This window comes from Schistocerca nitens, chromosome 2 (assembly GCF_023898315.1).
Source record: "Schistocerca nitens isolate TAMUIC-IGC-003100 chromosome 2, iqSchNite1.1, whole genome shotgun sequence".
NCBI classification, from domain to species: domain Eukaryota; kingdom Metazoa; phylum Arthropoda; class Insecta; order Orthoptera; family Acrididae; genus Schistocerca; species Schistocerca nitens.
This window is the reverse complement of record NC_064615.1, coordinates 910302553-910374641: the sequence shown is the minus strand read 5'-3', so window position 1 is coordinate 910374641 and position 72089 is coordinate 910302553. Positions and strand designations below refer to the sequence as shown.

General features: G+C 39.0%; 1 protein-coding gene across 1 annotated transcript; it reads left to right on the top strand.

The window, feature by feature from the left end:
• Positions 1-31330: 31330 nt before the first annotated feature.
• On the top strand, positions 31331-57169 carry LOC126237222 (uncharacterized). Its single transcript, XM_049947109.1, has 2 exons — positions 31331-34407; positions 52306-57169. The coding sequence occupies exon 1, from the start codon at positions 31377-31379 to the stop codon at positions 32331-32333; it is 957 nt and encodes a 318-aa protein (XP_049803066.1). The 5' UTR covers positions 31331-31376; the 3' UTR covers positions 32334-34407; positions 52306-57169.
• The last annotated feature ends 14920 nt before the right edge of the window (positions 57170-72089 follow it).

Sequence of the window (72089 nt, the reverse complement as noted above, 5' to 3'; positions counted from 1 at the left end):
GTGGCGCTCACCTGCACGGTGCCAAACACGCATACGACCATCATTGGCACCAAGGCAGAAGCGACTCTCATCGCTGAAGACGACACGTCTCCATTCGTCCCTCCATTCATGCCTGTCGCGACACCACTGGAGGCGGGCTGCACGATGTTGGGGCGTGAGTGGAAGACGGCCTAACGGTGTGCGGGACCGTAGCCCAGCTTCATGGAGACGGTTGCGAATGGTCCTCACCGATACCCCAGGAGCAACAGTGTCCCTAATTTGCTGGGAAGTGGCGGTGCGGTCCCCTACGGCACTGCGTAGGATCCTACGGTCTTGGCGTGCATCCGTGCGTTGCTGCGGTCCGGTCCCAGGTCGACGGGCACGTGCACCTTCCGCCGACCACTGGCGACAACATCGATGTACTGTGGAGACCTCACGCCCCATGTGTTGAGCAATTCGGCGGTACGTCCACCCGGCCTCCCGCATGCCCACTATACGCCCTCGCTCAAAGTCCGTCAACTGCACATACGGTTCACGTCCACGCTGTTGCAGCATGCTACCAGTGTTAAAGACTGCGATGGAGCTCCGTATGCCACGGCAAACTGGCTGACACTGACGGCGGCGGTGCACAAATGCTGCGCAGCTAGCGCCATTCGACGGCCAACACCGCGGGTCCTGGTGTGTCCGCTGTGCCGTGCGTGTGATCATTGCTTGTACAGCCCTCTCGCAGTGTCCGGAGCAAGTATGGTGGGTCTGACACACCGGTGTCAATGTGTTCTTTTTTCCATTTCCAGGAGTGTACATTAATGACTTACCATTCCACATTGATGAAGATGCAAAGTTAGTTCTTTTTGCTGATGATACAAGTATAGTAATAACATCCAAAAACCAAGAACTAAGTAATGTAATTGTAAATGATGTTTTTCACAAAATTATTCAGTGGTTCTCAGCAAACGGACTCACTTTAAATTTTGATAAAACACAGTATATACAGTTCCGTACAGTAAATGGCACAACTCCAGTAATAAATATAGACTTTGAACAGAATTCTGTAGCTAAGGTAGAATTATCAAAATTTTTAGGTGTGTCCATTGATGAGAGGTTAAACTGGAAGCAACACATTGATGGTCTGCTGAAACGTCTGAGTTCAGCTACGTATGCTATTAGGGTTATTGCCAATTTTAGTGATAAGAATCTCAGTAAATTAGCTTACTATGCCTACTTTCATTCACTGCTTTCGTATGGCATCATATTCTGGGGTAATTCATCGTTGAGTAGAAAAGTATTCATTGCTCAAAAATGTGTAATCAGAATAATTGCTGAAGCCCACCCACGGTCATCCTGCAGACATCTATTTAAGGATCTAGGGATCCTCACAGTAACCTCACAGTATATATATTCACTTATGAAATTTGTTGTTAATAATCCAGCCCAGTTCAAAAGTAATAGCAGTGTGCATAGCTATAACACCAGGAGAAAGGATGATCTTCACTATGGAGGGTTAAATCTGACTATGGCACAGAAAGGGGTAAATTTTGCTGCCACAAAAGTCTTTGGTCACCTACCAAACAGCATCAAAAGCCTGACAGATAGCCAACTAACATTTAAAAATAAGTTAAAACAATTTCTATATGACAACTCCTTCTACTCATTGGCTGAATTTTTAGATATAAATTAAGGGGAGGGGGGGGGGGGGCAAAAAAAAAAACTTAAACATTACTGTCATGCAATATTTTGTCTAATGTAATATCTTGTACAGACATCTTTTATTAACCGACATGTTCCACATCATTACGAAGTGTCGTATTCATGATGTATGGAACAAGTATTAATCTAATCTAATCTAATATAAGAGGTTTCTTCAATGAAGTGATATCACTTCCTGTGAAGTATATTTCAAAGTAAATGCATTATGTATAGTATCTGATAAAACAGGAGTGACATTATTATGCCATACATTCTGAATATGATTATACCAAGGGGCATTAATATTTATAATTTTTCATTATCTAAAAATATTAAAACATAGTAGTAGGAAGTGTAGGTGTTAGATTGAGTGAGAAATAATATTAACTGAATAGTTTGTAATGTTGTAAATACGTAACCTGTATTGAGATTAATGAAAAGGATATTGATAACTGCAGTGGTTATTCAAAGTAAAAGGATTAAACGTAAGTGCCAAAAGGCGAATATATACTAAACAAAAATTATAAGCAGTTGTAATTGTGCAATTTGTGTCAGCAAGGACTGACAGAAATTTGTTTCTGATTAAATGACTTTTAAATGAAATGGCAAACAAGCAAAGCATGTTTTACTGTAAAGGAATAAATGGCAGATAAGATTGGAAATGAAGAACTTAAAGAAGCCGTGTGCATTAGGCATTGCATTGCAGCAAGGAGACATTGAGATGGTGACAAAAAGGGACAGACCAAGGGTCAGAGTGAGTATTAACAGGTGAAACTAACTAACAAACATTTTCTATTTCAGGTATTTACAAATATAATTTTGTGTTTAATTCTCAAGAACAGTACTAACTGCGAAAGACTTATGAAAAGATTATCTTACTTGTTCAGCATGTGGACACTAATAAATGACATCACTTTTGATTAATATTTTTCAAAAATACGTGATTCAGTTAATATCTAAGAATATTAATATTTTGTAATTAAGTGACTCATTTGTTCCTATTACATAATTCCATGGATGTAATTTTTTCACATGTTATAGTATTAAGAGATTTCAAGAAGATTTATGTAAGAATTCTTACATATGAAATAATTTTAATTAATCTAATAATTTTAGGAAAAAGTAACTAACAGATTTCTTGTTTCAAATGAGTAAGCTAATTTATGTTGTTCCACTTATTTGTGCAGTTCTGCAATCAATCAATCAATCAGTCTCTTTATTCATCCATTAACAATACGCATTGTGTGGATGTAGTCAATTACAATATAGTTTCTTACCTTTAATTTGTTCCAAAAACTTGGGTAATAAATACAAATATTTTATATCAGTATATACAAATAATATTACTTTTCCATATTCAGATATTCTTCAATGCTATAAAAACTATGTGTTAGTAAAAATTGTTTAAGATCTAGCTTGAACGTTATGTGTCCTAAAACTGTGGAATTATTGATGTGATATTGTCATAAAATGAACTATAACAGACATGAAGGTTATGTGACACCAAAACATGATCAAAAAGACAATAATCCAGCTAAATGGCCCTTCTGATTGTAAAGTGCAGTTCTGAAGAAATAAGAATCTTTTTATTATCAATGAAGGCTATACCATCCATTAACATTGGTAAAGTGGATTCATATGATACCTGACATTTTTTTAATACAATTTCATAGTACATTTGGCACTGAATCGAACAGTATGTACTGTTTTGCAGTTGTAGTAAAGTGATAGAATCAAAAACTGCACAGTATTCCTTGTACAAATAATTATCTTGCCCAATTCATAATTGGCAGTTTAGTTGTATGTGTGACAGTGTGAGTGATTATTATGTTTACTATGACTGTAAGTTACTGTGTAGTCTAAAGTAATATAAGCAATGTTCTCAAAGTTTTGTTTATTAATTTCAAAATAGTGTACATTGTAGTGCCCCCAGAATTTTATGAAAGTCTGGAGACACTTGTGTTCCAGCCATTTCAAACACGCATTATTTTAAAGCAGGGCGTAAGAATGAGCATGGGATACTGCACCCATTTATTGTTTGTCCAGGCGAAACAGGAAGGGAGATAATTCGTCGGGGCTGGCAAGTGTTCAGCGCAACCTGCCTAGAATAAACAAATACGGCCCGGAAGCTCTGTGGCCAGCTGCAAAGAGTAATGTAGCTTTGTATTGTTGAAACACAAATAGAGTGACTCGAGAGAGTGACTGTTTATTAGCGTTGAACTACTGTTGAGAGTACATGGACTAGACCTGGATAGTCAGCCATCATAAAAGCTTATGTATCAATTGTGTTCAAAAATGTGTAATTAACTGAGTCTGGGTGCCTGGTAATGTGTGGGCTTACGTCATAAAGTTTAGTTGTTTTTTTGTACAAAGTAGAAATAAATATGTTGTGGTGCATTGAATGATATTCCAAGAGTAGCATATTTTTTTAAATAAGAAGAGAGAGAGAGAGAGCACGAGAGAGTGAAAATTTCCCCTTCCTAGCAGTGAAATCTTCGGAGAAGCGTCCGGTGCTAGCAGAAGACATCAGTGCTGCAAGAAAGCAGAACCAGCATTCTTCAACAAGGAAGTCCATAAAAATGCTTAATCTGTATAGAGAGAGCTTAACATTACACCGGGCCACGGCAAGAACATGGCGACAGTAAAGAAAGGACCTGAGAAAGAAGGGGAAATATTAAAGAAGTTATAAGAAAAAGAAAAAAACAACAGTTGGAAGTTGCCATAGCAACCGATAACAGCAAGGTTGAAGAGCGATTCCACGATACTTATTCAGAAATATCATGTTGATAAATGGTGAAATGATTAAGGGAATCAAGAAAACCGCACAACACACAGTTAGTCTCAAATCGCTGGCGCCGCCGTCTACAAATGCTGATGCCAACATCGCATCACACCAATGCCAATGCAGCCATCCACAAAAGCCGACGCCGTCATCCACCTACACCAACGCTGCCGTCCATCAACGCTGACGCCACCATACACCGTGCCGACGCCGCCTACCACCGACGCCGGGTGAGCTACTACTGATCTTTGATTGTTTGTGAAGTGTGGGAGGTTGTGGAAATAAGCGAGTGTACTTTTAATGATAACTAGATTAAAGGCAAAACAAAACACAATGGAAAAGGAACATCAATCTGTAGAGTCTGTTGGGGCTATGGGAACTGAAAAACAGGGGCCAGATTTAGGCGAAGTAACGAGGTTTATCAGAGCGCAGTTTGAATCACAGAACATGAAACAGGACGAACTGAAGGAAAAATTAAATTCTAAGTTAGATTTGCAAAACACAAAACTAGAGGCTCAAGTTAATATCCTAAGTAATCAGATGCAAGAATGGAAAAAAGAATTGAAAAAAGAATTGTCCATTTCCCTGAGTGAACAGAAAAATATTTTATTTAAGGATTTAGAACAAAGAAATGAAGCTAAACTAAAAGGGTTAGTTCAAAAATTAGAATATTATGTAGATTGTAAATGTAGTAATTTGGAACCACAATTTAACAAAAAATACGACTCTTTAAAAAATGTGTGTAATGTTACATTTGATATGGTCGAACGAGAATTAACTATGCTAAAAACCAATGTCCAGAAACAAGATAAGTTGCTCCCCCTAGTACAGGCACAAATTTCAGGGGTCAGATCACGGGTGGAAACTGTAGAACAGAACTTCAAAGAAAAGTTAATGACAGCAGAGCTTGTAAATTTGAATGGCTTAGAAGAACAAGAAGAAGAATTAATAGGACGAAAGGTTGAAGACAAACTGAGTGTTGATATATCTTCACCTATAGTAACTTCCAATTTAGATAACACCATGGAAGACTTATAAATGTTGAGGAAAGAATTCAACCTTATGCAGGAGAAACTAGAGAAATTCACAGTTTCCCAAAATATCATATTAAATAAGGATATAACAACTGATTTGCAATGTGGATCAAATTCAGGCTTGTCGAGACAGTTTCCTAAATTCAGACCAGATAGGGAGGTACATCCCACCCATTTCTTAAAATGGTTTAACCAAGCCATACCTAAAAGTTGGGAGGATGCTAAGAAAATAGAGTTTGTGATAGGTTATTTGGAGGGTGAAGCTTCAGAATGGAGCACAGTAAATATTGAAAACTTCATATCCTGGGAAGATTTTCAGAGAAAGTTTAAGGAAAAATATTGGTCTTCAAGTGCACAAGAGAAGCTGATCTCAGATTTGTGGGATCCTAAATACTATAGTAATGCCTGGTGTACAATGCACAAGTATTTTGACTGGCATTTGACAAGGGTGAAATATTTAGTAGATCCTGTGACAGGAGAGGAAAAGGGAATGTATAATGTTAAGCATATAAAACGATATGTACAAAACCCCCAGGGATGTTGACGTTCTGTGTCAACGGGTGGAGTGACGTCCTCCGGTTCCCGAGTTGGGTTCGGTGTTACTTCCACATTAGTTTTCCTAAACCAAACTCCCTTCAGATCTTTGACTATCCTGTAATCTATTTATAGCCCTTAAGCTATCCTATCATATTAGTATTAAAAGAGACCAATTATGACTACACGATTATGACTAATTTAGGGAGTCACAATAAACAGTAACCTCTAAGCGTGAGATAAAACAAACAGGGTAACATTCTAACAGGAGATATAATATGATGGTACTGTTTAGGAAGAATGATACCTAGATGACATAAACTGAACATGTGTATGAAATATAAAGTGAAGTGACTAACTGAATAACTATTTGATTATAATGTATATAATTTCTATTTTTATAGAATGTTTTATATTTTTTTGTAAAGTGTGATGTGATTGGGTAGGGTTTATATCTAATTTTCAAAGGGATGGGTAGCATAGGCACAGACACGACCCCACACACCACACCCTTCATACAATCCTCGCAAACAAGTGTGACTGGTTCTTCATCATTTGCTGTTCCATAGGAGTTGCTAAGATCTTTTTTTCGGGGACTTCAAAGGTGACAGTGATAATGTCCGTTCTGCAGGAGATGCCAAACATCATACATCCTCCTGCTTCTCACTTAAGTACTGGTGAAGTGGGGATCCTGGGGAAGGGGGGGGGGGGGGAAGGGTTTCCTGTCTTTGGGGCTGTCTTCTTTCTTTCTTCCTTCGATCTTACCAACCAATTCTTTTATTTCCTTTCTTACTTCTCTTAAGAGTACCAGTCTATCTTTCCCTCTGTACACATTCATATACTTCTATCGCTGAAGTCCTTCTCTTTTCCATGATTTCTAAAAATCTTCAACTAAGAACCTTAGTGGGCCAAAGAATCAGGATGCACAATCACACTTCCACCTCAAACAATTAAATACAAAGACGCATAGAAGTAATACACAGGGAGATGTAACAACCGTCACAGATAAGGGGGGAGGTAGTGCTCAGGAAGGGCTCGAGCACGGTTGCACATCTCAAGTGAAATGGTATAGTAAGCTTAAGCTAAAGGAACAAGGGGGGACAAAGTGTGTATCCACCTGTGTTCATAGGTATAGTAGTACAAAGTAATATGAAGGGAGATAAAAAGAAATAGATATGAAGCCAGGGTATCAAGTCAAATAAGTTTCTGATAAATAATAGGATTGTGCAGACCAAATAGCCTGAAGAAAAGAAATAAAGTTACAACCATGGATGAAACATATTTTGTTAGTAAGGCTATGTAAGTGAGCTGTAAGCAATGAACAAGCGAAGAATTTAAGCAGGTAGGCTGAAGGACTCAGGAGGAGGAAAGGAGAGGTAGATAGAAATTTTACCAGGAAATTTTAAATAAAATAGTGTGCAGAGGAGTACAAACAGGCAAGACTAGGAATCATTGTTAATGAAGATAGGGAGGGCACATCCGATATAGATGAAATGAAAGAAAGAGAGGCAGGTAGGCAGACCCAGAGGAGGCTGACCTACACTGTGCGGACAGGGGCAACATAAAGGGGATTGACCTGTACCATAGTTTAGTATAAATGTACCCAAGGATGAGGAAGAAGATATTTACATAGTATCAACCCTTATGTAGATTGGAACCCAAAGGGAAAGAGTGGTATAGTGACCTGAGATTGTAGTGGAAAGTTTCTCCTGGTAAATTTGAATTCTAAAATTTTTTAAATAGAAAAGACAAGTCCTGCACGAGGAGATAGAAAAAAGAGAAAACCCCCAGTACAACTAATTTTTTTCAGACCCGGAAAACTGGTGGTTATCATTGCAACAGCTTCTTTTAAAAAAAAATAAAGACTTTACTCAGAATAACACATGAACTTTGAAACTGGCTAAGGGGAGGGATTTATTTTGGCTCAATCCCGGAAGCAAGAGTAGATAAATCTATCGGAAATAGCTAATACTTGTTGTACTATTAGTTTATCATACTACTATGTCCATGAAAGATATTACCAACAGCTTAATGAAATACCGGAGATGGAAGAGAGTTTTTGTACCTAATGCTTCTATGTAGTACAGAGTAACAAGATAAGTGTTAAGAAGAAAAATTATTAAAATACATGTTGTGTGCAAAATAACGAATGTTCGAGCTAAGGGGAGGGATATGTAGTGCCCCCAGAATTTTACAAAAATCTGGAGACACTTGCATTCCAGCCGTTTCGAAATCGTGTTATTTTAATGCAGGGCATAAGAATGAACATGGGATACTGCACCCATTTATTGTCTGTGCAGGCGAAACTGGAAGGAAGATAATTCATTGGCACTGGCAAGTGTTCAGCACGACCTGCCAAGAATAAACAAATACAGCCCAGAAGCTCCATGGCCAGCTGCAAAGAGTAATGTAGCTTTGTATTGTTAAAAAACAAATGGAGTGACTAGATATAGTGACTGTCTATTAGATGTTAAACTGCTGTTGAGAGTACGTGGACTGTACGTGGATAGTCAGCCATGATAAAAGCTTATGTATCAATTGTGTTCAAAAATGTGTAATTAACTGATTCTGGGTGCCCGGTAATGTGTGGGCTTATGTCATAAAGTTTAGTGTTTTTTTTGTACAAATTGGAAATAAATATGTTGTGATGCATTGAATGATATTCCAAGAGTAGCGTATTTTTTAAATAAGAAGAGAGAGAGGGAGAGCACGAGAGAGTGAAAATTTCCCATTCCTAGTAGTGAAATCTTCGGAGAAGCGTCCGGTGCTAGCAGAAGACATCAGCGCTGCAAGAAAGTAGAATCAGCATTCTGCAACAAGTAAGTCCACGAAAACACTTAAGCTGTATAGGGAGAACTTAACATTACACCGGGCCACCACAACATGTGCAAGAAACAGTATTTCTCCTTGCTTATCATTGGATAGTCTGATGATGGTGGTCACATTTTTGCATAAAGTGGTACTATTCAATTACAAAATCTTGACAGCTGCATTATAGTGGCTGTTGCACTGCTCAAGGTGTGTTCCAAGTGATAATGGTCACTGGGCATGAGAATGTTCAATGGAGCTCTAGTAGTCACACAATTCTGCATGAGTTGCTGGAAAAATGGATGTTCCTGAAGAACAGCACTTGATCATTGCACAAATCCAAAATGAATGAATTAACTGCTCCATGGAAATTGTGACAACACTGTAGGTAATCCATTGCAGGACTCATGTGAAATGAGGTACTGGCTTATATAAACAATGAACAATGGTTTTCTTGCTCTTAAATCGAACCACCATACATATGAGGACCAAGACTGACTAAACACTAACCTCTCTCCTCCCTAATGAAGGAACAAAGTTCCAAAAGCTGGGATGTGTATATTTTCTGTTCTGTTTTGTGTATCTATCAGCTGTCCTGAGCTGAGGTAAGTACTGGCCAGCCCCTCTATCTCTTTGTTAGTACTTGTTGTAAACACTAAATATGTCACACATGTCACTATTTCTTCTTCTCATAGACTTAAAAATCTATATGGTACCAACACTATTTCTTGATTCCATTGTATCTAGCTGTGTAGGAGTCCCCACAACTTCAACAGACTAGAATAAATCACCTAAACATGATATGGAAGCTAATAAGTCACCCAGAAGATTTTTAGAAGTCATAACAGAAATCTCTGAAAAATATGCCCTAGACAGTGTAAGAAACATTGCAACTGTAACTCCCTTTCCAAACCAGCAGGTTTAAAACTCTGGTATGCATCACAAATAAATAATATATAAATATTGATGCTCCTGTATTATGACAGGCCACAGCACAGTACAGCATATAAGGATAAAGATATTATCATGAAAAATCACTACAGATCTACAAACAAGGGAGCAAAATATAAGCCCAATGATGATAGATTCTTAACTCTTTAAATATATGGAAAACAGCATGGGAACTCATCCAAGCAAATCAACTTTCAGTAGAATGATTACAGAATTTGAATTCCTACTGGCATGTTAAATAAACTTACCATGCCAGTCCTCTATTAGACATCAACGTCAAGAGAGGTGCGAGTGAGGCAGAAGCACTACTGCCACCATCACACAATAAAGCAAATGAACATTTTAGGTAGTCATATAATTTGTTGACAAGTCAGTGAAGCAATAGATAATTGTATCCTTAACAAAAATAACAAAAAAAGTAAGTCTAACCAGATTGTCTACAAAGACCCACAATCAAGCCAATCTATTTAAGAAATGTAACGTAGCCTTTTGCCTGATGATTACCAGCCCCTTTCACTTGTCCCAGTAATTTATAAAATGACAGAGTGCTGTATGCAACAGTAGATGAACCATTATTTTGAAAATAATAACTTAAGCTGTTCTGTGCAGTGTGGCTTTAGAGCTACTATCACTACTGTGAAAAAAATTGATAGCATTACAACAAAAGTATATGACTGTTCTTAGAATAAGTCAGTAAGCTATGTGATGCTAGTGGATCTAATGACATCCTTTCAAACATTGTCTCATAGTTTCCTAATAAGAAATCTACAGTACTACTGAATTTGGAATTTTGGGAGAATGTTCTCTACTTATTGCAGTCACACCTAAGAAATAGGAAACAGTGTGTGTAACTATCCAAAAATCAGATTCCTTATCTGCTACAAAAGAACTACTACTTGTATCCCTTCTGTTCATTATATGTGTAAATCTTTTGCCTTCCAGATCACCCAATGAGGCTGTACGGTATGCAGAAGACACTTCATTAATTGCTCAGAATATCAGCCTGGATGAGTTACAACTGAATATAGCTGCAGTAATAGGTAGGCATAACTCCTGGTTTCAGGCTAAAGCATTACACAAATAGTAGGAAAACAGGAAACATTGTATTTAATTTAAATGCCCCCAAAAATGAAACTAAATCAGTCAGATGTTTTGGTTTCCATAATGATGAGCTACACCTGCTTTGACATATATTGCAACTCCACCTTTCCTTCTATTTTATCTACAGCAGCTATGAGCTAAGAAAAACCCTCTAGCTGAGGCATCAGCATGGCAGTCCTTACATGGTGCAAACACAATAAATGGGCTTCTACATTACAGTATTTTTTTATTGAGTCTTGTCTAATTAGGGTATGTTAAAAGATAGCTTTTATGGAAGATACTACTGTAGTAAAGTGCATTGTTATATAAACTAATCAGTGGTTGCAAATCTAAAACAGTAAACCACAGTGGATCAGCACATCACATTATAACTCTGTCTGTACATAATAATAATAATAATAATATTAAACAACATATCACACTGGTAACATTGTGTACTATTACAATTCATACTTTTATACACTTCCACGTAAAAATTCTAAGTTATCTATTATACATTCTCGAAATCCCTTCACTGTATAAAATTCTTTACTTTCTTTACTTTACTAGACTTAAGTATGTGTTAAGATTTTCATTTTGAAGCCTGTGGATCTGAAATTTTTGCTCATAATAGCTCCATTATAGTGGTGACAATGCATAAGGCTGCTGCAGGGAAAATCTGTGATTTCTTGAAACAGTTTGAATCAGTATTAGTAAAAAAATATCAGAAGACTAAGCAGTTGACCATTATGGGTGACTTTAATGTAAAATTCCTTGCAGACAACATCAGAAGAAGAGAAATGGAACATTTGTTACAATCCTTTAATTTTATTCCAGCAGTTGAATTTCCTACCTGTGTGCCAGGTATCAGTGTAAGCCTTATTGACAACATATCTACTGATAAGTATAGTACCAGTAGACTGGTAGCAGTTGTAGTACTGTAAGTCAAATTCTCAGTTATCTGACTGACCATGATGAATAATTGCTTATTCTTAATGACATGTTTTAGCACTCTGGTTTGCCATGTATTGAATGTATCCCTCCAACAAGGTATCATCCCAGATGAATGAACTATGCCACTGTCAAATCATTATTCAAGAAAGGAGATAAAATTGATGTTTCAAACTACTGCTTGATTTTCCTTTTAACATGCTTCTCCAAATTTCTCGAGAAAGAATTGTGGAATATCTGAACATCCACAAGGCTCTTAGCCGCTGCCAGTTTGGAATCCATGCAGACCTATTGACTGATGATGCTATGTTTTCTTTTACCAATAATATTTTCTTATACCGATAGTGTTTTAGAAGCACTGAACAAGACATTAGCTTCAATACACTCAGGACGGTAGCTAGCTGTGCAAGTGTGTGTGCTGCCACAGAGCTGGAGCAATTCTTCAGACTGCTGAGGATTTGAACTGCCAAACCCTCTCTGTCATTTATAGTCTGCAAACCACCACTGAACTAATGCCATGACCACAGACTCAGCAGAAACATTGGGCCTCGGTACAACTTCTGGTCCCTCATGAAACAATCAATGACTGTAAAAGGTAGCAGTATCCATAGAGTAAGGCAATGTCTACATGAATGTGGGAAAATCTGGCTTTGTATGGGAGGACACAGCTGATGTGAACACATGCCCTGCCACTTTGCTGCATTAACAGCTCTCATACATACACAGCCAGGTGTGACAATCTATCTGTATGCCTGGCCAAACTGATTTAATAACTACCAGATGGGCAGAGGAACAGATACCAAGATGAGTGAAGTTGTGGCAGACATCAAAAACTTTATGTCACCACATTTCAGAGATGAATGACCTCTGTCTGGCTAATGTATACCATCAGCATAAGGGGCACCTACAGTAGGGCGATCCAGTAAGGTAGGTTTAGACAGTGCCATTTTTAAATCATGAAAGACTGCCTCAGCGTCTGGAGTCCAGATGTATTTTTCCCATTTAGCAATTTTTTGGATAGCTCTCATACTGTAACCAAGTGATGCAAATACAACCAATAGTAATTTAGCATCCCCATGAACCTACTTGTCAGCCTCCATCCAAGATTGCTGACACATGCCCGAGCAGTGACACGTGATTCAGAGGTAAGCCATTTAAAATCCTGGTGGTGTATGCAACTTCCACTGCCAGTATTTGACCAAAAAGAGGAGAAGAGATGGTGGCATAAAATTTCTGGTCACTGTCTTTGCACCAATGTCCTGGGTTAAATTACAAAGCTCTCCACAGTGTCTCATGAAGTGAGGGCATGACACTGTGGATGGCGATCCATCTGTCAGATGGAGACATTAAGATCGGTAGTCCCCTTAGGGCTTTTTGATAGTAGAAGGCTATGTGTGAATACTGGGTTTCACTGTTAAAGGCACTCATCACAGTCATCCACACCACATAGATACATACAAAACACTTCATCACAGGGTGGAGGAAGGCAACGGCGAACCACCTCCACTAGATCCTTGCCATGAATGCCAGTGCAGGATCCCTGCATCTGCTCCTCCTATGCACATTCCCTGATTATGTGACTATCCATCTATGAACCTGCATATTTCTTTGAATGTAGGAGGCATCAGCATCTGCTGAATGGCCTCCACTCTCTCGGAGGGGGGGTTATGCCTACATTTGAATAACACATTTCTCTCTGTTAATAATACACTGTACTCCTCCAAACATTAAAATGTCATTCACAAGTGCTCTACATAATGCTGCCCTGTCTTGGGAAATACTAAAATATCATCCATAAATGATAGCCCTCTGAGCATTTCAGGCATGGACCAGTGCTGCATCTGTGGTGTCCTGAGACAGAAAGTTATGGATTTCAACTCAAACTAACTAATGGGTATCTTGACAACTATCTTATGCCTGTCTGCCATGGCCATCAGAATTAGTGAAAATATTTTTACTTAGTCAGCTACCCTGAAATGAGGAACAGTCATCACATTACTGTTGAAATCGGCTACGTTAGATTCAGGATGCCTATCAGGAACCTGAAAGATTCATCTTTTTTTGTACTGTATAAAGCAGCAATGTCCAAGAGCTGCTGGATATAGTTACAATACCTTCTGTCAGCATCTTGTCAAGGTCTGCTTGTGCAGCAAGAAGAGTGTCTCGCGGCAACCAGCAGGTCATCAGTGACTGGTTGTACAGGCATAGTCTGAATGTGGTGCTGGGTACAGTGATGACATCTTTTTCCTGCCACAGCAGGATCTGTGAGGGCAGTGATTTACTGAAGCAGCTCTACAAAAGGTCTGTCATCAAATGCTGAAGTGACCTTACTGGACTACACATGCAGATACCTATTTTGTTCCTCCTGCAGACCATTTTTGTGATGTTGCAGCTCCTGCATATCAGTTCTTTAGTGGAAGCAGACAAATGTGACTGCATGGACAAGTGTTCCATGTATAACTCCTCTTTTTCTCTGCATACCTCATCATACTTCACTTGATTGAGGTGAGGTTGGCTTTTGGGTTTCCTCTGAATAAAATTCTGGTAAGGCATGGTCGAACATATTGGATACTGAGTTGTTCTTGCATAATGCATGCGTGTGCATTTCGCACTGTGTTGGCTGCACTAATGAGTCATGTCAAATGAGCAAAATAGTCATAAGATGCCGGACATGTAATATGGCATCATTGGAAACTAAACAACCTAATATGGAAAATAAGCAAGGGAACAATCCATCGTCCAAATACATTGTCAACTTCTCCCCACATCTGTAAATTTTTGTATCATTGGCCACTGTCAGCAGGGACTGTGGGTTTTCTGATGGGTGCTTGTTCATGTTCTTAGGGTGCAAATGAGTTCAGAGTCAGTGTTAAGGAGGAATTTTTCCACCATAGATAGGAAAAACGAATGGTTGACAGATGAGGCTTTAGTGTACAGATCATGTGGCAGTTTTGATTATCTTGACAAGCGTGCAAACTCTCTAGCGCTCTTCTCCCAGATCTATTTTTTCCAAGTTTTCTATATCTCATACGCAATTATTAGCGTACATATGATATACTGAACAGGATGCAGTGTTTCTCACATTATCGTTAGCGTACCACAAGTGTCCCTTTAGGTGCTCGCGCTCGCCCTCACTCTAGGGTGCATGTGCGCGTGCACGCGCGCTGACTCTATTGGACCTGAGGGGGCCCGACCCCCCTCAAAAATTCCCTTGGCGGCGGGGCGGGGGGGACGGGCGGGGGAAGAGCCCCCTAATAATTTAAGGAAATTATGAGCGTTGTAAAATCACAAAATTATGTTGGAATTTTTATTTTTCCTTGTTTGATGATAGTTACCTTTTAAAATACATTCAATAGTGAGTTAGAACAAATAATTATTATAGTAGTAAGCAGTTTAAGGGGAGTTAGCACAATGAAAATGACCAAATTAACGGGTTTTTTTTATTATAAAATTAATTGTAGTTTTCTGAATAAAACAAATCAAGTTTCACCCTTGTAATTGAATTCTAAGTGTGTTTTTTATTACTGCAAAGTTGATGCGCCACATGAACAGTTGTAACGATTTGGTGTGTCACCGCTGACGGTGCTGCTTGCTGGCTGCAAGCAGGGTATCTTTGCGGAATTAGAGAGCGTTTTGTTTATCCAACATTGTATGGCTTTATCTCTGTGATAAGTGACTGTTCATATCAGTAAACATAAACCCTATACCGCGTGTGTTGACTTGTGGAGTTTGCTTTGTGTTTTTTAGCTGTTCAATTTTACATATTTGACAAATTTTGCTCATACCTGTTTTACGTATTTGGTTTGTGGATATCAGTATTCCCCATTTCAGCAATAAAGTGTTTAAGAAAAGGCACAATGAGTGGAAGAAGAAATCTTTTGTTGTTTTGAAGGGAGATGCTGCTCAGACTGCTTCACCGACTACTCCAAATGTATGTGATAGAATTTCTTCCAGCAATAAACTTTGTGACAGCAAAGAAAAATTTGATAACTATGAAAGTGACAGTAACGATGTGAATGAAATAATTAATATTTCCTTGCTCTCTAATATTTTGAAACATAATGTATTATGCCAAGTTTGCAAAGAAACAGAACTGTAATTGAAAATAACTTCACACATCAGTTTGGCATCTAAAATGTTATTGAAGCGTAACAGATGTGCTGCAGAAGTTTTGTTTTCTAATTCTAACAGCATTCCTCATAGTGGTAATAGTGGAAAGAAGGTGTATGATATAAATGTTAGGCTAGTGTATGGCTTGCGTTGCATTGGCAAGGGCAGTGCTGCAGGGACAATGTTATGTGGAATTATGAACTTGCCAAAACCACCAACCAAGTTTGGATTTTATAATGAATTGGTGGGATCTTCTGCTGAAGATATTGCTCAAGCAACAATGAAGAAAGCAGTTGAAGAAACTGTGACAGATAATGGGAATTGTAGAGATTTAACTGTTGCTTTAGATGGATCATGGCAACGTAGAGGTCATAAATCTCTAAATGAACTTTTGACAGCTACCAGTGGAGACAGTTGCAAAGTAATTGATGTTGCTATTCTCTCAAAACATTGTAGATGTAAGGGCAATACCAAGGACAAACATAGTGAAAGTTGTGAAGCAAAGTTTCACGGCACAAGTGGAGCGATGGAAGTAGAGGTAGTGAAAGCAATTTTTTCCAGATCACAGGAGTTGTAGAATGTATGATACACTAACTATCTAGGAGATTGTGATTCTAAGGGATATAAAGCTGTAGAGGAACTCAAAACCTTATGTCAATGCAGTTCACATTAAAAAACAGGAGTGCATTGGACATGCGCAGAAGTGCATGGGGGCTCACTTGCACAAACTAAAGCTGACATTAGGAGTCCAGAAGCTTGGTGATGGTAGGACCATTGGAGGGAGAGGAAGACTGACAGATAAAGCAATTGATAGATTGCAGAGGTGTTATGGGTGTGCAATTAGGCAAAATACAAGAAGCATTGAGCATATAAGGAGGGCAGTATGGGTATTATTTTTACACACTGCATGAACAAATGAGCACCCACAACATGCACTGTGCCCCACAGGTGTAAGTAACAATCAGGAAAGGAATATGCCATAAAAACAGTTTGCCAAATGCTATAATTGATGTAATTAAGCCCATATTCAGAGATTTATCACAGCCAAGTTTATTGGAAAAGTGTTTACATGGGAAAACACAAAATCCAAATGAAAGTGTAAATTTAATTTGGATTGGGATTCCCAAAAGAGTGTTTGTACAGATAAAAACATTGCATTTTGGTGTGTATGATGCAATGGCAACATACAATGTAGGAGACATTGTCAAATGTGATGTGCTGAAACGCTTAGGTTTCCACCCAGGACACAACACCATTTCCGCAATGCGCCTAATTGATGAAGAAAGTCTAAGAACTGCAGGAAGAAGAGACAAAAGCCTACAACATGCAGCAAAAGGGAAGAAAAGACCAGTGAAAAGGAAACTAACACTGGAAAAAGAAGAGGATGCTGATAATCCATCATATGGGGCAGGAATGTATTAAAAAACTTTGGAAGCCATCTCCCGTAACTTGAAAATTTTCATCTTTGAGGAACATTTTCTCAAAAACTGCTAACAGTATATCAATGAAATTTAAACACAATATTGTTTACTTCTTTTCCTTGATTTTTATAGCAAATTGTAAAAAATATTATATAATTCAAGAGTTATAGAAGAAAAGGGGCAAAAATTTTAGAGGAAAAAAATAAGCATCTGTTTAAAAAAACTGGAAAACAAAGACCAATAAATATTTCTTAACATGGCATTATAACTTTATAGAGAAATATTCACTGAACGTTAAGTCCAAATTTCAGAGCAGTATGTTTAATGGTTTTAGAAAAAATGTTCCTTCTATTTGCCACAATTAACATGGAGGAGATGGATTGTTCCAGTTCCCCTTAACTGAAAACGAATGGTGTGAATCATGATAGTGTTACGGCGCTGTGGGCACACTTAGCATTTGTCCCAGTGCACCAACCTTTGGGTAGAGTCTGGTGCCGACAGGCCAGCGGTGTGCTCGCGGCGACCCTCTGCCTCGCATCTCCTTGACACTTTGTGACAGTATGATGCCACGGCTATATAAAGCCCACCCTGCTGTTGCAGTCATTATGTGTGGATAGTTCCCTTCAGTGCATGATGGAGATGTGTTTAGTGTTTCGACTTTAGTGTCTATTGGATTACATTATATGACTATATTTTATTCGTTTACTTTAGTCTCTTAGTGTATTGTGAATTAAGTTTGCAATGGATAAATTTGTTACCATATAGGGGCGCTTGGAAGTTGATGATACTGCAAGTCAATCTCCAACAATTATTGTGTCATCAATTGCTTCGTCGTCTTCAGGTGAGAACCTTTCACAGCCGATACCTGGATAATCTGGTAAGGGAAGATCATTTCAGAAGTCTTGGTTGATCAAATATACATGGCTAGAATATGAAGCAGCAACCAGAAAAGTTTTTTGGAAAACCTGCAAAGAGGCAGATGCTAAAAATCTATTACAATTTCCTTGAAAAAAAGAAGATGCATTTACTTCTGTAGTCTTTTCTAACTGGAAAAAGGCTTTGGAAAAATGCTGTCTTCATGAAGATACGTTTACACATGAAGAAGGTGTTCCGAAACTAACAGAAGTGTGGCCTCTCAATTGAATGAACAGTTAGATAGTGATATGAAGAAAGGCCGTTTAGCTCTTGAGACATTTTTTTACTACTGTGTCATTTCTATGCCGACAAGGACTAGCAATTAGAGGGCACGAAGATGTAAGCTCAATTTTTTTGCAATTGTTGGAACTCCGAAAGAATGACATATCTGAGTTTAAAGATTGGTTAGGGTGTTCAGGGTATAAGAGTACATCCCACGATATTCAAAACGAGATCACTGATCTGCTAGGAAAGTCTGTGTTGAGAAAGGTATTGGCTACAGTCAAGAAGACTCAACATTTTTCTATTATGGTTGACGAAACAAGTGATTCTTTGATTCCTGAACAAGTGTGACTTTGTATTTGTACTGTCGATGATTCCTTAATCATCAACGAAGACTTTGTTGGTTTATACGAGACCCCCAACACTGAATCAGAAAATCTGTTTAGTATTGTAAAAGACGTTTTTGCTCGTCTTGATTTGTCAATGGATAACTTTAGAGGACAGTGCTATGATGGTGCCTAGAATATGAGAGGTAAGTTCAAAGGACTAAAAAAGTTAGTTTTGCATATACAACCAAAAGCACGTTATGTGCACTGCACTGCTCACAGTTTAAACTTGGCAGTTGTAGACAGTCTTTGCCATCTTACGTCTATGAGGGATATTATGGCTTTAGCCAAGAACTTAATAAACACCGTAAGGGAATCCAACAAAAGGCTTGAACTTCTCAGAAGCATACGCTGTGAGAGGACCAACGACCAAGCTGGTCTATGACCCCTTTGCCCGACTCGATGGATTATTCGAGCTTCTAGTATCTTGAGAATATTGAAAAACTTTGAAGAACTTCTAGAGTTTTTTTCAAGCGTTTTCTGCAGAGGACAAAACAGAAACAGGTTAAAAATGTGCAGACTACCTTGAGTCAGTGTCACAATTCAAGACATTTCTTTTTACGGCTTTATTGCCATGTAATAAACGCAGTATAGGATGTCAACGAAAAAATTCAATGCCCTCATTTAAGTGTTGCTGAATTGGAAAAAGTATATGACGGCTTGATTTGTATATTGAATGGAAAGCGTGATAGTTTTGAACACTTTTGGGAATTCTATCTATAAGAAAAACGTTCACAAGTTGATGATTCTTCGCTTCCTGGGAATCGAAGTATACCAAAGAAGTATGGAAACAACGAAGCCAGCTCACGGCACACTTTCAAAACCCCAAAGGAATACTACAAAGCTATTTACATTGAAGGTTTTGAAACGGTGCATCCTTGCATTACTGAGCGGCTTGCTTCAACTGGACTCACACAGGTCATTGCAGTTGAACAAGACTCCTTGCTTTTAGTAAACGGAGGTGAAGCAAATTTGGAAAAATCAACTGAGTTTTTCATAAATGACCCGGACATTGAGAGACTGTGCTTACACTTGAATATGTAACCGATATCCATAACAAAAAGCAACTGGTCTTACAAGGTGAACAACTTTGCTTCCGCCGTTTTTTCCCCGTCATTTGAGGTTTTAATGAAACAAATTTGTTACACATGTATCATTCAAAGTATTTTCCATCGCTGGCAACTACTTTCTCCCACCTTTCGGGCACTGTACAAATCCCGCGTCGAAAAAATTGTTCATCTTTTGAAGCGATCCACGAATCGGTCCAATTTGTGAATTCTTCATGAGATCGGAAGTGTTGGTCAGCTAGGCTGTGCGCCATTGATCTAAATAGGTTATAGTCAGAGGGAGCAATGTGTAAAGAATACGGCGGGTGTGGTAGGACTTCCCATATAACGTTGCCAAGTACGTTTTGACCTCTTTTGCAACATGGGGTCGAGCGTTTTCGTTCTGCAAAATCACTTTATCATGCCTCTCGCTGTATTTTCGCCGTTTGTATTTTAATGCTCTGCTCAAACGCAAGAATTGCGTTCGATAACGAGCACATGTGATTGTTTAACTTGGTTTTAACACCTCATAGTACACGACGCCGAGCTGGTCCCACCAAAAGCAGATCAGGATCTTGGAGCCGTGAATATTTTGTTTGGTCGTCGACGTGGAAGCATGGCCGGGATATCCCAATGATTTTATGCGTTTCGGGTTATCGTAATGAACCTATTTTTCGTCCTCGGTCACAATGCGATTCAGAAATCCCTTCCATTTTTGCCTCTGAAACAACTGTTTACAAACACACAAACACTGTTCAACATCTCTTGGTTTCAACGCACACGGGACCCAAGTTCCTTCTTTGTGAATCATGCCCATAGCCTTGAGACGTTTTGAAATGGCTTGCTGTGTCATTCCCAGTAATCGTGCCAATTCTTCTCTAACAACCCACGGAGTTCTCTATTATATGCTGTTAATTGTGCTACCTTTTCCAACAATAGCCGGCCGGTGTGGCCGAGCGGTTCTAGGCGCTACAGTCTGGAACCGCGCGACCGCTACGGTCGCAGGTTCGAATCCTGCCTCGGGCATGGATGTGTGTGATGTCCTTAGGTTAGTTAGGTTTAATTAGTTCTAAGTTCTAGAGAACTGATGACCTTCGAAGTTAAGTCCCATAGCGCTCAGAGCCATTCGAACCATTTTTCCAACAATAAGTGTACTGCTTCCAGCTCTGACACATCTTGCCCCTCTGCAAGGGCGTACCCAGCACTTCTTATTAAATAAAACAGTAAACCAGTGAAAAACTGCTTTTAATAAACATTTTAAATACAAGAATGCACTTGTACAATCCGAGAAAACATGCAGCACTTCTAATTAAATAAAACAGTAAACTAGTGAAAAACTGCGAATATCTTCTGGGGGGGGGGGGCAGCTGCTCCCCCCCCCCCCACCTGCCCCTCGCTGGGTACACCCATGCCCCTCTGTCTATGTCGAAGCTTTGTCTTTGACTACACTCATTTTGAGAACAAACGTTCACAAGGCAAGAAAACAAAATAAAATACATTAATTTCTCACATCTAATCATGAGCCGTCTTGCCTCTTGGCATTGCCTAGCTTTTACTGGAACTGATTCTGTTCATGCCGCTGAGTGGCCCTCAGAGTAACATTGTGCACATCTAAGGGACGCTGACCAATCGTGACTTCCATTACCTCTAAAATTAGACAAATCCACTGGTTCTCTGCTCACAATAAAATCTGCTTTACAAAATGCATGATCGTCAAACCTTTTCCCCATGAGCAAAACACAATAAAAATTTTTGGACTCACCATACCGTAGGCTGTAGGTTCAGACATCACTCTAAGAAGGCGACATCGATGACCTGACACCAGCGTTAGGTGACCCATGGATTGTCACTCGTGGAGAGTGAAACGAGATGTCAAGACAACAGTAGATCTGTCTAAGTATATCAGAAACAGCTTGGCAGAAGGGTCCAGTTAACTATCATGCGAAACAACAGACGTCCAGCACTGCTGCCAGCGCAAAGATGGGGCAGAGTGCGGATCACTTGAATCCCACTGTCGGTGACGTCTCCAGCTGCGACCCCCGAACTGCATTCCAGGATGTCACTCCAGGCGCCACAGACTCATGATGTAGTCTGTGATACCGATGTAGCAGTGCACAAATGGCTGAGTAAGTACACACCCCAGACTATGTTCATTTAGGAACTAAGGCATATACTTCCATTATGGCAAGTGAGGAAAGTCTTCCGTCCTTCCAAAAATTCAAATGGCTCTGAGCACTATGGGACTCAACTGCTGTGGTCATCAGTCCCCTAGAACTTAGAACTACTTAAACCTAACTAACCTAAGGACATCACACACATCCATGCCCGAGGCAGGATTCGAACCTGCGACCGTAGCAGTCGCACGGTTCCGGACTGCAACACTTACAAGTGCATCTTTGGCACCAAACTTTTTCTGCAATTAGTGTGAGCTTAAAAAACAGAGTACTGGTTGTATATACGGTATTGCCCTCCTTTCTTCCGCGCCACAACTGCACACATGTCAAAAGAGGCAGTTTTCGTATAAAATCGAATCTTGTCTAGATACGCAAAGTGCTAACGACAGTGTGAGAGAGAAAAAAAAAGAGAAAAACAGTGCATTCTGACCATGTATGTACACTAATAATCACAAATGGAACACAGAAAACACAACAGAAATTCTTATACACAGAATCTGACCGATACTTGAGAAATTACTCGATAGATAGTCCCCTCCACTCAAGTTAATGCCTTTAACTGGTAACTTAGTTGCGAGCAAATGTATTGCTTTGATTGTTTAGACCTGTCTGTCTGCGTCTGGTAAACGTCGAACGCGTGCAGAGCTCGAGCCTGCGTACTGTGGCAGCAGGGTTGCGAAGATATCAACAGCAAGCACTCTAAATGTAATAAATGAGGAATGTGCAGTCAAGTGTTAGGATGGCTGAGCAGTCAGTTACGCTTGAGACGTCGTGCTGTTCGGACGTGTGATATCTCCGCTCCACTGTAGCGTTGCAAGCTGCGAATACTCATACTTTACTTTTTTGTACTGTGTCAACGGTCTGTTTTTGCTCATCGTAACATTGTGTTGGAGTTTTTTTGTTCTGTGTTAGTGGTTTCGGTCGCTTGTTTGTCGTCATGACGTCCAGGAGTTTTCCCAGGAAATGTACACTCGGCCTTGAAATCGACAGGTGTACGAGAAATGTCCACCCAAGCTCGTTAGAGGTGCACTACTTGATAGCCGATGTCATCGGTATCATGTCAGATCAAGTCCACACTGCGTATTATGACACAGAGCTCTACTATGTTTTTTGTGAAGAAATGGTTCAAATGGCTCTGAGCACTATGGGACTTAACTGCTGAGGTCATCAGTTCCGTAGAACTTAGAACTACTTAAACCTAACTAACCTAAGGACATCACACACATCCATGCCCGAGGCAGGATTCGAAACTGCGACCGTAGCGGTCCAGCGGTTCCTGACTGTAGCGCCTAGAACCGCTCGGCCACTCAGGCCGGCTTTTTGTGAAGCTGTACAGTCGAGTGCTGAAACAAAGGATTCTGCTTCAACATGGGGGAAAGGTACCTTCCGTCACCGTGACGCCTCGGTGAGTAATGTTATCATTTACAACGCTGATACAGAGTATACAAACGTGCGTGTGTTTAATTTGCCACATGAAGAAGTTTTAACAAATTGTGGGGAAATGAAGTCTATCCGTAATGAACAGTGGACGAGACAACATCGATTACAGTGTTTTTAGCGGCATCAAGTCGGTGGAAATGCATATCAGGCATAACGTCCCCTCTCATCTCATTGTTTGTGGGTACAACGCGCGCGTAACATACAATGGACAAATAGGCACCTGTCTGATCTGTAATGAGCATGGCCTTGTCCGAACTCATTGTGCAAAACGGGTGTGTGTTTTAAAAAACACGTTAGAACAGCACCGAAAATTGACTTTAGCCGATCCTGTGAAAGAAAACGGAATACTGAATACTGACGGGTTACCACAGGAGCCTGGCCAGCCAGCAGTAGCGTTCTCTCCTTTACTCAGCCGGCAGCAGCCAAGCTTACCACCCGCAATTGAAGTGCAACCAGTAAACAACAAGAGCCGTCGGACGTGTGAGGCAAACAGCACAGACGATGAAGCACCCGACTTGGGGCAGGTCGTGTATCACGAACGTCAGAAGACCGTGCCTGAAACGACTACTTCTCACAATACAGTAGCAGCAGTAGATGTAGCACCTGCTGATGTCACACCGAACGATACGCAAACGATTCTTGTCTCACAACAACGACCACCTGAGTCGACACCGAGCCCATCGAAGCCAGTGGCTCAATCAAAGCAAATAGAACCACAACAAGTCATAGCTCTTGTTAAGGATGACAAGGCAGGTAGCAGTTGTAAACATACTGACGAGAGCCCATCCCCGGTCCAAAACAAACAAGGGGCAGGGCCTGGCGTTCCCAAACAAGCAGCTACCAAGAGTGACGGTGTTAGCCGACAGCCTGTGGCTGCACTTCTGTATGCAAAGTCGCCCCAAGATGCGATAAATAACAGTTTTGGCCTAGAGCTTCCGACTCCTCCGGCTGCCGAGATGTATACGACCAGCGGAGGGCGCAGAAGCAGTCCAGCCTACTGCCCATGCGCTGCTTAAGAAAAACGCGCACCGAGACTCAAAAGACGACACGACTGCCGCTCACAATGATCCCAATCTGAGACAAAGAGTTTTTAGTCACTTTTAAAAGATTGCGCTGTGCTAATGTCTCAAGCGTATAGAAGACTCTACCAGAATACCAATAAGATTAAAGGGTTTACTATCTTTGGCCCGCAGAAAGCATGTTCTTTGAGATTTTTTTCAGGATGTGTTACAGATATCAATGTAAAATTTGGTCAAAATGTTTATTGACATTTCCTCTACAAACTGGAATTTTTTCGACCGGAAATGTCGAAGAGCAATGGCGGAAGTGCCGTCGGAAGGAAACAAAATTTCGATATAGATCTCCAAGCGCGCCATGTCACAGGTCAGCCGGCTCGTCTGAAATCAAAATTGAGTTGACGTTAGCGAAGTATATAAGATTGTTTAGGAGTTGCACCTCGCATAAGTTATTTGGACCATAGGAAACAAAATGGCGGCCATTTGAAAAAAAAACAGGTTTTTTTCACCGATTTTTCGACTTCTTCGGCCAAGTAAAAATATTTATAGTTGATGGATCGGAATAGAAGTGGTTCAACTCCTAGATAATTTAGTTAGCTTCGTCGGAAACAAAGAATTATGCCAATCGGTTCAGTAGATTTGAAGTTACCATACCGCACGATAAAAAAAAAGTCGTTTCGAGAAAAACGCGTTTGGAGATTTGACTACATATAAATGCAACTTACGTTCCATCTGCTATTCCGGGTCCATAATCTAGTCCTTCCTCTGCCTCACAGAGGGCGTTCTGCTCGATCTGGGCCATCCTGCGCTGCTCCAGAGCCGCTCGTACGGCTGGTGATAAGCGGTTTTCGGCCGCTTGTATCCGGTGGTCGTCTGAATGCTTGCCAAACTGCGTCGAATAGAGTCCCAGGGTGACATCCATCGTTGTCATGGTCTTCAGAATTGCTGAATACCCTTCGTTGAAGCTGCTCACTGCCAGGAAAATCTCAGTCTCCACAGTCTTCGCACCAAAATGCAAATGATTGGGAGCTAACTTCCAAACACATGCGTTCAAACTTTCATTTGAATTTTGTGTGTTTCCTCCCAAGCACCGGTACAATAACTCGTGCTCTGAAAGAAATAAAACTGGTGCGTGAAAAAGGCCGATTTCAGGCAGGTGCATTTTTTTTTTTTTTTCAACCGCGAATAACAAACATTTCCGTTCCGTATTCGGAAAAAACCGTTTCAGGGGTGGATTATAAACACTTTTATGGACCCAAAAATGCAATTTTAAAAAATCGATTTTTTTGAACCAAAAGATAGTAAACCTCTCCTTAAATCTCCATTAAAAATAGCATCACTCCAACAATTTAAATATGAATCAGCAGATATTGTTTTCTTGCAGGAAGTTACTATTTTCAATTTGTCTATAACTGGTTTCAAAATAATAGCAAACGTGGCTCCAGAAGACAGCGCAGGTACTGCTATTTAATGTCGGCAGGGCATTCCAGTAACCGAGATTGAAGTTTTAGATTCAGGTCGAGGGATCCGCTGTAAAATCTATGATGTACCCTGATTAACTCATATTCACCGTCAGCCAACAGCAAGAAGTCAGAATGTCCAGTTTTTACAAAGAAGTTGTTTATTAAGAAGAAACCCTCGAAACCTTTTAATGTGGAGGGGGTAGATTTTTAACTGTGTGTTACGCAGAGTGTAACTTCAACTATTCCAAAGAGCTGCACGAGCTAATTCGAAAATTAAGCTGAAATGCGCTTGGGAACTTAAGTATCCCACCTTGGTGAAATACATGTTTTTCATCTCGACCTCTTGCAGCCATCTCGATAAAATGTATGTATCCGACGGTAGAAGTGGCAGAATTCTTGCATTTGATGTGATTCCGGCAGGTTTTTCCGACCATTGCGGTCTTCCCGTAACTATTAACTTAAACACACAGCCTACAAAACTGTATAGATCCCAATGGATGTTAAACATTTCGCATGTGGGAGACGGAGAATCAATGGAAGTTATTATCGCCGCGCGGAGTACCTACTTACGCTCGATCCATAATTATTCGCCTAAAGCTGACTGGTGGACCCATTTAGCAAACAGACACTGAGGCACAGTTTAATCTACTACGGATCACGCACGGCGATGGACAGCGAGAGTTCTATTACACTGTAATTCCTGAAATTAAACGTGTCGAAGCCAAACTTTTGGACTTGAAACGGAAGCAAATGGAAGGTCTGAAGATAAAGTAAAAACCTAAATATGTCGTAGATGAAGAGAGGACATTTATGTACCGCTTAATTTGGCACCAGTCACACGTTCACTGATGTTTTGGTAACAGACAACGGCAGATTACTCTGGAATCAAACGGAAATTGTTCATAACATACACCATTTTGAACAAATGTACTCTTCGGAGGAAGGAGAGAAAAAAAATGGCTCTGAGCACAATGGGACTCAACAGCTTAGGTCATAAGTCCCCTAGAACTTAGAACTACTTAAACCTAACTAACCTAAGGACATCACACACACCCATGCCCGAGGCAGGATTCGAACCTGCGACCGTAGCAGCCCCGCGGTTCCGGACTGCAGCGCCAGAACCGCACGTCCACCGCGGCCGGCTTGGAGGAAGGAGATTAGACTTACATTGAAGATATGGTGCAGACTTACATTGAAGATATGGTGCAGACTTGCATTGAAGATATGGTGCATGCTTTTGATAGAAAGGTTACTCATGCTGGTAATTCGGAATTTTTATCGAATTTTACTGGAGACGAAGTCTTAGGGTCTATCACCAAATCGCCATGCAAGAAGTCATCTTGTCGCGACTGTCTGCCGAAAGAGTTTTATCGAAAGTTCTGGAATGTCATTGGCGGTACTTTTACTGAGATCGCCAATGAAATAATGAGGGGAAGTCCTGCTTCTACAGATTTCAAAGTAGGTGGAATTGTTTTAGTACCGAAGCGAACAGTTCATAAAGCAATAAACTACTTCCGCCCAATTATGCTAAAGAACTTTGATTCTAAAATGATCGCCAGAGCAGTCAATAACAAAATGACGCTCCTCCTTCAAAAAAATAGTGAATAAATAGCAATCCTGTCTTCCAGAAAGATCCGTTATGACTTCAGTCGTGGAATACCGGGACGTTATTTCATTAGCTGCGGTGACGAATGTCTAAAGCATTTGACCGTATTAGTCCATCACCACTATCTAGCTTGCGTAATGCCACAAGTAAGAGTTGATCAATTCGTTGTAGACGTAATCTGGAATATGACCACTGGAATAAATGGCAGAATCATCATCAACGAACGGCTGACGAAGGCCACTAGGTTACAAAGGGGCGTACCACAGCAGCCACTGCCCAGGAGACTGTGCGTACACCTAATTGGATTGGCTATCTTAGGCGGGAACCTCACTGTTAGAGCCCAGGCAGATGACGTTGCGGTTATCACAGCGTGAATTGATGTCAGAATACTGAAAACTGAGACTGGCACCTACGGCAAATCCTCGGGAGGAAAACTAAGCGACTGTTAAATGTTACCTTTTGAACATCAGCGACTGCGGCACTATCAGTGTATCGTGGACAACGGTTGTGGACCACCATACAACTTAAGGAATCTTCATAGATCGCTGCCCATAAAAATGGTAGCTAAAATTTGGAAGCATGCAACAAATAAAACCCAAGCAGCTATATTAGAAAATAATTGGCGGTCAATAGATCTTACCAAAAGTAGAATTTTGGACACCTACATACTTAGCGGGTGACTTGTACCCGACCCCCAAAATGTAAACCAAAAAGATCATGAAGATGTCCCTCCGTCACACACCGTTGGGTGGCTTGCGGAGTATGAATGTAGATGTAGATGTAGATCGTGTGGCGAGGCTGTAGCTTCAAGTTATGTTACAATACACTCGTGAAGTCACAACAGGCAAAAGATTTGGATGTAATCGACATCAGTAGAAGGCAGAAGCACTATACGTCAAAAGAACCGCCATGGTCATTAACAGGGCCACAGACAGCATCACATCATAGCTGTTCCACGTTGTACGTCCCCCCCACCCCTCAAGTATAAAACAACCAACTGACGTAATGGAGCTTAAATTAAAGACTCTAACACATTAGTGAATTTTACCTTTAAGCGAGCTACTCAGAAGAAAGTGGTTTAATGACAAAGACCTTGTTGCTGAATGGCAGAAGATAGATAACCCAAACCCGATTGAACAGAAACACTCAACCATCACAAGGAAGGCGGTGTGATGAAATATAAGCCTGGAAGTTCATGCTTCAGACGTGATTTCAATTTCGTAGAATTTAAAATTATAAACAGTGTAGTTCCAACTAAAGAAAACCTAAACCGCACAGGGTTAAATGATACTGACAGATGCTGCAATTGAGGTCTTGTCGACACAGACACACACATGTACTTGCTGTGGACAGCTAATAAACTGGTATTGGGTCAGAAGGAGATTAGCCGGCCGGAGTGGCCGTGCGGTTCTAGGCGCTACGGTCTGGAACCAAGCGACCGCTACGGTCACAGGTTCGAATCCTGCCTCGGGCATGGATGTGTGTGATGCCCTTAGGTTAGTTAGGTTTAATTAGTTCTAAGTTCTAGGCGACTGATGACCTCAGAAGTGAAGTCGCATAGTGCTCAGAGCCATTTGAACCATTTCAGAAGGGGTTAGCACACCCCGCAAGAAGCACTGGTAATAATTATACCACCGACATACAACTCTGGCCGAAAAGGGGAAAAAGTGTAATATGGATGCTTGGGCGTGTGCGTACTGCATCGTAAACAGAAATGAACATGGTCATTTCAAGATTAGATGGAAACGATTCCCGAACGTCAAAAAGGACTTCGGCAATTTGTTAGCAATATTGTTTGAGAATCAAAAAATTGGATATTCGTAGATGATAACAGACTCGTGGTCTTGTGGGAGCGTTCTCGCTTCCCGCGCATGGGGTCCGGGACCGAGCGAGGTGGCGCAGTGGTTAGCACACTGGACTCGCATTCGGGAGGACGACGGTTCAATCCCGTCTCCGGCCATCCTGATTTAGGTTTTCCGTGATTTCCCTAAATCGCTTCAGGTAAATGCCGGGATGGTTCCTTTGAAAGGGCACGGCCGATTTCCTTCCCCATCCTTCCCTCACCCGAGCTTGCGCTCCGTCTCTAATGACCTCGTTGTCGACGGGACGTTAAACACTAATATCCTCCTCCTCCTCCATGGGGTCCGGGGTTCGATTCCCGGCGGAGTCAGGGATTTTCTCTGGCTCGAGATGACTGGGTGTTGTGCGTATTTCATCCTCATTCACTCGCAAGTCGCCGTAGTGGCGTTAAAGAAGTTAGGGAGCGGCGGCCGAACTGCCCCGCGAGGGTCTCCCGGCCACCAATGCCATACGCTCATTATTGTTATTTTTATTATTATTATAGCAGACCAGAAGTATCCTTTTATTTGAATATTTTTAACGGAACAATGACGTAAATTCCATCTTTTCACTTCATTTATTTATTAATGAGTTGGTTTTATTTCAGCAAGAGCGGATTATAGAAAAATTAAATGACGATACAAGAATAAATTCGTCTCCAGCAACAACTGAAGAAGATAATTTTCCGTTTATTACTTTAAGGGAAAGGTTTCGCTTGCAGTTGCAGACACTTAGCTCCAGTTAATCTACAGAAAGTATTTTATTTAGGCCAAGAAGCAAGGGCGTGCTTCGAGTTTATGCAATGATCCAACAAGGCCGAGCGGTCTAAAGCGCCAGACTCAAGGAATTGCCTTGGCTGCAGAATTACTTTCACCCTTCCGGGCTTACAATGAGGGCGTGAGTTCGAATCCCACTCCCGACACAGAATTTTGTCCCTTCAGCGCAGCAGCCTGCAGCTCATGGAGAGATTTTCTGATGGGCCACAGTATGACACTGGCCATGTTCTACTAATATAAATTGGAAATTTGCATCAAATACAACCGCATCTACGGCACCAAACTGTTTCTGCGATAGTGTGAGCTTAAAACACGGAGTACTGGTTGTAAATAGGGCGTTCCCTTGCTCTGCCTTCTCCTGCGTCACAGCCGCGCACACTCCGTAAGCGGCACTTGTGGCGTAAAATCAATACTTCGGCTCTAGCTGTCGACACGGTCGCACGTAAGCCTACATAACGTTTGCTCTCTGAACGTTGTTGTTACGCCAGTGTTATTTGTCTTCTGTATTCGTTACAATCGTTTTCTGTGTGTTGCAAGTGTTGTGACTGTCTATTAGTTCATCGTTTGTGTCGACTTTCGACGGAATTTCGGCACCGGCCGGAATTTCAAGGCTGCACCACAACATGGCAAGCTCCGTGAGAAAGAACACCGTCGCATTTTCCTTCGACAGGGAAACTCGTGGAGTTCAACCATCTATACTCGAAATGCGTAACTGGATTACCAAGGTAATCGGCATTAGCTCCGAGTCTATTCATACCATGCAATTAGATGCTGACAATTACTGCATTTTCGTGAAGTTTGTAGATTCGGCAATGGTTGATCGTGTTTTGGAAAAATATGGTAGTGAAGTAGAATTTGTACACAAAGACGGGTCAAAGAGTAGAGTAGGAATCAGGAATGTTGGCTCTATGATCAGCAATGTGCGTGTATTGAATATTCCTATTGAAGTAGATAATTCGAAAATTAAGGAAGCCCTTGAAAATTATGGTGTAGTACACGAAATTGTTAATGAAAGATGGTCACCCAAGTATAAGTTGCATTGTTTTAACGGCAATCGCTCGGTAGAAATGGAAGTGCAGGCGAACATTCCACCTTACATCTTTGTGGATGGTCACAAGGCCCGTGTCATTTATACAGGTCAAGTCTCGACATGTTATATGTGTAATGAGGCTTTTCACCTCCGCCATGACAGCTCGCGTCGTGTTTTTGTTTTAAAACGCAATCGCTCGCAACGCCGGAAACGAACAATCAATGACTTTTTACCAAGATACGATAGAACTAAACCGACGACTGAAATAATTTCAGGTACCATTCACAGTGCTCCCGTCGCTGGCGATAATAAATTTCCGCCTCTAAAAGCCCCCAGTAATGATGAACAGCCATCCTACAAACGCAAGCTTAGAAACAAGAAGAGACCCCTTAAACATACTGACAACACTTCATATGAAGAAACCGCTCGTAAAACGCTTGTAACCACGGAGCCAAAACCGTGTAGTGAAGAAACACTGGAAGAAGATGAGGGAACGCAAGTGGAAGTGGTGACACATTTAGGAGAAGAGAATTTAGTGACTGCAACAGATAGTGTCACTGCTGAAACAAGAAACAAGAAGCGACGCCGTGAACATACTGACGACCATGCAGATGAAGAAACCTCTCGTAAAACGCATGTAACCAGAAAGCCAAAACTGCGTAATAGAGAAACATTGGAAGAGGATGATGGAATGCGAGTGGAAGTGGTGACACATTTAGGAGAAGATGATTTAGTGATTACAAGAGAAAGTGTCACTGGTGATACAGGATCACTGGAGAATAATCATGAGATTGCAGTGCTAACAGCGGAACCGGAGGAGCAGCAGCTCACACTGCACGCTACACAAGAGGAAGAGCCCACTGAACAACATGCTGACTCCGAAGTGCGAGAGTACGCCGAAGGAAGAAGCACACGAGCGAAAGTGCTTAGGCAGCAGCCCGTCACAACAGTAAACACACCGCTGCTATATATTGATAACTCGAACGCCAACACTGGCCATCAAGACCGTCATCGGCGGAAACAGAAAAGCAAACGGAAAGTTATCGTCATTTGTCAAATACGAAGACATCAGAGAAGGAACTGATGAGGGAGCAGAAGAATCAAGCGACACTTAACACTGCACTATAAAGGGTTAAGGCAGAACTGTCAGATCAAGCGACTTATTAAAATAGAGTAGAATTATGAGTTCCGTTAAACTACTAGTGTATAGTATGAAAAGCACTACCCTGTCCTTCATGCTGCAATTCCAAGTAGTTCTAGTTAAACTGATCGTGACTGAAAAATAGCTATTCTCTGTTACCTAGCGATGCAAGCGTATCTCATTGCGACATTAAACATTAATAAAATACGCTCACTACTGAAATTGGCAGCTTTAAAAGATTTTCTGTATGAATAAGGGGCAGATATCGCCTTACTACAAGAAGTTGCGATAACGGAATTCAAAATCACATATTATTTCCAAGTTGTTAATGTCTCACATGAAGCAAATGTCGGAACTGCTTTTTTTAATCAAAGAAGCGATTCCTGTGAGCGAGAAAGGAAGAACAGAAAAAACAGAACAGCGAAGAGCTGTAGGAATCAAAATTTTCGATGTCACAGTTATTAATGTGTATGCCCCGTCAGGGAATTCCCATACTTTGGACAGAGCTAAATGTTTTAAAGATGAACTCATTTATTTATTGAGGAAAAATCCGTGTGACCTCATAATTCTTTGTGATTTTAACTGCGTTTTAAACCGCAAGGACCATCGACCCACTTTTAAGTACTCATCTGAGTTAAAACAACTAGTTACCCATTTACAGCTCAAAGACGCATTGGAGGACCAACACCCAACATCAGTAGAGTGTACATAGCAGCAAACTCATGTAGCAGACCCGACAGGATTGATGTGACACGACACTTGGACAAAGTTTTATTTAAGACGGAAACGGTTCCATTGTATTTCGGCGACCATTGCAGCCTTTTAGTTTCTATTAAGTGTGCAACCGACACGTCTTTTGAGAATCAGTGGAAATTAAATGCCTCTATTTAAAAAAAATGCACAGATTTACCTGTAGTGCTAATATAAATACCTGGAATTGCACCAGGCAACAAATAGCCCTCCTTACCAGGTCTTCAGTGTACTATATAACGCCTACCTCAATCTGCAGATCGCAAGAGATACTTACCGAAATTCAAAAATAATGCTATACGCTGGTTATTGAGGAAATATATCAGCTATATTGTCAACAACTTAAGGTCTGACAATGATACAGACTTTCGCACAGACATACAATTTGGACAAAATCACTTCAGTAAATAAGCAGACGATAAGAAAAAGTATGGCAACATGCTCAAAATTGTATTCGAAGGAATGGGTGTGGGATAGAAATGAAACAACATCAAGACACAAATAGACAACAAAACGACTAGTGAAAAGTAGTCTATTTCCTTAATATAATAATAATCCTTAATAGTTCTAGTAGTTTTTAAAGAGAAAAAAATATTTATGGAATCCATCAAGTTCTTTGCAACTTTCAGTAAATGTTTTAGTCTTCAATAGTGTTTGTTGAAAGAGTTTCATTTCAAGAACAGTTTATGTGTTTACCTTATGACTGATATTTATTCATATAATTTTTTGTTTGTTACAAACATACGACTTTTTGAGAAGAAAATATCTCCTCGGTTCATCCACAAAGAAGTGGATGGAAAAAATGGTAGATAGCTGAAACTTCCGTTCCATTAATGCAACTATATTTTATGCTTAAGTGGGAGAACGGTAAGGGTTTCGCAAGAAGAACACGATAACAAAGTCTATGTACTCATAAGAAAAAAGTGTGTGATTTGGTGGCAGGTATGGGGGAGGCATCGTGGCCAGGCCTCAGATCTTTTGACCCCTGCCCACTTTGCCTCTGCCTGCCTGACACTGATAGGTTCCACATAAAAAGAAAAAAAAAAAAGTGGTTAAGAAGAATCAGTGGTAGAGCACTTTTTAAAAAGTAGCGTAAGGCACGAGACTCGAGGAATAGCCTTAGCAGCTGAAGCAGCAAGAGTCTCCTGGTCCTCCAGCGACGGCGCGAGTTCGAATCCAGTTGTGAGCCATCCTCTGAGCGGGACGGACGTGCGGCGGAGCCGGGCGTTCTTCCATTGCCAACAGCGATTGCGTCGCCGCGTACCAGGTTAGCCTGAGCTGCCAGCTGCTTTATGCTGCTTTGTGCGCTTCAGTGTATTGTTATGAAATAGATATAATGATTATTTCTAAATGTCAAAGTAAAGGTACGATTAAATTTAGCTCTGAACGTAATTTTGAATGACCTAAGGTGATCGAAACCAAGATGTGGCTAAAGGGAGAAGTAAGAAAATTTTAAGATATTGTGCGCATTCACTTATCTTTTGTTTCAAATGTTGTACGTATTAAGATGAGAACTGTCGAATGATGCTGTTCAACTGCGGAGAATTGTGGTAGTGTCATGAAGTTCACTAATTTTGGTAGAGCGATCAGTGATTATATTGTGTCTGGGGCTGGTTTGGGTATATGCGCAGGTCGAATTTTCGAACTTCCTTTTAAGATCCTTGCTGAGGAAATAAATTCTGCTCTAAAAGCCTGCGGTAGAACCATATAAAATTTCTCCGGAAGGTGTTCGGAATCATGTATGTTACCTGTTCTTAACCGAGTTCGTCAAGTCAAAATTGAAGTCCAGGAGCATATTCCGTCTTTTAAAAATGTATGCGGGTATCGTGCTCTTGTAATTTATGACGGACAACTTGCGCGGTGTGCAGTTCTGCTGAACAAATTCCCGCTGAATGTAACGGGAGGCGGCCGGGGTGGCCGAGCGGTTCTAGGCGCTACAGTCTGGAACCGCGCGACCGCTACTGTTGCAGGTTCGAATCCTGCCTCGGGCATAGATGTGTGTGCTGTCCTTAGGTTAATTAGGTTTAAGTAGTTCTAAGTTCTAGGGGACTGAAGTCCTTAGAAGTTAAGTCCCATAGTGCTCAGAGCCATTTGAACCATTTTGTAACGGGAGGCTCGTGTTACAGACATCTACTGGAGAGACTCCAACCCCAAGCCCTGTAACCAGAGTGAAATTTTCATACGCCGATGCAACGGCCGTTCGTGATTTCCGGAAACGGGAACTGTCAGGACAGGCGGTAGAATCCGAGACAGAAGCAGACTCAAATATGAACGTAGAACTAGGACAAGCAGACAGTGACTCCATTGAACTACCATGTGAACACTGCCTCGTCCATAACCGATGTGGACTCTGCTGTATCGCTATCTGGTGAGCGTCAGTCTGGCAGTTGCCGCAAGGAAAGGATACTCCAAATGAGCTATCCCACACGGAGAGCGTCTACGAACAGGATAGCAAATGGAAAGCAGATATCCTTGAAGCATAGGAAAATAATGATTTTCTGAGTATGTAATGATTATTTTTGTAAATGTAATTTATTGCACTAGTCCCACGGCTTATAAAATAACTACTTAAGTTTAAAACTCATAAAAACTAGACAACCACGAGTTGTGATTGCTTGCACAGCTGGCATGCGTAGTGCTCTCGTACGCAGTAACAATGAAGAAGAGAGACAGCGCGGCTTCAAACTGAATAACCACGTTCTCTATGGCTGATGACATAAAAATTTATTCTGTGGTAAAAAGTACTTTTTAACAACTATTAAGTACTGTGCTATTAACTTACACGCTATTAAGTCGTCTCTGAAATATGTAAAATGCAGTTGCAACAATTTCCATGCTGGTGACGCTGCAGAGTTTTGGAGCTATGGCCACCGAAGTAACTTTGGCTCTAAATGGAGTCATATTGGGACACGATTAATTAATGCACCACAGATGCCAATATGCTGTGCAATCTTGGTTTGTCCAGTGTTCATCTAAACGACGCATGCAACAACGAATGTCATAACACAACAATGTAAAACTCACCAATTAATTTTCTTAAAGACTACGGCTGCAAGTGATGTTCGGTGAATTATATGTAAATAATTCTTAAAGACAGTGTTAATTTCATTCTATATCCTTTCATGCACCTAATACCGTAGACAATTTCAGGACTACTCGAAATGTTTTTTGGAAGGCCCAACGGTATCGACCGCCAGCAGTGTCATTCTCAGCCCTTTGGTATCACTGGATGCGGATACGGAGAGGCATGTGATCGACACGCCACTCTCCTGGCCGATGTCAGTTTTCGTGACCGGTCCCGTTACCTCTCAATTAAGTAGCTTCTTAATTGGCCTCAAAATATGAGAATACTTAGTAATAGTATTTATGACAGGACAATAATACAACATGAGTCACGAACTATTCTTTCCTGGGCTGGAAATTTCGACTGTGGACTGGCGGATACAATCACAATATCAAAACAATATCAAAGATAGGCAATGTTAACATTAAGACAGTGCCTTGTATGCTTTGTAGTTGAGGATTCAATCATTAGATCCACCAATCGCTTTTGAATAGGAAGTCGACTGCCTTCATTTTGTTTGAAACAGTCTAAGTAGGACACACTCGGGTCAATCGAAATGCAGCAAAGTTGATATCGCTGTTTGCTAGATTTTTTACACGTCGGTGCGCCGCTGCATGGAAGCGAAATTCTTACTCGCGGGGGGTCCGGCACTACAGTTTCAGGGACACAGCGCTGGCAGGGACAAGGCTGTGTGGTAGGAAAACAAAAACAAGATGCAACAAGTGGGGACACAGAATGTGGCTTGTCGTCACAAAACACAGAAGCTCTAATCCGACCTGTTTAACGAAACAGTGTTAACTAAAATTGTCAAGAAGGTATATGAGCTCTTGATCTACCATCAGCAGTCATTGTAGAACTGTAAATAAAAGAATTTGATGCAATTTTTACCCAGTTTGTCGCTCATTAATTTTCCATTTCTCACCCTTAAATGACACTCACAAAATGTTAGAAACTCTTATTAACTGGTTTTATTAAATTGAAAGGTAACTGAAGACAACTGAGTACGGCATCTTTAACATTAACAAAAATTCAGATAAACCCGACAAGCTTCTCAAAGTGATATACGTAGGAGCTGGTAAGCCTGTGGTAAAGATGTCTGCAATCTGGTCCTCCGAACGTACGTGCTGTGATTAGTGAAGCTGAAACTCTAAGTTATATTTAAAGATGACGTGCCTCAACCGACGATGTTCCCATTTCTTCAGTAACCATATACAGGACTGATTATCCTCGAATGTACGGACTGGTAGCTGGAGTGGAGTTAGTTGCCGTCGAGCAAATATTTCAGCCAGAGTAACTCAGCCGCAGCTGTTGCCAGAACTACATATTATGCCTCTATAGAAGACAAAGTGACGCTAACCTGTCTCTCGTTGCCCAACAGACCATATTTCCAAACAATTGTAACAGACAACTGCAGGTAGGTCTTTCGTCTTCCTTTTTATTTCAGTTTGTCAGTATAGGTCAGAAGAGCTTCTTGATTCCCTTTTCAATACTGAGTTTCATATAGATGGTTCCTTTGATATATCTGAAAACTCTTTTCAAGCAACCTCAGAGTTCTTCCGATGTTTTTGGTATCTACTTAAGAAGTTCACCACAGCACACAAATCAGGCCCTGTTGCTGTCATTGCATTCATCAAGCATCAGTCAACTCTCTGCATAGCTTATCGATCCTTTTTCCATCCTTGATTTTCAGTTTAATTTCCGTCTGTGTCTCGACTGGGTTAAAATCTTGCATGTTGAATCGCTGTAGCAAACTCTTCATATATGACGTTCAGCTCAGATATATTTCTTCTTTGTTCCTTGAAATATTGATTCCCAAGTATGATTGTGGCTCTCCTAGTCCCTTTATTTTAAACTTTTCCTTTAACTTAAATTTCACTCTGTCCAATTCCTCTCTATTATTTCCTGCCACCAGACTTTCATCAACATAGGGCACAATGTAAATGACAACTTCTTTTTAAATCATATAGAAAAGACATTTAGCTGCTTCTGACTGAGTGAATCTTGTAGGGATAAGAAAAGTATGAATAGAATGATCCCAAGCTAGTGGTGCTTGCTTTAAGCCATATTAAGACTTCGGTAACCTGCAAGCCAAACCATTTGTGTCTTTCAGTTCTTTATGAATAGCCACTCCTTCAGGAGTAACAATGTATATTTCCTCCTTCTTGAGTAATCAGTGAAGAAAAGCATTGGCAACATCAAATTATTCCAGAACCACTCCTTGTTGGATTGCAATAACAAGCGTTATTCTAACATTCGGAAGTCGAGTCGCTGGTGCGTATGTATCCTCGGACTCGAATCCTTTTGTCTGTGAACATCCTTTAGCCACACTTCTAGCCTTATATCTAGTGGTATTTCCATCCTTCTTCATTTTGAATACCCACTAATTGCCGATGGTCTTCCTTCCAAGGGGTAATTTAACAAATATACAAGTCTTGTTTTCCTTTAAAGAGCCAGTTACATCCAGTATAGCTTTGTACCAGTATTTCTTATATTCACGAGCTGCAGCTTCCTTGTAGCTTTTCGGTACATAATCGACAAATGATTCACCATTTAGTGCAAGAATAGCATAATCATCTAGGTGTTTTGGAGGGGTTCCTCTTCCTGCTAGAATATCAGACAGCTTCATTTTCAGTTTCTTCTTCGTCTCTGGTCAGTTCTGGTACGGGAATTCTTTCATGACCTCCATCATTTGATTTAACATCGTCTTCGGTGCGTTTACTTCCATTGTCGTCTTTCTACTCCTTCTCTGATGATTCTTGTACAGATTCCGGAATCCAGTCCTCAAGTGGTATACGATCAAAGTCAAATATTCCTTCGTAGAAAACAATGTTCCTTCCTGTGACTATTTTTCCTTCCTCTGGACACCAAAGTTTGCAGCCTTTAGGATAGTTAATATATCCTCCATCCGCGGATAGGAAAATCTCAGAGTGTGAGTTATAGCGTTTATATTTAAACTAAAGTCTTCCTTCAAAATTTACAAAACAATATTCATGAGGTAGGAATGATCCTCCAAGCCTACCAGTAACTAAATCAGAGATTCTTCCAAACATAAACTGTCTGTAGTAACCAAACAACTTCACCACACCAAGCTCCGCGTGTCTCGTGAAGAGCGGCGCGGAGTCCACGTTGCCGTCACCTGAGTCCAAGGATGAGTAGAGGCCCTGCGAGAATGGCTCCGGTACGCTTGCGGCAGTGGACGATGACGCAGCGGCTACGATGACACCAGTGGGCTCGCTCGGCATGAACCGCCTCTCCAGGCTCCTGCGCCAGCCTAAATACTGCTTGGCGCATGACTATGGCTGGCTCTATTGGCAGTCACGTGTCGAGCGGAAGGAAAGAGGTCCGCGGCTGTAGCGACCTCTTGCGGCGCCGTGGACACCTCCTGGTGATCTCTGGGGAGCATCTGTGTTACCGCGGCGACCGGCCAGGCTGATCCCTACTCGGTCCGAGGCCCGCTGTACCGGTCTGCTTCGCGGGAAGTGAGAGGTGCACGCGCTTAGTCTGGACACAGTAATAGTAATCTTTGAAGTAGCACTTTAAAGATTTGCTGTCAAACTTCCCTGTTCTCAGTTCCTTTGGCATCAGTAGATAAGCTATACTTCCAAATATTCTCAGCTTACAACAGTTAGGTTTCTTGTTGTATCACAAAGCCACAATAGGACTTCTATTTATTAGATATACGGCATTACGAACTGCTTCTGGTCAGACCATCTTACTTAATTTACATCGAAGTTCAAACAGCGAGCTTTCTCACTAAGAGTTCTGTTCATTCGCTCCGATCTGATTGTAAACGCACTCAGGTCCCATGGAGTCGGCACCTGGGCCCGCGCACACACACACACACACACACACACACACACACACACACACACACACACACACACTAGAGTGAGCACGAGCACCTAAAGGGACACTTGTGGTATGTTAACGATAATGTGAGAAACACTGCACCCTGTTCAGTATATCATTTGTATGCTAATAATTGCATATGAGATACAGAAAACTTGAAAAAAAAAATAGATCTGGCAGAAGAGCGCTAGAGAGTGTGCACGCTTGTCAAGATAATCAAAACTGCCACAAGAACTGTACACTAAAGCCTCATCTGTCAACCATTCGTTTTTCCTTTTCATGCAAGATCTATGGTGAACAATTCCTCCTAAGAGCATGAACAAGCACCCAGCAGAAAACTCACCGTCCCTCCTGACAGTGTCCAATATAACAAAAATTTGCAGATGTGGGGAGAAGTTGGCATTATATTTGAATGATGGATTCTTCCCTTACTTATTTTCCACATTAGGCTGTTTAGTTTCCAATGATGCCATACTACATGTCCAGGCATCTTCTGACTATTTTGCTGGTTCGACATGACTCATTAACGCACCCAACACAATGCAAAATGTACATGTGTGCATTATACAAGAACAACACAGTACTAGTATCCTGTATGTTCGACCATGCCTTACCAGAGTTTTATTCAGAGGAGACCCAAAAGTCAACCTCACCTCAAACAAGTGAAGTATGATGAGGTATGCAGAGAAAAAGAGGAGTTATACATGGAACACTTGTGCATGCAGGCAAATTTGCTGCTTCCACTAAAGAACTGATATGAAGGAGCTACACCATCACAAAAATGGTCTGCAGGACGAACAAAATAGCTATCTGCATGTGCAGTCCAGTAAGGTCACTTCAGCATTTGATGACAGACCTTTTGTAGAGTTGCTACAGGAATTCACCACACTCACAGATCCTGTTGTGGCAGGAAAAAGATGTCTTCACTCTACCCAGCATCACGTTCAGACTATGCCAGTACAACCAGTCACTGATGACCTGCTGGTTGCTGCCAGACACTCTTCTTGCTGCACAAGCAGACCTTGACAAGATGCTGATGTAAGGTATTGTAACTAGATCCAGCAGCTCTTGGACATCGCTGCTTTATACAGTATGAAAAATGGCAAATCTTCCAGGTTATGTGGAGATTAGAGGGCTTTAAACACCTGCATCATTCCTGATAGGTATCCTGAACCTAATGTAGCAGATTTCAACAGTAATGTGGCGACTATGTAAAAATATTTTCACAAATTCTGATGGCCATAGCAGACAGGCATAAGATAGTTGTCAAGACGTCCATTTGTTAGTTTGGTTTGAAGTCCATGATTTTCTGTCTCAGGACACCACAGAGGCAGCACTGGTCCATGCAAGAAGTGCTCAGAGAGCTATAATTTATGGATGATATTTTAGCATTTCCCAAGACAAGGCAGCAACATGCAGAGCACTTGTGAATGCTAGTTTAACATTTGGTGGAGTACAGCATAATAATTAGCAGAGAAATATGTGTTATTGCATAAAGGTAAGTACATTTTAAGGGTAAGCATCCTCAAATGTAAGCATTCCCCCTCCTCTCTCTGAGAGAGTGGGGGCCATTCAGTAGATGCTAATGATTCCTACATTCAAAGGACTATGCAGGTTCATAGATAGATAGTCACAAAATCAGGGAATGTGCATAGGAGGAGCAAATGCAAGGATCCTGCACTGCCATTCATAGCAAGGTTGTAGTGGAGGTGGTTTGCTGTTGCCTTCCTCCAACCTGTGATGAAGTGTTTTGTATGTATCTGTGTGGTGTGAATGACTGTGATGAGTGCTTTTACAGTGAAACCCAGTACTCACACATAGCCTTCTACTATCGAAAAGCACTAAGGGGACTGTCGATCTTAATTTTCTCCATCTGACAGATGGATCACCATCAACAGTGTCACATGCCCTTGCTTCATGAGGCACAGTGGAGAGCTTAGGAATTTAACCCAGGACATTGGCGCAAAGACAGGTGACCAGACATTTTATGCCACCATCCCTCCTACTCCTTTTGGTCAAATATTTTCAGTGAAAGTGTCATCCACTATCAAGATTTTAACTGGTTTATGCCTGAAACAAAAGTCACTGCTCAGGCATGTGTCAGCAATCTTGGCTATGGAGGCTAACATGCAGGTTTGTAGGGAAGCTAAATTACTATTGGTGGTATTTGCATCACTTGGTTACAGTATGAGAGCCCTACTTTAGGTACCCCCTATGCTGATGGTATACATTAGCCAGACAGAGGTCATTCATCTTTGAAATGTGGTGCCATAAAGTTTTTGATGTCTGCCACAACTTCACTCATCTTGGTATCTGTTCCTCTGCCCATCTGGTAGTTATTAAATCAGTTTGGCCAGGCATACAGATAGATTGTCACACCTGGCTGTGTATGTATGAGAGCTGTTAATGCAGCAAAGTGGCAGGGCATGTGTTCACATCAGCTGTGTCCTCCCATACAAAGCCAGATTTTCCCACATTCATGTAGACATTGCCTTACTCTATGGCTACTGCTACCTTTAACAGTCATCGTTTGTGTCATGAGGGGTCAGAAGTGGAACCCAGGCCCAATGTTTCTGCTCAGTCTGTGGTCGCGTCATTAGTTCAGTGGTGGTTTGCAGATTATAAACGACTGAGAGGGGGTGGCAGTTCAAAGCTAAGCGGTCTGAAGAATTGCTCCAGCTCTGTGGCAGTGCACACACATGCACAACTAGCTACCATCCTGAGCATATTGAAGCCAATGTCTTGTTCAGTGCTTCTAAAACACTATCGGTATAAGAAAATATAGCATCATCAGTCGACAGTCCTGTATGGATTCCAAATTGGCAGTGGCTAAGAGCCTTGTGGATGTTCAGGTGTTCCACAATTCTTTTATGTGCAAGTTTCTCAAGAAATTTGGAGAAGCATGTTAAAAGGGAAATTAGATGGTAGTTTGAAACATCAGTTTTATCCCATTTCTTTAATAATTATTTGACACTGGCATAATTCATTCATCTGGGATGATACCTTGTTGGAGGGATACATTAAATATATGGCAAACCAGACTGAGTGCTAAAACATAAATCGTTAAGAATAAACAACTATTCATCATGGTCAGTCAGATAACTGACAGTTTGACTTACAGTACTACAACTGCTACCAGTCTACTGATACTAAACGTATCAGTAGATATGTTGTCAATAAGGGTTACACTGATATCTGGGATGCAAGTAGGAAATTTAACTGCTGGAATTAAGTTCAAGGGTTGTAACAAATGTTGCAGTTCTCTTCTACTGATGTTTTACATTAAAGTCACCCACAATGGCCAACTTCTTAGCCTTCTGATATATTTTTACCAAAACTGATTCAGGCTGTTTTAAGAAAACACAAACTTTCCCTGCAGGAGCCCTATATATTGTCACCACTATAATGGAGCTATTATGAGTAAAAATTTCAGATCCACAGACTACAAAATGAAACCCTTAACACACACTTAAGTCAAGTGGTTTATGAGCTACACATGCTTTGACATATATTGCAGCTCCACCATTCACTGTATTTTATCTACAGTAGGTATGAGCTAAGATAAACCCCCAGCTGAGGCATCAGGATGGCAGTCCTCACATGATGCAAACACAATAAAAGGGCTCCTACATTACAGTATTTTTATATTGAGTCTTGTCTAATTTGTGGTTCAAATGGCTCGGAGCACTATGGGACTCAACATCTGAGGTCATCAGTCCCCTAGAACTTAGAACTACTTAAATCTAACTTACCTAAGGACATCACACACATCCATGCCCGAGGCAGGATTCGAACCTGCGACCGTAGCAGTCGCTCGGTTCCGGACTGAAGTGACTAGAACTGCTCGGCCACCGCGGCCGGCTGTCTAATTAGTGTATGTTAAAATAGAGTTTTTATGGAAGTTACTACTGTAGTAAAGTGCATTGTTATATAAACTGACCAGTGGTTGCAAATCTAAAACAGTATACCACAGTGGATCAGCACATCACATTATAACTCTGTCTGTACATAATAATAATAATAATAATAATAATAATAATAACAACAACAACAATAATAACAACAAACTTCAGCTCTCTTTAGCCTAATACAGCATGCCACAATCAATCAAATTATGACACTGGTAACATTCTGTACTATTACAATTCATTCTTTTTTACACTTCCATATCAAAATTCCAAGTCATCTATTATACATTCTTGAAATGATTTATACATTATTAGTCTTTTGAAAGAACTAGTTACAAAAATAACAGCATCAGTATTTGTAAGTATCTTCATCAGAAAAAAAGGTAACATTTGTGCAAATGGTTCTTTATGTTTCTAACAGATGGTGTTACTTGTTACATCCGCAGAAAACTGGTGCCTTGTTTCAGATACTTCAAACACTATATCAACTGTAATTTACAAACATATAAATAAAATTTATGCTGTGTTTTCATTCTATTTGTCATTACAGATGCCCCTTCAGTTCAGCACATGTTTTCAATGGAAAACACTGGCTAATCTATGACAGATAAATGTTACAGAAGAGCCTAGAAATGTGTATGTGTGTGTGTTGTGCATGTTGTAAGCAAACTTTAATTTAGTTACTACGTAGTGAAACAATTGCAGAAAAAAATTGAACATATTATATGTTTGTAGTCAATGTAGAAGAATGATTAATTCTCAAATCAAATGTAAATTGAACAACTACACAAATGATCAAGATTTCTGTGGGTTAATATCAGCAAAGTGTGCAAAACTGGAAATCTGGTTACTGGAATAAAACATCATTGCAGAGCTGCACCAGCAATTGGAACAACATAAATTACCTTACTCATTTCAAACAAGAAATCTGTCAGTTACTTTTTCCTAAAATTATTTGACTAATTAAAGTTATTTCATATGTAAGAATTCTTATATAAATCTTCTTGAAATCTTTTAATACTAGCACATATGAGAATTATTACATCCATATAATTATGTAATAGAAGCAAATGAGTCAGTTGATTACAAAATATTAATATCCTCAGATATTAATTGAATCAAGTACTTTTTGAAAAATATTAATCAGAAGTTAAGTCTTGTATTAGTGTCCACATGCTGAACAAGTAATACATTATTTTCATAAGTCCTTCACAATTAATACTGTTCCTCAGAATTAAACACAAAATTATATTTGTAAGTACCTGAAATAATAAGTCTCAAGTCTGTAAATAGTGGAAGTTTAATTTTAAATCTTGTACATAATTTGATTGTTCTTAACTGAGGATCATTGAAATGAATATTTTACTTCCATTTTTGACAATACTTGATTGTAATAGCCAAGTAACTAGCTACTGCATGAATGATGGATTTAATGAAAGCAGATGTAAGTATTAAACCTGTAAATATTAGAAGTTTAATTTTAATTTGTGTACATAATTTTACTGTTTATTGACTAAGGATCATTAAAATTAATGAAACTCAGGTTTCTCTAATTACATTTTTGTAATGTTTTTATCTGACATGTTCCACACCCAGGAGGATCCCCTCTTTTGTGGGTCAATGAAATGAATAATTATTCTTATCTACTCTAATAGAAAATGATTGTTAGTTAGTTTCACGTGTTAGTACTCACTCTTTCCCTCGGTCTGTCCCTTTACATCACCATCTTAATGGCTCCTTGCTGCAGGGCATACCTGATGCACCTGGCTTCACTATGTCCTACACTTCCAGTCTTATCTGCCACTTACTCCTTTACAGTAAAACGTTTTTTGTATGTTTGCCATTTAATTTAAAGTCATTTCATCAGAAACAAATTGCTGTTGGTCCTTGCTGACAAAAAATGTACAATTACAACTGTTTATAATTTTTGTTGAGTATATATTCCCCTTCTGGCACTTACTTTTCATCCTTTTACTTTGAATAGCCATTGCAGTTATCAATATCCTTTTCATTAATCTCAATACAGTTTACAGACTTACAACATTACAAATGACGCAGTTGTGACGCTTGTGTCTGTATATGTGTGGATGGATATGTGTGTGTGTGTGTGCGAGTGTATACCTGTCCTTTTTTCCCCCTAAGGTAAGTCTTTCCGCTCCCGGGATTGGAATGACTCCTTACCCTCTCCCTTAAAACCCACATCCTTTCGTCTTTCCCTCTCCTTCCCTCTTTCCTGATGAGGCAACAGTTTGTTGCGAAAGCTTGAATTTTGTGTGTGTGTTTGTGTTTGTTTGTGTGTCTATCGACCTGCCAGCGCTTTCGTTCGGTAAGTCACATCATCTTTGTTTTTAGATATAGTTAATATTATTTCTCACTCATACTAACATCCACACTCCCTACTACTATATTTTAGTTTTTTAGATACTAAATAATTATAAATATTAATGCCCCGTGGTATAATCTTATTCTGAATGTATGGTATAATAATGTCACCCCTGTTTTATCAGATACTGTACATAACGAATTTACTTTGAAATATACTTCACAGCAAGTGATACCATTCATTGAAGAATCTTCTTAAATTTTCTATTTTTGCCTCATCATTTATACTTAGTTGTTATTGGCTATTCTATAATTCAATGGTGATGTAGTCATTCAGACACAATACACAATGAATTTTGTGTGCATTTAAATATTAATCTTATACTGTACTCTTAACCTCTTAACTAATTCGTTTAATTACTCCTTTCATTTTCAGTTTGTTCAGAAGTAAGTAAACATTTCCATGTGTAATCAAAATTCTTATTCATTTGTACATGTAGTAAATAATATTTCTCATCTCAAACTATAAATTTAAAATATTGAAATTAGTACTGCTTTGTACAGGTAAATTTGTATCACATTGAAAAATACAGTGACATATAATATCTGCATTACATACTGGTAACATATTGAAAATGTGTCATCAGCTTCATTAATCATTTAACACCTCATCTTCAAACCTATCTACAAGGGAGATAGCACTGACAGTGAAAGATAATTCTTACAGATTGATAGGATATTAGAAGAAAACTGCAGCACAGGAGAAATGAAATGGAGAAATAGCATTCTATGGCTTGGAGCCATGTGCTCACCAAGCACATGGGTCGCAAAGTGTATGAAACCCCTGAGGTCATTTACCTTAATCAACCCTCTGTTCATATAGTTTTATATCCACAATATTTGTTACACCAAACTACTTCTTCGATTTAGGAAAAACAAAAACAAGGTGGTAATTCTGCTACCTCAAATGGTTCGTGTGTGTGTGTGTGTGTGTGTGTCATATATATATGAAAGAATTTAGAAATTTCAGAAGTTATTTGTTTAGATTTCTCATTGGTCTTAACTAGTATTAAATCTTCTACCTTAATCTTAACATCTTTAGCTTTGATGTCATGTCTCTTTTTTTCTAACTGTAATCTGCTTCTCTGTACGGTGCTTTACATTTTTTCCATTTCCCACATTGTTCATGTTCATGTTCATGTTTGGGTGGAAACTTAATAACCTCTTCAATAAATGTCTTTGCTATCTACCCATATCATGATTTCATCCGGAGTGAAACCTGTACTCTCACAATTTAAACAGTTCTTTACACTTTCAAAACCCTTAACATAAATTCCTCAAGAACTATGCTGTTGGTTACAAGATGTTCTACAATATTCCCTAATTATCTCATATAATGTTCTGCTGCATTAGTGGACACATGATAAGCTACTATATACTTCAGTTCAACTCCCATCATTGCATTTTTCCAAACTTTAGACAGAAGTTGAGACCCATTATTCAACATAATTGCTTTGGGTTTCTCCAACCACATAAAATAATCTTTAACCATTTTCTATCTTATTGTTTTGATAGTGGATTTCTTAAAGTGTACAACTTAAAATGTTTCAAAAAAACTACCTGCTGCAACCAAAATATAAACAAATCCCCGATATTTTTGGTAATGCACTACACAGACCAATAGCAACTAATTCTAACATTTAATTACATAAAATTGATTGCATTGGACCTTTATTTTTCAAATTTTGAACTTTTTCCTTTGACACTTGTCAGTGTCTTTGCGTGATTTTGCTCCCTTCTTGCCGTAGTATTGAAAATAATCATCTCTATTAATTTTCCTATTTACCTCTTAGCTCCACACTGCCCATATATTAAATGTATACAGTCAATAATTAATTGTACATGTTCTTTTGGACAACAAACCTTCCAATCCTCTGAATGCTCCTCTTTTTGCCTAAACAATAGACCCTCAGATATGCAGTATTAATAAGGTAATTTGTTGTTTCCTGGTTTCCCCAATTTTTTTTTTCACCAGTTTCAAACATTCATCATCATTGTGTTCCTTATTCAATTTCTTACATATACTTCTTACTTCTTTCTGCCCAGATACCCCCTTTTATAAAACGTCTCCATGTCTTCCTCAATAATTCCATCCCCCTCATTTTCTTTCTTTTCTACAAGTGCTGTGATATTTTGTTTTCCTGATATATACCTCATTTCAAAGTGCTGTAAATAAAGTGCCCAATGCGTCAGTCTCCTGTGCAACAATTTACATTTGGTAATAGAAATCAGAGCCTTATGATCTGTAAAAACAACAACCCTGTGTCCCAAAAGAAGATTATAAAAGTTTGTATACCTCCAGACAGTAGCAAGTGTCACACTTTCCAATATACAACAATTTCTCTCAGTTTTACTTAGAGTTCTAGTGGCTAATGCTATGGTTTTGTGTTCTTCATCTTTTCAGTTTCTGCTAATTGGAAAAGTTGACATCATGTCATAATCACTGCTGTCTGTGCTCATACAAAATGGTTGGCTCAAATCAGGGGGATATAGAAGCTTATCCCGTCTCAAAGTGGTTCTAAATGTTCCAAACTCCTGTCATTCTCATTTCCAAATATAAGCCTTGTTTTTACCCAATAATTCATTGTCTGGTCTGAGACTAATTTCCTACAAAAACCACATAGTCTGAGAAAAGCTTTCAATTGTTCTTTTCTCTTTGCAGCTGGAAATTCCTTAATAGACTTTATCTTGTCAGGATCCTTTCCAGTTCCTTCATCTGTCACACTATATCCTCAAAATTTTAACTTTTCTCTAATAAATTCAGATTTTTTTTTTTTTTTTTTTTCCAGTTTGAAGGTAATCCCACCTTTTAGCAATATCTGAAATATTTGCTCAAAAATTCTACAACTCGCTACTAAAATGTTGTTCACATACACAGTAATTTTTCAGTTCAATTAATTTCTCAAGAACAAGTCCAGTGTTCTGATGAAAACTGAAACATAAATGTTTAGCCCAAAAGGGACAACACAGTATGAGTAACTTTTTCCTGTGAACAAGAATGCTTTGTATTTACATGAGTCTTTAGTTAATGGTATTTGCCAGTAGCCTTCTGTTAGATTGAGGCTTGTCATAAATTTAACACATTTAAGCCCTTGATTACATCTTCTCTACTTTCCACTTTATGACATTCTCTCTGCACTATAATGTTTTCCTGCCTAGCACCTAGTACTACTCGGACATCTTTATCTTTATCCACCATCACTGGAGGCTTATTACATTGATGAGCCAAAACATTATGACCACCTGCTTAATAGCTTGTTTGTCCATCTTTGGAATTAAATACATCACTGATTCTGCATATCAGAGATCCGACAGTTTGTTGGTAGTTTTGTGGGGGTATGTGGTACTAAATGTCTATGCCCAGAAAATGTGCATAAATAACAGGCTGCTGATTTGCGTAAGTGATGACGGTTCACAACAGCAACCCTGATGGGTTCCACAGCATTTATGTCAAATGAATTTGGTCACTGAGACATCAATGAGTGTTCACTGCAATGCCCCTCAAACCACTGTAGCATAGTTCTGGTTCTGAGACATGGACAATTATAGTGCTGAAAGATGATGTCTCCATTGGGGAAGACATCAAATATGAAAGGATTCAGGTGGCTCTCACCTGTCAGCATATCTTCGATTACTACCAAAGATCCCGTGTAAGTGCAGGAAAATGTTTGCTGTACCATAATACTGCTCCCACCAGCCTGTCTCCACAGTGCACTGCATGTTTCGAGCAGTTGTTCATCTTGATGAGAGCATTCATGGAGATGGCAATCGACCAAGTGTAGCAAAAATGTGATTCATCTGAAGAGCCAACATGTTTCCATTGATCAGTGGTCAAATCCTGATGGTCCTGCACACAATGCAGTTGTAACTGATGATGTCATTGGGTCAACATGCGAATATGCAGGGGTGGTCTGCTGCAGGGCTCCATATTCAACAATGTACAGTGAACAGTGTGCTGCAAAATACTTGTTCATGCACCAACATTGTGCTCTTTTGGCAGAGATGCCTCAGACCACCATCTATCCTACTTCACAGAGCAGACAAGCCTCCAGACTCACATTCTGGGAAGGGTCGTGGATGTCCAGCCATTTACTGTCTAGTGGTAGTTTCACTGTCCTTCTACATCTTTCTGTAGATGATCATGACAGTAGCACATGGACATTCAGCCAGTATCATCATTTTCGAGGTATTCCTTCACAGGCTCTGCGTAATAATAATCTTCCCTTTATCAAAGTCACTTATCTCAATGGATTTCCCCATTTGCAGCCAATATCTTTGCTAGGGCGATCCCCATCTTTGCCTGCTCTGCTTACATACTTTCATTACTGTTTCACATGCCCACAACATCACCAGGCAGCATCCAACATCGCAGTGGCCAGTGGTCATAATGTTTTGGCTTTTCAGTGTATATTCACAATTGGTCCTTTCTCTAAAACACTACTTTTCCATATGAGAACACTTTTCTGTCACAGTGTCTCTTCTAGCCAAAGGTATTTGGTAAGGTTTGGCAAAAAAATGGAAGATGTTGTTTTATCTTCAGATGACATTCAAAATTTTTCACCCTTCCTTGTTCCTCAGAAAATACGTCTTCATTGTTAACCCAAACGTTATATAACTCCTGCCTTTGATCCTCACTAATACTTTGTATTTCACTTACCTTCCTCCTCAATGATACCATCTTGTCACTAGTTTATTCAGAACAGTCTACACAATATTCTGTTATATATTCATCATAACAGGTACCCATTGGCACCACAGTCATCCTCATATACCCTATTTGATCATGCTCAGCCATTACTTGTGCACTGAACCTTGCTGACACTTTAACACCATTGATCAAAAACCTAATCATCCCCTCTCCACAAACAATTGTGACGTCAAGCCTACTCATAAGGTCCATTACTAAAATTGAATTTAAACATGAATCAGATATGAGTAAAAAGTCATGCTCTACTTCATATACCTCCATCTCAAATGACAGATAAACCTGTCTCTTTATTGCATTACCTAACCTCCCTGTGGCACCACCATGTTCCCACAACATGCCACTCTAACTGAGAAATATTGTTCACTTGACAACAACTATATAAAATTTCTACTTTCTCTGAAATTTTTGCAATAATTTTTTTAACTTTTCTGCCTGCTGTACCTTAAATTTTGAAAGTTGCTTGTTGATGAAACCCTCCAATGATTTATTTCTTCCATCAACATCTGTCTTAACTTCAGATACTTTACTATTCATCATTTTTTCAAGTCGTGTTTCTAAACTCTGCATCTTTTAGTTAGTATTAATCTCTGTCAGTTCAATCAGTTTTCAGATATTGTTTACTGACTGAACAAGCACTACAAAAGCTCTCTATTTTCAATTGTTTACACATGGCTTTCATTTCACAGTCAACACCTTTCTCTAAAGCATCTACCCTTTTGCCCATAACCTTCATATTTTGATTTAATTTACCTAACTGTCCATGTGAAGCTTCCAGATTTTTATTCAGCAAAGATACTAAAGTACAGTTTGCTGACTGCACTTTGGACCTGTGTTCATCTATTTTGCTAGCTGCAGTGCAATATTTCAGAAGTCATTGCTAACATTAATTTCATCTGTTTACTGACCTGACTTTTTACTCACTTCCCCAATCTTGACTCATTACCAAAAGATTTACTTCACTTTGTTCAAAGGAATAACTACTCTGTTCATCTTTCACATCTGTAGACATGCATGCTTCATTATTTACCTCCTTACAATTTTTTTACTTGTTAAATTCACAGAATACTGGCTCCTAGTTTCAAATATCTTAAACTCTACCGTGAACTAAAATTTGCAACCATACAAATAAAATTTATGCTGTGTCTTCACATCCTAATAGTTGGAATATTTAAATGTGTGTTACTGTCTTTATTTAACTGTGTCATTACATCATATAAGTGTACTGATTGGTCCTTCAATGCTGTGTTGTTCCAGATGAACCTGTTTGTGCCACAGATTTGTGCTCAACTGGTTTACACACTTACTGCCTACCCTGGGCTTCCTTTGTGCTGTGGTAGTACAACAAGTTGGCCTCTGACATTCCCGGGCAGACTCCACACACACAGCATGGATGGAGTTTTGGTGATGTGATGCTTCATCAAGGTCATGTGATTCAGCTAGCTGTATCTCAACCAGATCACCTGGCGACTTGGTTTTGGATAGTCAAACTCACTTAGCTGCATTATGGTATTGAGGATGGCATGTCCAAATTTGCAACCCTCTGGTGCAATGACTGCAGCCATGTTTACATCATCAGTAACATTCTGTAGGCATCCGCATCTGCTGGTAAATTTGAAGCAGCAAAAACAGCACTACTACAGTATCTGAGAAAATCAACAGAACAACTGCTTTGACTAATCAAATTTTAAATGAGAATTCTTAGCAACATACCCTCACTATTTTTGAGACTACTACGAGAATCCTTCTCACAGGATATTATGCAGTTTGGATACTTAAACTCCCAACTGCCAGTCAGTTGGCATTAACTGCAAGACAACATGACACTGCAGAGAACATGTTATATCTGGTTGGGAGATTACAGGGAAACCCACAGCAATGCCAGGGCACCACAACCGGTTGTCATAACATCTTTGCACCGATGCCACTGACTGAGCAGCAATGAGTTCTTCCAAAAACACATGAAGTGGGTCCACTGACCCTCGGCCTACATCTGCTCCAATCTCAGCTGACTCCAGTGCTCCATGCACTGTTGCTTTGATGTATTCACAAATGTGCTGGTACCACATGATATGTGGAGACAAGTTGCGCAACTGCTTGCTACCATGTAATCATGCAAACATAATGGATGGTTCACGATAGATGCACAGTGCTGCACTCAACCAAATAGTAGCCTACTTGGCAAGACTAACAGAAAAACAAGTGTAACACTGATTTGAGTATCAGGTAAGAGAATATATGTTCTTTACTATGATTCAGGTCATTATTTTCTAGTCAACTCAGGAATGGCGGTGAGTACCTTACCAGGTACTTCAGAACATCTTCAACACAGCAAAGTGGAAGTACTACTGTGTGCAGCAAATGACACTGCTGTTAAATGTCATGGAATTGTAGAACAAATCTTAAGACATCAGCCTTAGTGAAAAGTATACATAGCATTTTTTTTATTTCAGAGGTGAGTGAACTGATGTTGGAGGCTGATTTTTTCAATGTGGCACCTGTGTGGCAGTGGGATTACTGCACCAAATATTTAGTGGGGGGAAAGGTTGCAGCTGCTCTGGGTCACCCCCCAAGTCCATTACCACTTTAGCAGCAACAAGACTTTTGTCTTATCACAAGAACTCCACCATACAATGATGAAATTTGAGTATGCTAGACACGAGTGTCTACAGTTATGTACAGTGAATGCAGCTCTGAGCAAGAGACTCCTTTCATTACAGAAGGACTTGAGCAATACTCATGACCGCATCATGCTCTCACAAAAAGAGCAGCAACAGTGTCTGCAACAACAGCAATATCTACAACAATAACCACTACACCAGCAGTCTATCCAGCATACACTATGAAACATCTCTGCCTACACGGTTTTCTGGTGCAAAGCAAGAGATCCAGGTTAGTCCAGTTCCTGGTATTTTAAGTGTACATGTCATCCCAAGCATGTGATAAGTGTCACTACCAAGCATCATTAAGGAATGGTCAGGCATTGTGTGAATGGTGGGATAGTGCACCATATCATTATGACAATCAGTGCTGAACAGATTACATGTGGTAAAACACATCACAGATGATGCTGAGAATGTGAGACCAGTGGACGGTGCTTGGGCATTGCCCATACATTTAGTTTTGAATAAGAATGGATCTCATAGAATGTGTATTTGTTCTGTTTTCAATACACTTGATCTTCGTGGTGTTGACATCAATACAGAAAAGTGCAAACTACACCAGGAGGTACTCATGTTTCTAGGGCAAGTGGTTAGTGCCTTAGGGGCCTAACCCACCACAGCACATACAACACAGCTTCAAGCTCTACCTGGACTGCAAACTTATGAATTATTGAAGTGATTTTTGGGAATCTTTAACTTCTACGGTCAACACCTACTGCAAGCCACAGCTATACAAGCTCCCCTAGTGGATGTACTGGCAGGAAGAAACAAACATAGTAATAAAACACTGACATGGACTTCAGAAATGCTCAGTGCCTTTGATAGCATTGCCCTGTCCCTCCAACAAACTGTGACTCTAGTACAGCCTATAAGTGGTGCTCCCTTATCTGTCACCAATGACGTGAGTGACGTGGCTTACAGTGCTCCACTCCAACAACTAGTCATTGGGATCCAATAACCATTATGGTTCTTTTCTCAGAAACTGATGCTGTTGCAGCTCAAGTTGTCTGCATCTGACAAAGTGCTGAAAGCAGTGTATGAGGCAGTACATCATTTCAAAACAGAACACTAACAGAGGCCATATAGTATGCCAGGAAGGACTGTCTGTCATAACATTTTCATCAAGTTGACTATGTAAGTCAGTTTACAACTGATGTGCAATATATTTGAGAGGCAGACAGTAGGGTAAAGGCTTCCTCTTGAGAATCAATGCTCTTTCATTGCACATTGATTATGATGAACTTGCTCAGGTGCAGGAGATGGATTTACAAATCAAAGAACTTTTGCAGAACACCTCAACTAGCCTTCAGTTTGAGCACCACCACTTTCCCAGACTGTACAGTCACTTCTGGTGTGATGTACTGTGAGGAAAAGTTAGACTATTGGTCCCTTCTCAAAGGAGAAGACCTTTGTTTGATGATCTCCACTTTTATCACACGCAGGGATCTGCTGTATCTCCACAATTTATCACACAGAGGGTCCTGGTCTATGACCAAACTTATAATGGACCACTTCATTTGGCAGAATGTAAAGTGTGACTGTAAGAAGTGAATTTGCACCTGCATTTTGTCCCAGTGCTGCAAAACAGGCATGCATGCTAGCCCAAAACATGAGCTGTATGACATTCCAGCATGTAGGTTACAGCACGTACACTTGGAATACCAGACATCATGGTCAAGATCATGGCTAAGGCTTTTGTGTATGTATAGATCTCATGGTTTGGTTGCCCTGTCACAATAACTGTGGACCATGGCACACGATTTCAGGTGGCACTGTTCAACGAATTGTGCAGTCTCAGTGCAGTTGATACTTTCACACCACTAGCAGACATCGTATATGGTGAAAAATTGAACCTCCCAACAAATTTCATTGACAGTGTGGTAGTACCTGATACAACTGAACTACTGGCAATGGTCCAACAAATCAGACAGCACATCTCCAGTATCATCATGCCTCCCCCTCAGTGTCGTGGAATTCCCAAGGTTTTATAGACTTGGCAGCATATAAGCATGTGAGGTTATGCAATGACACTGTAAGGGTGTCACTTCAGCTACCTTACTCTGGTCCTTACAACGTATTACAGAGGTGTGAACACAAATTTTATATCCCTCTCCATGATAAGTGCACTACAATTTCAATACATATAATCAAATCCTCATGGATATTGAGCTCAGAGCCCCACCAACAGTACTATGACCCTGTTCACAGTCAGTCCACTACAGAACCTGCACTGCAGCCTGACATGACATTTGGTGATGTCTGAGGAAGTGCACCCCCACCTCATCACCATCCCCACCAGACTCTCCACCTACACACCTGCTGTTCCAATACTGCCACCCACTCCATCCACCTCCACACCTCTAGGATTTCATCATAGACTAGTAAGTGTTATCATAAATATTGGATACTGAGTAACTGAAATTTTTAAAATTCACTGCTCTCAATTATAATGTTTAAGATTTTATTAATCAAATCATATAGTATAAATTTTATGCAAAAAAACTAAGTATCTGTGGCAAATCTAAAAAATTACTGGTTTTTTATTCCCAAACGTGATGTAGTCTGTTCTGCAGTTTGTATTAAGTTTCAAACAGAACTTAACTGTGATTATTATAGCTGAGAATTTGGATATGTAACAAGCTCAGTTGATTTTCACGCATACTGTCAAAAATGGGTTTAGTACTTCAAACCATCAAAATGCAGAACTTTTGCTATTTAAATTTTTTGTTGAAAATTTCACCTGTTCAGTGATTATGATGTATAGAATAAATGTGCCCTTGTTCTCATCCTTCTGCAAAAGGTAAACATAATAAATGTTCCATATGAATTGTAAATTTCCAGTTTCTACTGTTCATAATATAGTGTATGATATAGTTGAAAATTTAACCTGTTCAGTGTTGATGTTATACAGTGCAAATGTTGTCATAATTCTCATCCTTTCACAAAAGATAAACATACCAAATGTCCCATACATATTGTAGATTTCCAATTTCTACTGTTTATAATACAGTGTAGTATATAGTGACAGTGTAGTATATAGTGACAGTGTAGTATATAGTGACAGTGTAGTATATAGTAGTATATTTCAGCATATCTTGATGGGTAGCTCATTCTAGAATGTGAAGATTTTTATTCAACATGATTGGATCCTTAGTACTTAGTAATCGCTGCACATTCCCCAGTTCTCCACACTATGGAAGAGATGGGAGAGAGAGTGGATGGGGGGAGGGAGGTGCTCTGTATGGAACACCCCCTTCCCCCCCCCCCCCCCCTCCCCCATCAATATGCAATGGAACAAGGAAATGGTATCAATATAGCTGATGGAGGATGTGAGAGCAAAAAGTATTGATGTGTATGATATCTTTAGTGTTCAATCATTCTGGCTTTGTATGCTTTTGTGAGTAGATGCTTATGTGTATCTTGGTTCACTTTAAGAAGAATAAAAATGGTATTCACAGCTTGTATCAGTTATTTCTTCATTCAACATGAGTCCTGCAATGCATTACCTACAAAGTTAATCTAAATTCTAGTTTGTTTAGCATCTCTTCATTAAAGGGCCTCCTTACTCTTCCCTGACAAATATCTCTTTGATGACACAGAATGCTCAGCTCAGCCATTCATGGTAATTTCATTCAATTAAACTGACATCTCTTCAACTGAAAATTATAGATCTTGTTATCCAAACATCGGTCAGCCTGATGGGCTTGTCATTTATACAATGTAAATATAGTCAGCTCAGTGTGTTAAGTAAATAGCTTACAGTTCTACTTCTAACCCTAATGTCTGTGATAATGTCACCAAATATTATAACTCTGCAATTTTTATTCTTGAGGAGCAAGACAATCAGTTTTTGAAGAGTTTTTGTGAACAGTTCTTAACTTCAGTTGAGAGGGCAATATAAAAATAGTCCTGCAATTTTTATTCTTGAGGAGCAAGACAATCAGTTTTTGAAGAGTTTTTGTGAACAGTTCTTAACTTCAGTTGAGAGGGCAATATAAAAATAGTCCTGGAAAACATACTACTCTGTGCAAAGCTCCCTTACATCCATTATTTCATAATTTAGTTTGAGTAAATATCGATGTAGACAGAAACACCACCATGTTACATAATTATTCTATAGTAACCTGTAACTAATTTGTAGCCACTTGGTATACTTAATTGTAACTGTCCACTTGTTTACTAGTGTTCATTTACTATAAGCATACTACAGTTTAACTTTTCCAGCCGTTATTGAAGTTCCTGGAGCTTATTTTGTAAGGACTGTACAGTTACGTGTGGGAACATTAAGTGTTTTTCATTGTAAGTTGGTATTAATAAGTCTACTACTCGAGAATTATTAGGATCACATACTCTACTTATCAGTTCTAATTGTTATGCATGATTTTCTATTGCATACTGTTGTGTGTTAGATAAGGGACAACTAGCAAGTTGACTGGTCCCTTTACAGAGTACTTTATCAGCACAATCAGTCCTTACACTGAGTCTACAAAAGATTTATGATGAGACTGTGGATCCCAAACTAATATTACTTCATGTGGGCTTAGTATTAGTATGTGAGGCTTGGTTGCCTTTACACCTAGCTCTTTTGCATCAAGAGAAACATTCAATATGAGTTGTCAACTTTGACCAGTGACATAATGTTAATTTCTACTGTGATGGCACATTTTTGAACATATTTTGAATTGCATTTCTCTTTAACATTACATTGTGTTGTAATCTCTTCAGTTTACAGAGAAACTAATTCCTTAATCTTTAATGTTTATAAGAAACAAAAGTCTGACTGTGGTGTATAAACCCTAATAGGATCAGTTCATAATTTACTAGTTCTTGAAGTAGATGTGGAAATATAGAGGCAGCCACTGGTCCAGGTTCTGCACCTGATTTTGTGGATGATTTTGAAAACGGTGGGAGTGATGAATATAAAATACTCATGTTTTACAGTGGTGAAATTTGTGGATGAGCTAAGGGATCCAAGTGGCATTGTTATTTTGTAAGGAGGTTCAAACCTCATTATTGCTTATTTTAGATATAGTTTATGTGGCTGTTAAATGAATGTACTAGTAACCTGTACGTGGGGAATTGTTGCAAGGATCATGTGTGGCAGTCTATTCATCGAAGTACTTTGTTTGAGAAATCAAAGCTAGCTATGAAAACCATTTTATTGTTTAGTTACCATGCTTTTTTTGTTTATGGGTCCTGCTTGGATTGTTCCACATGAAAGTCCAACAGACAGAAACACAATGAATGTAAGTCCAAGGGGAAAAAACCTGGTTGTGGTGGTAGAAAGATCTGTAACTTAGTGGGAAGTCTACATTAGGTTGAGAGTTTAATTGTGAACTGGTAAAGCCAACAAATGTGAAACCAAGAAAACCTGGTTGTGGCAACACTGATCTGTAGATTTGTTCTAGCTGTAGGTTAGGATGCAGTGTGACAGCTTAGTTGTGAGTTGGTGAAGCCTATGAATGTGTAGTTGAAAAAGAAACCTGATTGTGGTGACATTCTGATTTATGGTATAGCCCAAGGTCTGTGTTAGGTTAGATTGGGAAAATTTTATTGTGAGTTGGTGAGGAAAACAAGTGCAGACATAAAAATACAGTAGCCATAAAATACTGATCTCTAGCAATATTAAAATGTATGTTCATCTTTGCAACAATCTAGTTGTATTTCTTGTTTCTGATTTTGGCAAAAATCCTGACAGTATGGTTCAGTTATGACTTAATAGGATAAAAAAAAACAGCTAATTTTATTTATGAATGAGCATTGTCATTGGCTACAGACAACCAACCCATGATTCATGTTATTCAGTTTGTTGGTTGTGAGATATATTTGGCTATTACTTCCAAATGTCAGAAAGTTTTTGATATTATTTCATAAATGTAAGCCAAATTTATTTACAAAGCAAAAGATACTTTAAAGGAGAATGTTATTTGCTATTTATGCATCATGATTTGATATGTTGACTTCTCACCATTCATTGAATCAGACATGGTAAAGTCACTTCAGCTGCCAGAAACTACAGTCATGTGTGTGTGTGTGTGTGTGTGTGTGTGTGTGTGTGTGTGTGTGTGTGTGTGTGTACATTCCATCTTAGATTTTCCACTGTTTTATTTATTTTTATGTACTATGTATTTTCTGGTAAAATCCATGCAATGTGAACTGTCTCTGGGTGAATAAACTCTACTACTACTGTAATGAGGTCAACTGGTCATGGAGGTTAGCTGAACCACTCTATTAAAAATGAAAAAGAAGATAAATTGTAAGCATTAGAAAATTTAGTTACCTTAATTTCACAGCCCTTTATCACCTCGTGTGATTTTTTCATGGCTAAAATAGGTAACTGCTGTGTTATTAGCCATAGTTGAATGAGAAGATTTGGAGTGAACATTATACCTTTAGCCATTGACTATCAAGTATGTTTGTTGTGATGTCATTTAGAAACATGTTTTTAAAAGGTTTCATTACAAAGTTCATTTTCCAACATTATACTGGCTTAATTTTTTCTGTCACAAAATATAATTCTGTGGTGCGTATGGGATTAAGTGAACCACACATTTTCAGATTAATTGTTCAGAGATTCAGTTCACCCTGCTGAAAATATGCATGATACCTTCTCTTATATTCACTTTTATATATGTGTGGAAGCATTATTAAGCAAAATAATTAGGCTTACTATGGAATACAGGGTTCATAACACCAAGAATAATAACGTGAATTGCAAATCACTGTGATTATCCACCTTAACTGCTGAAAGAACAATCAGTCAACACATCCATAAAAAAAGTTGCTTTGTGTAATTTAGAAAGAGCAATATGCATTCCTAGGTCAGCCATTAAACAAAATGCAGAAAATGTTTTTTGTTCTATGAACTGTCAGTATCAATTTTAGCTCATCACATAAACACCTAGAGATTTTCACGAAAGTGGAAGAAAATTTTTCTGATTGCGTTACTTCTACACACAATATTTGCTTTGGCTTAACCCATTAGCGCCGGAATTAATTTTTTCATGATTTTTTAAAAATATTTGCGTTATTATGTCTGTAAAAGGCATAAATTACACAACAGAGCTGTTTCGATGAAAGTCATTACCACTATTAGCGAGATATTTGATGTTGCCATATGGCAACGCTAGGCGCTTTCACTACCTAAATTTATACGGATTACAACTTCAACTAAAATAAGTAGCTTATTGAAATTTCTTATTACATATACAAGTTTTGTTCAAATTTATTATTCAGTCTTTATCATACAATTGATACTTTATAACACAGTACAATTAATAATCAAAAATCAAGCCTTGAACTCAGCATTATTTTACATGAAATGGAATAAAACAGTCAATACACAATCCCCCATTACACTTTGAACTCATTGTTCTCACAATAGATTTATAGTCCTTGTGTGCACACCTTTTCTTCCTCTTTCTTTATGTGTTCTGGACGAGGTGGTCAGTTTTATCAAGCCTAATTGAATCTGATATGCGGCTGTCGGAACATGCCCTTGATGCAGATGGTCTCCCAGCTCCTTTTGGTAAAGCTTGGTGTCTTTGCAAGTACACTGTTGCTACTTCTCTCTTGAAATCAAGCTGAGAAATAGTTTGGTTTCTTGCTACATTATACAAAATCCAACTGTTTTGTGTGGCGACATCTAACATCCATGTAAAGCGACACCAGTACCATTTCTTGTTTCTTATTGCAATGCGATAGCATGCTAGATTCTGATCCATCTGATCAGTACCTCCCATATATGTATTATATTTGGCTTCCAGGTTCGGTCTGGGAATCATTATATTTCGCTTTTTTAGTTGCGAGAATATCTTGGCTTGTCCAACTTCTTGTGCACCACATGAAGAAGAGATCATTGTGACAACTGAGTTGTCCAGCCACCGCACATACAATAATCCATCATTCTTCTCTATTCAGATCTGGGGGTTCAACAAACACATCACCTTCCTTACAGAAAATAAAAGTTTGAACAACAAGACATATACAATCTGGACAAGACAGCAGCAATCAGCACGCAGAAGCCACCAAAAGTATTGACTCAGACTGGCTACAGAGCAATTGGACAAGCTACATTTGTTTACACAAGTTCACTTGTGAAAGTGGTTGCAATAACTAGTGTTTTGGCCCTATTACTTGTGATTCCCAGAGAAAAGTTTCCATAGGCTGGGATCAAATACTTGAAAGTCAATTAAGACACTATACATAATAAAGTTACTGACTTCATCAATATTAGACATCAAAGTAAATATATGCAGTACATAAAAGAGATTTTAAGCTTAAGGCACTCCCACTTCCACATGGAAATGCAGAGTCATGTGACCTTTCTTAAGCATTTGTGAAAATTATGTTGCAGTTCCTCAGTGCAATATTCCATTTGTCACTTGTAACAGTATAAAATTATTAAATATAAATCTCTTTCATATGTATTAATTAAATCAAATGGCTCTGAGCACTATGGGACTTAACATCTATGGTCATCAGTCCCCTAGAACTTTAGAACTACTTAAACCTAACTAACCTAAAGACATCACACAACACCCAGCCATCACGAGGCAGAGAAAATCCCTGACCCCACCGGGAATCGAACCCGGGAACCCTGTATTAATTAATTTATTTATTTGTCCATATAAATCTTTCTTTCAATACATATATTGTATACAGGATATTGGACAGAAAACCTTTTTAGCTATTGGTTTTTCGAATGTTAAACATACATTTTATAAATTTTTAAGACAAATTGGATCTATACAATTAATAATTACAATTTTTGAAATACTGTATATTTATAATTTATTTCTACAATTAAAGATACAAATTACATTTTTTCTTGCATAATATACTGTGAAATTGAATAGTAGCAGTTTTTCAGAAGGTAGGATGTCACAGAATTTTTAAAGCTTTGTAGTTCAGGAAGAGATTTTATATGTCTTGGTAATCTGTTGTAAAGTTTTGTTCCTGCATGATATATACCTTTTTGGCATAATGTGGTGTTACAATGATTAACATGTATATCACTGTCTGATCAGGTACTGTAATCATGGACACTTTTGTTTTGAGGAAAAAGGTTTTTCTTTTCTCAGTATGCTTTTTTTGACATGCATGACTACTTCCAGTATATAAATGCAGGGAAGGGGTAGGATCTTTAGATCTTTAAAGAAAGGTTTGCATGATTTTCTGCTGCTCACTTGTTTCATTATTCTTATAATTGCCTTTTGTTTCCTGAAAACTGTTATGGCCTGATGTACATTTCCCCAGAAAATGATACTGTACTTCAGTACTGAATGTACATGAGCAAAGTATACAGACCTAACTGTTTCTGCACTAGTACTGTTGCAGAGAATTCTTACTACATAGCTAAATTTTGCTAGTTTTGAATTTAGGGCTGTGATATGAGTGCTCCATTTAAGATTTTCCTGGATGTGAATCCCAAGAAACTTATTTTCATTGACAGCACTAATCTTTTGGTTATCTATACATATTACAGGTTGTGCCAGATTTTTATTTTGATCAGTGTGGAAATTCATGAGTACCGTTTTTTGGGTATTAACTATTAGCCTGTTTCTGGTAAACCATTCAGACACTCCTCTTGTAATATCTTTTGCAGATGCAGTAAGATTTTCTTCCTCATTCCCTTCACTCTATAGACTGGTGTCATCTGCAAACAGTACAGGTTCAGAATCCCTAACGTGTTATGGGAAATCATTAATGTAGACCAAAAACAGAAAGGGACCTAAAATGGAGCCCTGTGGAATACCGTGACTTAGTCCACATGGTTCTGAAAGGTGTATCTGGAGTTCATTTCCTTCCATGTACTTAATTTCAGTTACCCAAGAGCGATATTCCAAATATGGTTTAATCCACTGATTTAGCACACCTCTTACACCATACCATTCAAGTTTCCTCAGGAGTATAGAATGATCAATCACATCAAAAGCTTCTGTTAGGTCCAAGAATAAACCTGAGATATTTCTGTGATTGTCCACTGCATTTAAGACATGGTTTATCAGATTGAAAGTGGCAGTTTCAATTGCAATTGACCTCTGTGGTCTGAAGTCATGTTGACATCCAGAAATAATATTATGCTTGCTGAAGAATGTAATTAGTTTTGAAAGGAACACTTTTTCAATAAGTTTTGAAAACCCTGACAATAGAGACACAGGCCTATAGTTACCCAAACATTGATGATAACCTTTTTTATATAGGTGTATTATTTTTGCCATTTTCAGTTGCTGAGGAAAGACACCACACGATAAGGATGAATTGCATGTGTCCAATAAAGGTGAAAGTATTTGTCTTGATGTTATTTTTATAATATAATCTCGAATATCATCAATACCTGTTGAATACTTACTCTTCAGTGAATTAATGGTATTTAGGGGCTCTGTTGGGCTTACTGGATTGAGGAACATGGATATATTATTTATTTCAATAGATGAAAATTCTTTCCATGTTGTATTGGTGGATTTCCAAATTTTTCCTTCACTTTTCACTTTTCCAGCAACAGTTGCATAGTAAGAATTGAAACTGTTTTCAACTGCCCTAGGGTCAGTGACATTCTTGCCATCATGTGATTTCACAATATTTTTGTGAGTTTTCCTCCCCGTAAGATCATGCACAGCTTTCCACATGGACTTAAGTTTTATTGGATGACTTCATAATATATTTGTCATTTTCCTTAATTTTTGCCTCTTTTACGACATGTTTCAAAACTAGCTTGTATTTTTTGAAATAATTAATAAATTCTGGACTGCTGTGGCTTTTTGACTGCAGAAAAAGTTCCCACTTTCTTTTACAAGATACTCTGATGCCTGGTGTAATCTAGTTTTTGAATCTATCTGTGCTTTTGGAAATCACTTTCCTTTGTGGAAAAGCTTTGTCAAAATTATGCTTGAAAATGTTCAAAAACTGTTCCATCTTTTCGTTGGTATTAGAGGTATCATATAGTTCTCTCCAAGATTGTCACTGATTAGGTACTGGAAGTATTCAATATTTTTCCTACTACAAATCCTTTTATGGATAACATTTTCTATACTGATTGAAATGTGATTTACAGGTATGGTCAGTAATTGTGAAAGGTGGTCACTATAACTGGTACAAAAGTTTCCTCATGTACACTTCTCCATGTTTACACATAGCTGATCAAGGAGAGTGACACTAGTTTTTGTTACATGCGTTGGAGAACTAACAGTCAGACAATGATTGTAGGCTTTTATAATATTTAAAAACATTTCCCTGTGAGGGCTATGGGTCAGAAAGTCAATATTAAAAATCACCACATAGTACCACTGTTTTCCCAGTTGTCTTAAGTTTGCCTACAGCAAGGTCCAATTTTTTGAAAAAAGAAAAAAAAACAGTTCTATTGCTAACAGTAGATCTATACACACATAAAATAATAGTTCATTCAGACATTAACTCAACAGCTGAGATTTCAAAGTCTCTTTCACAACCAAGTTTGCAAACAGATGCTATACTCTTATAATCTACATTTTCTTTTACATATATACAAGTTCCCCATGTTTTGATTCCATTCTACAAAAGCAGTTTGCAAGGTTAAAATGCAATATTTTTAAGTACTGAAAATACTCATTCTGTAACCAATGCTCACAAAAACATAACACTGAATCATCTTTCCATTCATTATTGAGGAGTATATTTATTTCATCAACTTTGTTTGTTAATGACTGTACATTCTGGTGTACAATCTTCAGTCTATATTTGCAATTTAATACTGTATCACATTTTTGTGATACAGTCTACCTCCCTAAAAATGTCTTTCGCCCTTTTTATAACACATCGCATCTTTCTTTATGATCCATTTGTCCAAAGTATTTTGGACTTCTTCTATATTATGCATATTGTGACTCAAATTTGCTAGACAACAGATTTCTTCAACTAAAAATTGTTTCCCACTGTGATTTAAATAAAGGCCATGGCTGGTGTGCATGGACCTGTCTAACATGCTTACATTTATTAAGTTCACATACAGAAACTTTTTGCATACAGGAGGAGGAGGAGGAGGAGATTAGTGTTTAACGTCCCGTCGACAACGAGGTCATTAGAGACGGAGCGCAAGCTCGGGTTAGGAAAGGATGGGGAAGGAAATTGGCCGTGCCCTTTGAAAGGAACCATCCCGGCATTTGCCTGAAACGATTTAGAGAAATCACGGAAAACCTAAATCAGGATGGCCGGAGACGGGATTGAACCGTTGTCCTCCCGAATGCGAGTCCAGTGTGCTAACCACTGCGCCACCCCGCTCGGTTTTTGCATACAGCATCTATCTCTTTGTTTACTCTCTCTATTAATTTATTTACACATGACCAAGGAGGTAGGTCGTGTGTGTGTGGTTGATTTAAAACAACTACATTTGTGTTGGCTAATTTGGGTAGCACACTTTCAAGAACAGTGATGAGTTCACTACCTTTATCTCTGGCAACATCATTCGCACCTGCACAGTCTTTTGGATTAAGGTTTTCACATGATTTTACCACTGTTTTTGTCACTTCTGCAATGCCTGCTCCTGGTTTGACAAAGGCTTGGACACTTGCATTAGTTTGTGTGTCTGATAGGTTTAGGTTTGTTTAGGATGAGACAAGCGCCTATTCATATTTTTGTCATGATGTGCCAGTCACTTATGATTCATTTGTTGTGTATTCACACCCAAGCAGTGAACACTTACCTATGTATAAGGCACAACCACATAATTGTTGTGATGTTTCACTAACTTATAAAACACAACCAATATGATATATTAGTCACTTATTCAAGTCATTGTATATTGTCACTCAGAGTAATATGTAACCAGAGTCTTATGTATCAATCCATAATATGATAGCACTTACAATGAAGGGGAAAGCAAAAACTGCGTTGTGCATATATTCCTGAAAAAAATACATTAATTAATGTTTGAATGATTATAAAGGTGGGAAGGAGGTGTTGGAAGTGTCTTGACAAATGAAAACTAGTAAGATTGGTCATTGGTCAGACATTTCATTCAACAAAGCAGTCTGTGTACTGCAAACTTCAAGACTCTGTACGAACCAGTCTGTGTACTGCAAACCTCAAGATTTTCTATAAAGCAGTCTGCGTACTGAAAGCTTCAAGATTATCCATAAAGCAGTCTGCATACTGCAAACATCAGGACTACCTAAAAAACAGCCAATGTACTGAATTCTGAATCTTTTATGTAAAGTACGGAGATTAGTGCATTTACACTTAGGAATTTTGTACTAGTTTTGAGACTCAAAGTTACATGTTAGCTCATACAGTTAAGAAATAACTTGTTCTTTCCTTGTACTATTGAGTAATAATTTTTGCATAATGCTTCACATTAATTTACATATTTAATCAAATACATGATTTATTTCATACCATAAGTAAAATGCTTGTTCCTCCAATTTACTGTAAAATGTGTACTGTTATGTACATCTGTCAGAAAAGGTTTTGTTCAACTTTTAGTTGCACAAATCCTTTTGCAGGTTATTGAGAAGTAACAACCCATTAAAACTGAAATAAAATAAATTTGTTTGACAATAAACAAGAAATTTCTGACATAAATACTATAGGGGTTTAGACAAACATGTACTTGTGGAATAGTTACTAATAAGGTAATTAGTATACTGAAATTGTATTGAAGACTGTAGGTCCTGTAATTCGTAGGAATGTTCACTTCAGTATGAATCTTCTGTAATTAATAAAAACATTCAAAATATTGTTAATATTTCACATTTGAGTATTTTCACATCTATAAAATATCAAATGGTTAAAGTTAGTTATATGTATTCATTCTATAAGTGCCAATGCAACTAATGGAATCAGACATTAATATTTAGATACCTGTTTTAATTGTAATTTTATTAAAAACCCTTTATAACAATGCTGATGATTGTTTGGGACTGCTTAGAACATATATATAGGGTATGCCATGTTGGCTTGGGAGTCATTACTTTGTGAGTATTTGGACAGAAAGCATGTAGCTTGTTGAGTAGGATTGATTTCATTATTGTAAGTATGTTACTACTTATTTCAATTTAGACAAGATGCTTTGATTTACTTTGAGATCGTAATGAATACTCTGCTGAAACATTATACGGGATTAATTATTCATTTAACTTTATAGTTAAATTTTACAGTAGCTGTCTAAGAAACCAGGACTACAGCTGCGACAGATCATCTGCAATGATGAGTACACAACCTTAAATCAAACTAATTCATAGAAATGTTTTAGAGTGCTTATGCAAATCTACACAGTAATGGGATAGTTAGTAGATCACAGTTCGGATTTCAAAAATGCTATTCCACTGAGACAGCAATATACAATTTCACTGTCGACATAGAGCCTTTAAATGGTAAAATGTCACCAATAGGAATTTTCTGTGACTTCTCCAAAGCATTAGGTTGTGTGAACCATAACATTATGTTACAGAAATTACAATTTTATGGTATAAATGGAATAGCATATGAGTGGTTAAGTCATACCTACAGATCAGGAAGCAAAAACGTTTCTTATATGGGTCAAGTGATTTAAATAAGTTTGTCACTTCTTCTAACTGGGGTCAAATTACATTAGGTGTTCCTCAGGGTTCAATCATGGTCCCCTTCTGTTCTCGATATATGTGAACGACCTCCCTTCCTATCTGAAACAGGAAGCTGAACTGACACTGTTTGCTGATGATTCAAGCCTCATTATTATTCCAGTAAAAGAAACTCCAATTGAAAATGATACAAATAAGATATTTGGAAATGTCATTAATTGGTTTTCTGCAAATGAGCTTACTCCAAACTTTTAACAATACATCCATAGAGATGAGAATCTTAATTGGAAAATTCATATTTTGGATATTCTAATGCGACTAGGTTCAGCAACTTTTGCAGTCAGAATAATTGCCAATTTTGAGGATATAGAAATTAGTAAGCTAACATACTTTGCATACTTTCACTCTCTGATGTCATACAGAATAATATTTTGGGGTAACTCAACATTTAGACAAAAAGTATTCACTGCTCAAAAGAAAGTGGATAGAATAATGTGTGGGGTTCATAGTCACACATCTTGTAGGCATCTTTTTAAAAGATTGGGAATTCTTACAACAGCCTCACAGTACATTTATTCACTAATAAAATTTGTTCTCAACAACATGGACCAGTTTTAAAAAAATAGTGACATTCATGATTATAATACCAGAAAAAAAGGCTTACACTATCCTTTACTCAACCTATATTTGACACAGAAAGGGGTAAAATATGCTGCTATAAAACTTTTTCATAAATTACCAGATGAAATAAAATGTCTGACAGACAGCAGTAGTAGCTTCAAAAATGACCTGAAATCATATCTCCTTGACAACTTCTTCTATACCATAGATGAATTGTTGAATAGGAATAAATAAATCTATGAATATAGTATATGCATTTTTTGCCATTTAAGGGAATTGCTTGTACAGCCCTCTCGCAGTGTCCGGAGCAAGTATGGTGGGTCTGACACACTGGTGTCAATGTGTTCTTTTTCCCATTTCCAGGAGTGTATAACAGACGTAAGTAAATTCAGTATCTTCAATAGTGTAGAAATACTAGCTTTTTTCCCTGATCCTCCTTTATAATAGGCTTTAGGCAACAAGGACAAGTTTTGACATGGTAAATGAGAAGGGTCTCCGCAATAGAGACATATGCATATGGGCAGAGGGAAGGATAGCTTGGTACTCTGATGAGAAGTAAGAAATGAAATAGAAGATTTGGTGTGTTGGAGTTGAAGAAGAAAAGATGACAGACCCCACAGACAGGAAACCCCCCTACCCCCTCTCCAGGATCCCTACTGTTCCAGTACTGCACTGTGGTGCAGAAGGGAGAAGAGTGTTCGGCATTCCTTACAGAATGGACTAGCCACAGCTTCACCTTACCAGTCCCCAAAAATTAACCCCAACAGTCCCTCTTGGCTGATCGACGAAGGGTAAACAATTATCATTCTGCAAGACAGAGTAATTGACATATTTAACACTGTGTTGGTTAATTCAAGTAACAAATGCAAGATACAACCATCTGACTTACAAGCAGTCCCCCTAATATCTGGGTTTGATAAAACATTAATTAATTACATAAACATGAAAATATAGAAACCTGTGACATAACTAGTACATAAACATAGAAAATCTAAACCAAGGTACAGAGTTACTGTGTTCCTCTGATGTCTGTTGCAGCTCAAACATAATTTGTACATAAACATGAAAATATAGAAATAAGGTACACAAATATCATATTGAATTACTGCATATCCCATGTCAATAAATAAACAAAGTGAGATGCCTCTTTGGGCGGATCACCCAAGTGTTATAATGCTCACATTATGAGAGGTACTTTCTCATGCAGCAGTATATTTGCTAAACACATAAAGTCAAGTGTGAAAATGAAAAAGAAAATCATGTCACTTTTTGAAAATTAAGCAGGAGGCAGGTCTGAGATATAAAATTTAATTTTCTGGATTCTCATCCAAACATCATATATGTTCTCTTCTCAACTGACAATACATATGAAATTCCAAGGAGTATTTCATGCAGTGCATGTAACAACATTATTTCAAGTGGCAGATCATATAAACAAACAGAAGTAAGTTTGAGATTATCTTGACAAGGAGCGATTACAGAGGATTAGGTTGCATATGACATTATATCATGGTATAATATATGTTAATACATCGCTAGTTCTAACTTTGTGCCCATAAGTTGTAGATCTTATGAAAGTAATATATTTTCGTTTGAAGGGAAAACAGCATTGATAATGAGTGGTTACTGAGAACCATGTTGCACTTGACAGTATATCATTGTGTTAAGCAGAGGACAAATGTAAGGATGTAGAGACTTATCTCACTAGGGGTAAGATAGATACTGCCTACAGGAAAATTAGAGAGACCTTTGGAGAAAAGAGAACCACTTGTGTGAATATCAAGAGCTCAGATGGAAACCCAGTCCTAAGCAAAGAAGGGAAAGCAGAAAGGTGGAAGGAGTATATAGAGGGTCTATACAAGGGCGATGTACTTGAGGGCAATATTATGGAAATGGAAGAGGATGTAGATGAAGATGAAATGGGAGATATGATACTGCACGAAGAGTTTGACAGAGCACTGAAAGACCTGAGTCAAAACAAGGCCCCAGGAGTAGACAACATTTCATTAGAACTACTGATAGCCTTGGGAGAGCCGGCCCTGACAAAACTCTACCATCTGATGAGCAAGACATATGAGACAGGTGAAATACCCTCAGACTTCAAGAAGAATATAATAATTCCAATCCCAAAGAAAGCAGGTGTTGACAAATGTGAAAATTACCGAACTATCAGTTTAACAAGTCACAGCTGCAAAATACTAATGCAAATTCTTTACAGACGAATGGAAAAACTGGTAGAAGCCAACCTTGGGGCAGATCAGTTTGGATTCCGTAGAAATGTAGGAACATGTGAGGCAATTCTGACCCTACGACTTATCTTAGAAAGTAGATTAAGGAAAGGCAAACCTGTGTTTCTAGCATTTATAGACTTAGAGAAAGCTCTTGACAATGTTGACTGGAATTCTCTCTTTCAAATTCTGAAGGTGGCAGGGGTAAAATACAGGGAGCAAAAGGCTATTTACAATTTGTACAGAAGCCAGATGGCAGTTATAAGAGTCAAGGGATCTGTATATTGAGCAAGCAGTAAAGGAAACAAAAGAAAAATTCAGAATAGGAATTAAAATCCATGGAGAAGAAATAAAAACTTTGAGGTTCGCTGATGACATTGTAATTCTGCCAGAGAAAGCAAAGGACCTGGAAGAGCAGCTGAATGGAATGGACAGTGTCTTGAAAGAAGGCTATAAGATGAATATCAACAAAAGCAAAACGAGGATAATGGAATGTAGTCGAATTAAGTCGCATGGTGCTGAGGGAATTAGATTAGGAAATGAGACACAGAGTAGTAAATAAGTTTTGCTATTTGGGGAGCAAAATAACTGATGATGGTCGAAGTAGAGAGGATATAAAATGTAGACTGGCAATGCCAAGGAAAGTATTTCTGAAGAAGAGAAATTTGTTAACATTGAGTATAGATTTAAGTGTTAGGAAGTCGTTTCTGGAAGTATTTGTATGGAGTGTAGCCTTGTATGGAAGTGAAAAGTGGATGATAAATACAGGGCTATTACAAATGATTGAAGCGATTTCATAAATTCACTGTAGCTCCATTCATTGACATATGGTCACGGCACACTACAGATACGCAGAAAAACTCATAAAGGTTTGTTCGGCTGAAGCCACACTTCAGATTTCTGCCGTCAGAGCGCTCGAGAGCGCAGTGAGACAAAATGGCGACAGGAGCCGAGAAAGCGTATGTCGTGCTTGAAATGCACTCACATCAGTCAGT

Bases quoted from the DNA above. Each gene is read 5' to 3' on its own strand.
- LOC126237222 (XM_049947109.1), top strand. From the start codon at position 31,377: ATGTGTAATGAGGCTTTTCACCTCCGCCATGACAGCTCGCGTCGTGTT.